This window comes from Medicago truncatula, chromosome 2, assembly GCF_003473485.1.
Source record: "Medicago truncatula cultivar Jemalong A17 chromosome 2, MtrunA17r5.0-ANR, whole genome shotgun sequence".
Taxonomy (NCBI): Eukaryota; Viridiplantae; Streptophyta; class Magnoliopsida; order Fabales; family Fabaceae; genus Medicago; species Medicago truncatula.
In genome coordinates, this window is record NC_053043.1 from 27,997,347 (window position 1) to 28,069,435 (window position 72,089).

At 37.1% G+C, this 72,089-nt stretch overlaps 1 protein-coding gene and 1 pseudogene across 1 annotated transcript in view; both read left to right on the forward strand.

The window, feature by feature from the left end:
- Positions 1 to 24,265: 24,265 nt before the first annotated feature.
- Positions 24,266 to 56,460, forward strand: LOC112420156 (uncharacterized; annotated as a pseudogene).
- Positions 56,461 to 71,300: 14,840 nt separating this feature from the next.
- Positions 71,301 to 72,089, forward strand: part of LOC25480902 (cucumber peeling cupredoxin) — a 2,718-nt gene continuing 1,929 nt past the window's right edge. Inside the window, exon 1 of the mRNA XM_013586614.3 lies at positions 71,301 to 71,587. Coding sequence (XP_013442068.1) covers positions 71,407 to 71,587 — 181 coding nt within the window. The 5' untranslated portion in view covers positions 71,301 to 71,406. The remainder of the gene's footprint in view (positions 71,588 to 72,089) is intronic.

Genomic DNA, 72,089 nt, shown 5'->3' on the forward strand with positions numbered 1-72,089 from the left:
TGAGCTATCAAGTTGTGATATAAGTATTTATGCATGACTATTATTATTCAAGTACATGATATTATATGATTTAATTGTTATCTAGATTATGATAATGTAATGCTTACCCCCAGTGGTTTTAACCGCCTACTTGCCTGTATGGGTGAGTAGACGTTGTGCAGGAGTAGTCTCGGTGAGTCTTTGCTTGGGATATCGGGAGCTTCCTCCGATATCGGTGTCGTGTCGGCTCTGATCTAGGCTTGTCGTGTCGGTCTAGATTAGGTTGTTTATATCTTCCTTTGGATTATTATTTTGTTGATGACTACCCGTATGTTTGGGTTTTGAGATTTATCTTTGGGATATGATTTATTTGCTCATGGCATGTATATATTCGATCACTCTGATTTATATTCCGCTGTAACTGTTGAGGTTTACATACATGTCTATCGTTTTTTGAAATTTTGAATTTGGCGTAGCCTCTATTTCTTGAATAAATGTATTATTCGCATGTTTAATTGCTTAAATAGAAATAGGAGTGTTACAAGTTGGTATCAGAGCGATGGTCAGTCGTGTTTGGATTAATCTTTGTTGTTTTTCCCTGTTGTGTGCGAATGGTAGCTTAGTACCTTCGACATTTGTTTTGTTGTGTTGTTTCTTATCGGTTAGATGGTTATGTAGTGCTGAGATGGCAGGAGGTCGTGATGATGCGGCGATTGCACAAGCTTTGGCTGCTATGGCTCAGGTGTTAGCTCAATCGAATGAGCAAGCGGCGATTGGTCGTCGGAATGAGGGAGAAGCTGAGGAGCGGAGGCTTGATCATTTCTTGCGAAACAATCCACCTATGTTCAAGGGAAGGTTCGACCCGGATGGAGCTCAGACATGGTTGCAAGGCATGGAGAGGATCTTTCGTGCTATGGTGATTAGTGATGATCAGAAGGTGAGGTTGGCGACTCACATGCTTGCTGAGGAGGCTGAGTATTGGTGGACCAATGCTAAGGGAAGACTTGAGATTGGTGGGGAGGTTGTGACTTGGACAAGGTTCAAGGCTGAGTTTTTGAGGAAGTACTTACAGAGGATTTGAGGACTAGGAAGGAAGTGGAGTTCCTGAATTTGAAGCAAGGGAGTATGTCCGTGGCCGAGTATGCGGCGAAGTTTGAGGAGCTCACAAGGTTTTGCCCATACATCAATGCGGAGGATGCTATGATTTCCAAGTGTGTGAAGTTTGAAAGTGGGCTTAGGTCGGACATCTATCAGTACATGTGTGTTCAGGAGATCTGAGACTTTGATACTTTGGTGCATAAGTGTAGTATGTTTGATGATGCTGGGAAGGCTAAGTCTAACTACTACAAGGCTCAGAATGAAAAGAAAGGAAAGGGCTATGGAGTTGGGAGACCTTACAGCAAGGATAAAGGAAAGAAGAGAGAATTTGGTGGGGGCTCTAAGCCAAGTTTGGCGGATGTCAAGTGCTTTAAGTGTGGATCCATGGGTCATTATGCTAGTGATTGCAATAATGATTTTACTTGTCACAAGTGTGGGAAAGTGGGTCACAAGGCGGCCGATTGCAGAGGTGTTGCAAGAGAGATTACTTGCTACAATTGTGGAGAGAAGGGTCATATTAGTACCAAGTGTACCAAGCCGAAGAAGGCGGCGGGAAAGGTGTTTGCTTTGAATGCGGAGGAGGTGGAGCAGTCGGATAATCTTATCTGAGGTATGTGTTTTATCAATAATACTCCTTTGATTGCAATTATTGATACTGCTGCTACTCATTCTTTTATCTCGGCTAGTTGTGTTGAACGTTTGGATTTGGTTGTAACTCCTTTGTTGCGTGGAATGGTTATTGACACCCCGGCTAGCGGTTCGGTGACTACTTCTTTTATGTTTGCTAAGTGTCCTGTTAATTTTGGTGATGTTGATTTTGAGTTGGATCTTGTTTGTCTTCCGTTGAAGCATATGGATGTTATTTTTGGTATGGATTGGTTGTTAGCTTTTGGGGTTAGCATTAATTGTTTGACTAGGAGTGTGACTTTTTCTAAGTCGGTAGAAGAGTTAGATGGGAAGTTTTTGACCACGGAGCAAGTGAAGAAGTCCTTAGATGGTGAGGCTTGTGTGTTTATGATGTTTGCATCCTTGAAGGTTAGTGGTAAGAAAGGAGTTAGTGATTTGCCGGTAGTACAAGAGTCTCCTGAGGTTTTCCCAGAGGATATTACCGAGTTACCGCCGGAGAGGGAAGTTGAGTTTGCAATTGATTTGGTACCATGCACGAGTCCTATTTCGATTGCGCCGTATCGGATGTCTGCATCAGAGTTGGGTGAATTGAAGAATCAGTTGGAAGAGTTGCTTGAGAAGTAGTTTATTAGACCAAGTGTTTCACCGTGGGGTGCTCCAGTGTTGTTGGTTAAGAAGAAAGATGGAAGCATGAGTTATCTGTGGATTATCGGCAGTTGAACAAGGTGACGATTAAGAATCGACATTGTCGCGTCATTTTTTGGAGATCAAGGCTATTTGATTAGCTTTTGACTCACTAATTATTTCACGACTGAACATTTAATTTTTATTAAGAAAAGGGAAAAAAAGTTCAAACTACCCCTATTTGAAAAGATTTAGGGTTCAGGGGTTAGTTACATAAAGGGAAGGTGTTAGCACCCTTTATGTCCGTAGTACTCTACGAGAACCTCTGGTTTTTATTTAATTAATGTGCTATAACTTGCTTGCTTATTTTGAAAAGAAGAATTAAAGTGAAAAATAAATACCTAAATATCTACATTTTTTATTGATTTGGAAGGACATGGTCCTCTGCCTACGTACCCGTGAGGGATCAAAACCTCGTAGTTTGGGGTAAAAATTGACGTTTGATTTGTTTTTGTGTTTTTTATTAGTTTTTGAAAAAGGTTTTAAAAGGAAAAGTCAAATGGCAAAATAAATTTGTATGTGTTTTTTAATTTAAATGAAAATAAACTCAAGGTAGAATTAAATTGATTGATGTTTGATTAAGAAAAGAAAATAAAAATGCGGTCACTTGATTTGGATCAAGGTTTATTATGAAAAATGTTTTTGTAGTTTTGTACTATTTGCATGTTTTTGTTGTTTTTAAATAATGACTTAAATTAAAACTAACGGAGTAAGGAAGTAAAATGTAGGTACCTTATGTTGGTGTTGGACCACCACAAGGACCTTTGACCTAAACTACAAAGCAGATAAGAGACTTACACACACGCACGCACACATGCACCTACGACTATTACATAAAAGCCTATGATACATTCTAAAATCTGCGAAAAATAAATGACAAGATTTACATTAAACCTAAATACACATTCTAGAATCTGTGCAATAAAGTAAACGACGGAAAATAAACATGCATGAAGAAGAAATTAAGAAAAAAGATATAAAGGGCCACCGGTTCTCTTTATGATGGAATCTTTAAACTTTGGAGAGCAGTCACGGCAACGGGGCAACGAAAAGTGGTTCAACGAATTCATCACCTAGAACAAACTAAATACATGGCAGAAACAATAATCATCATATATATATATATATAGAAGAAGAATAATGGAACAGCAACATGAAAGAATTGGAAATTGAATAAGACGTAGTAATATATTCACAGCACTTGAATGAATTGATGCGACGCAGTAAAACAATCAGCAAATTCAATGAAATAAAACTAACTAGCCACGCAACAACAATTCACGAGGACTCACGCACCAGTTGCCATAGTATTATTCAGAATTGGAATTTAAAGCAAGATGACGCAGCAATATATGAAATAAAGAAAAGGAAATAACATTGCAATGAAAACTAACGGGAATTGGAATTGATCAAAAAAAATTGTAAAAAAGTTCTCAAGGTTGTGTGCTAGCGTGAATTCCAAAGAAATACTAACGCAAATTGAAATCGAAAATTAATAGAAAAAAAATAAAATAAGGGTTCATGAATTTATGATATAATACGGGAGCAAACGGTTTGGAACAACAATGAATCGTGAAAGCAACGATATGTTAAAGTATTGCAGGCACAAAATATTGTACGGTGGCTAGGTTTTGGTTTTCAAATTTTTTTTGGAATATTTGTGTGTGTGAAAAATTGTGTTGTTTGGTAAGATTGTCTGTCTCCATTGTGTGTTCTGTAGGTTTCAATTTATAGTGAAGGGATTAGGGATTAGGGTTTGTTGAAATTGAGCAAAAATTGGCTTGGATTGGAGTGAATTGAAGTGTGGTTGTTTCTTCTTTCTTGAAAAATTGACGCGCCTATCTGTTAGCTCATAAACTGGATTTGGACTGGAATTGTTGCACAAGCGTGTGATAGCTGTAGTCTTGGATTGGGACACCTTTTTTTGGATTTTATAATAAAAGGAAATAATGAAACTAATAATAAATAAATAATAAAAAAAAGTTGACTATGCAGATTTGGACAATTGGGCTTATCTTAAAAAGAGGTAATTAAAATAAAAGGAAATAAAATTAAGATTAATTAAAAGATAGAAATAGAGATTAAAAAAAAATATAAATAAAGAGAGAAAAGGGCCCGACTCGGAACTAAAATGAGGCATTTTAAAATACCTTTTTGCCGAAATTTTCACTGAAAAATCAGAGAGTGATCAGGGTTAAACGACGCGTGTCAGTGGGACCTTAGGTAAAAAATTGGGGTATGACAGATGCCCCTATTTAAGTTTCTTCGTCCAGAGATTTGAAGATGAAATCTTTGATTCGATGGGCCGAAGAGACTTAAATACAAAAAGTGCACCAATTTTGACCTAAGATGTTATGAATGCTCATGATGTGATTATGAATGCAGGACGACAAAGATGACTTGACTGGAATGAGAACTGACAACGGGATATCCAAATTCGTTGAAGAAAAGGGATCCGACTCTGCTAGGGGAATGTAGTTTCACTGGGGAAAATGATTGTCCACCGTCGTCTTGGTTTGGAACGACAGTTTAATGGAGAAAAGATTTTTTTAGTGACACCTTTCGACTTGATAAAAAGGTCTGCGAGAGTCCACTCGGCTTGGTAAACATTTGCGAGAATCCACTCGGCTTGATAAAAGGTTTGCTGGAATCCACCGGGCTTTTGCGAGAATCCACTCGGCTTTTGATGAAAGGTTTGCCGGAATCCACCGGGCTTTTGCGAGACTTGAAACAAGATAAAAAGTAAACGCAAGTGTCCGTTGGTGGACTTGGTGACTTGAGACAAAATAAAAAGCTAAACTCAAGCGTCCGTTGGTGGACTCAGCACTTGAAACAGGATAAAAAGTAAACTCAAGCGTCCGTTGGTGGACTTGGTGACTTGAAACAAGATAAAAAGTAAACTCAAGCGTCCGTTGGTGGACTTGGTACTTGAAACACGATAAAAAGCTAAACTCAAGCGTCCATTGGTGGACTCAGCACTTGAAACAGGATAAAAAGATAAATGCAAGCGTCCGTTGGTGGACTCAGTACTTGAAACAGGATAAAAAGTAAACTCAAGCGTCCGTTGGTGGACTTGCCGCTTGAAATAAGGTAAAAAGGAGATGCAAGTTGTCCGTTGGTTGGGACTTGCCACTTGAAACAAGATAAAAAGCTAAACTCAAGCGTCCGTTGGTGGACTTAGCACTTGAAACAGGATAAAAAGTAAATTCAAGCGTCCGTTGGTGGACTTGCCGCTTGAAATGAGGTAAAAGGGAGATGCAAGTTGTCCGTTGGTTGGGATTTGCCACTTGAAATGTTTGATTGGTGACATCTCTGGAACAACTATGTTGGGGATGACACTTTTGATAAAGAAAACGAAACAAGATGCTCATTTGTTAGAACTTGCCACTTGACATAACGATGATACGAGGGCTGAACTGGAAAAACACTGCCAAATAAAACTTTGGATTACTGATGTAATTATGTGTGAATTGATGTTGGGCATATGTTGTGTACGCATGAACGTATGAATATGTGAAAATATTGATGCATGCATGATTGTATGAATGCATGGATGTGTGAATGTATGACTGTATGATTGTATGGACATGTGACTCGATGAACCGAGACAAGACTGGTAAGATGGGAGGCGGACTGACACCGCAGTACAAACACTCGGCAAACTTTCTTGGAAATGATACTATTGTGAACAAATCAATCCATTGATAGTGTAAGATCCGACACAGGGTAGCAACTGATGCCTATTGGGGGTAAAGCCCATTGTTGATAAAAGTTTGGAAGAAGTCGCCATTTGTAAACTGGCACAGAGTGTCATTCCATTGGTATGCTTCAGCAGTCATGTTCTTTTGTTTTATTTTTTTTGAAAATCCCTAACTTTTGTCTGGACCGCCCTTTCGGGTTTTCAGTCCACCGGGAATATATTCTTTTTTCTGCCCCTAATTTTTGCCTGGACCGCCCTTTCGGGTTTTCAGTCCACCGGGACGCTCTTTATTGCCTAAGTCGCCTTTTCAGGTTTTCAACTTAGCGAGCTTTGATTTTCTTTTGTATTTTTTTTTGTATTTTTCGACTGTGACAACATCTTGCTCGAAGTAGAGATCCTCTCCATACTGCTTAGCCATGTTTCTCTTTCAGAATGTAAGTGCTCTCGAGACGGAAGTAGATGTACACTTCACCTACTCACGAGTTCAAAGAGAGTGTGTTTGTTGTTCATACTTTTTTTTTAAAATATGTAAAACAAGTTTTGTATTTTATTTTTTTTTATTTTGAAAATTTTTGCTTTAAGTAATGCCATCAAAAATAGAAGAAACTATGCAAATAGAATAAATGAGAGTTCCAAATAAATGGGCACAGGCTCAAATTTGATGAATTGAGTGGTGACCTGCCAAGGGCATGGATCCACGGAATTTTGGAAAAATGGTAAATGTAATGGGAAGGGTACATTGAACACAAATAACCGTTATTCTCCCTAACAACTTTGAATGCCCCTGTTCCGAGTCTTTGATCTGCAAATGCTTCGGATCGGAGGTCTTTTGATAGCTGGATGCCCCAGGTGGATTGTGCCTGACCGGATGCAGTTACTTTGTCTTTTGATCCTTAACTTTTGCATAGATCGCCCTTTCGGGTTTTCAATCTATCAGGATAATCATTTTTGTTCATGTCTCTAATTTTTGCCTGGACCGCCCTTTCGGGTTTTCAGTCCAGCGAGACGCTCATTTTTGCCTAAGCCGCCCTTTCAGGTTTTCAACTTAGCGAGCTTTGATGTTTGACAGAGTATTTCTTGACTGCAGCGACATGAGTTTGTCACCATTTGTAGTCACGAGAGTCATCGCACATTGGGCCTTCATAGTTAGGCGTCCACTTGCCCCTAGAGTGATTGGAAAGATAATATCTTTTTAGCACAAAGTCTCTTCCTTGAATTTCACGGGGACGAACCTTCTTGTTGGAAGTTTGTTTCAACCTCTTTTGACAAGGTTGTACAAGGTCGTCATGCATTTTAAGTTTAATAAAGCTTGGACTTCGGCAGAACTCCTACTGTCGGGACTTCGACCTCCACGAGAAGCACGACCTCCATGTCATATACAGCGGGATGTTGGGGGGTTGCCCCTGTTGAAATGTGCTCTGAAGCATGATATCCGAGAAAAGCGAATGATAGCATCTCGAGCCAGTCTTTGTAAGCGATTGCCATCTTCTGGACTATCTTCATGATTTTTGTTTGTAGCTTTGACAGCTATGATGCCCCGGTATGTGAGAGATCTCATCGGGTGCCTCTTCACTTTCCTCTTCTGCTTCGGATACAAGAAACTCAAAGTTGGAAGAGAGTACATGGTTAATGTGTTCAACGGGTTTATTAATGCATGATTTGATTATTGATTTCCATTAGTAAGTACAAGTTATGATTATGCAGATATTTGAGAATGATTAAAGAAGATTTTTTTTGGTTTTTTTTGTATTACCATTTTCCAAGAAGAAGCACAAAATGAAAACAAAGTCGGGGTCAAAACGACCTTTTTATTAATGATGACAATTCTTAAAGCAAAAAGCCCTACACCAGTTCACTTTCATCTCGGGCGGGACGAAAGGATGTTTTTTTTTAAAAGCGAAAAGCAACAAACAAACATTATTTGAACAAAAAGTAGCGGAAGGAACGTCAACAACGACCCAATTACGGCTAACCATTCCATTTTGCGCGTCTGAATTCAATCTTTGAAAAGCAACCTGTTAGCTTCAATTAGCTTCTGGACTTCAATCTTCAAAGAGAAACAGTGCTCGATGTCATGGCCGGGAGCTCCTTGATGGAAGGCACAGGAGAGGTCAGCTTGATACCATACTGGCAACTCGTTAGGCACCGGAGGAGGCTTTCTAGTCTTGACAAGGTTCTTCTCGAGCAAGATGGGAAGTAGCTCCGCATATGTCATTGGGATTGGGTCAAACTGCATCCTTGGAGCCTGTTGTTAAGGCTGCTGTTGATGTTGGCGTTCGGGCCCTTGTTGGGACTGCAGCTGATTTTTGCGAAGCTACCAGTGAAGCTACCAAAGTACTCAGTCTCTTTAACTTGGCCGGAGTATTGTTACCTCTTCACGAATGCTCGTGGATATCTTGTTCAAACTGATATGTTATTTCTTTTTGTTTGCACGAGTGTTGTAGCTGCGAGTTGGCTTTGGACGATGATAGTCGGGACACTTTTGTGATGGATTGACCCTTTGGAAAGAAACAACGACTTGTGAGACTCAAGATTGAAACTATGAATGCAAAATGATGCATGATGTTTATGCAAAAATGGACAATTTTTATTTTATCGAAGGACTTGTCAAAGTAATTATAAACTTGATAAGGAACATTGTTTTATTTGAAAATTGTGAAGATGTTGTAATTGGTTCCCTTTTCAAAAGTAAGAATGGAAACAGGAGAAAGTTCTTAACGAAAGCTAAAGCTTTAGTTAAGATTTTTGAAGTTGTATATCTTGGTGTTCCTTCTTACAAGGTCCATATCTTTGATGTTTACAAGAACTCCTCTAAGTCCTTCGATATTAGTGAAAAAAGTTTTTATGAATGAATGCATGTATGCATGGTGAGGTTAATTCCACAATGTTGGAGCTTAAGGGTAGAAACGCCATTTGGTAAGGACTATGGTTTCATTTGTACCTGTATTTCGGGTTCTACCAAGTTCCCAAAGTCTTTAACCACTTTCAAATATTTATCAGGTGACGGGACTACTCCCATTCCAACAATATTAGTAGGAAAGTCTCGTTTGGGTGTAGTATCGCGTATCAACTAATTCAAGACTACTCTTGATTAGCCATCGCACTACGTCCTAAAAGGCCAAGATGGGTTAATGGTAACTAAAGGTCCTCAACTTCGACGGTCACTTGAAAATACAATGCCAACACGACTACTCATGCCAACATACATTACTTCCAAGATCCCTCCATTGAGTGGGGTTATACCACATGAACCAAAACACGAGACTTGACTCTCGGAAAGGCACTTTGGTTATACCACCATCCTATCTTATGTTTCCCTCAAGCCCGGATGTAGGACTTATATCACCACTCACGTTTAGAAAGAGAGGAAGAAGAAGGGAGCACATATATACACGTATTTCCATCCTTTATTTTTTGTTTTTTTTTTAAACAAGTTATAGCGCAAAGAATTAAATAAAGCCAAGTTAGGCTCAACCCTCTTAGGGGTTCCCCAGTGAAGTCGCCATTTCTGTCGCGTCATTTTTTGGAGATCAAGGCTATTTGATTAGCTTTTGACTCACTAATTATTTCACGACTGAACATTTAATTTTTATTAAGAAAAGGGAAAAAAAGTTCAAACTACCCCTATTTGAAAAGATTTAGGGTTCAGGGGTTAGTTACATAAAGGGAAGGTGTTAGCACCCTTTATGTCCGTAGTACTCTACGAGAACCTCTGGTTTTTATTTAATTAATGTGCTATAACTTGCTTGCTTATTTTGAAAAGAAGAATTAAAGTGAAAAATAAATACCTAAATATCTACATTTTTTATTGATTTGGAAGGACATGGTCCTCTGCCTACGTACCCGTGAGGGATCAAAACCTCGTAGTTTGGGGTAAAAATTGACGTTTGATTTGTTTTTGTGTTTTTTATTAGTTTTTGAAAAAGGTTTTAAAAGGAAAAGTCAAATGGCAAAATAAATTTGTATGTGTTTTTTAATTTAAATGAAAATAAACTCAAGGTAGAATTAAATTGATTGATGTTTGATTAAGAAAAGAAAATAAAAATGCGGTCACTTGATTTGGATCAAGGTTTATTATGAAAAATGTTTTTGTAGTTTTGTACTATTTGCATGTTTTTGTTGTTTTTAAATAATGACTTAAATTAAAACTAACGGAGTAAGGAAGTAAAATGTAGGTACCTTATGTTGGTGTTGGACCACCACAAGGACCTTTGACCTAAACTACAAAGCAGATAAGAGGCTTACACACACGCACGCACACATGCACCTACGACTATTACATAAAAGCCTACGATACATTCTAAAATCTGCGAAAAATAAATGACAAGATTTACATTAAACCTAAATACACATTCTAGAATCTGTGCAATAAAGTAAACGACGGAAAATAAACATGCATGAAGAAGAAATTAAGAAAAAAGATATAAAGGGCCACCGGTTCTCTTTATGATGGAATCTTTAAACTTTGGAGAGCAGTCACGGCAACGGGGCAACGAAAAGTGGTTCAACGAATTCATCACCTAGAACAAACTAAATACATGGCAGAAACAATAATCATCATATATATATATATAGAAGAAGAATAATGGAACAGCAACATGAAAGAATTGGAAATTGAATAAGACGTAGTAATATATTCACAGCACTTGAATGAATTGATGCGACGCAGTAAAACAATCAGCAAATTCAATGAAATAAAACTAACTAGCCACGCAACAACAATTCACGAGGACTCACGCACCAGTTGCCATAGTATTATTCAGAATTGGAATTTAAAGCAAGATGACGCAGCAATATATGAAATAAAGAAAAGGAAATAACATTGCAATGAAAACTAACGGGAATTGGAATTGATCAAAAAAAATTGTAAAAAAGTTCTCAAGGTTGTGTGCTAGCGTGAATTCCAAAGAAATACTAACGCAAATTGAAATCGAAAATTAATAGAAAAAAAATAAAATAAGGGTTCATGAATTTATGATATAATACGGGAGCAAACGGTTTGGAACAACAATGAATCGTGAAAGCAACGATATGTTAAAGTATTGCAGGCACAAAATATTGTACGGTGGCTAGGTTTTGGTTTTCAAATTTTTTTTGGAATATTTGTGTGTGTGAAAAATTGTGTTGTTTGGTAAGATTGTCTGTCTCCATTGTGTGTTCTGAAGGTTTCAATTTATAGTGAAGGGATTAGGGATTAGGGTTTGTTGAAATTGAGCAAAAATTGGCTTGGATTGGAGTGAATTGAAGTGTGGTTGTTTCTTCTTTCCTGAAAAATTGACGCGCCTATCTGTTAGCTCATAAACTGGATTTGGACTGGAATTGTTGCACAAGCGTGTGATAGCTGTAGTCTTGGATTGGGACACCTTTTTTTGGATTTTATAATAAAAGGAAATAATGAAACTAATAATAAATAAATAATAAAAAAAAGTTGACTATGTAGATTTGGACAATTGGGCTTATCTTAAAAAGAGGTAATTAAAATAAAAGGAAATAAAATTAAGATTAATTAAAAGATAGAAATAGAGATTAAAAAAAAATATAAATAAAGAGAGAAAAGGGCCCGACTCGGAACTAAAATGAGGCATTTTAAAATACCTTTTTGCCGAAATTTTCACTGAAAAATCAGAGAGTGATCAGGGTTAAACGACGCGTGTCAGTGGGACCTTAGGTAAAAAATTGGGGTATGACAGACATCCACTTCCAAGGATTGATGATTTGATGGATCAGCTAGTTGGTGCAGAGGTGTTTAGTAAGATTGATTTGAGATCAGGATATCATCAGATTAGAGTAAAGGCGGAAGATATATCTAAAACTGCGTTCCGAATGAGGTATGGACACTATGAGTATTCTGTGATGCCATTTGGAGTATCTAATGCGCCAGGTGTCTTTATGGAATACATGAATAGAATATTCCATCCTTATCTGGACCGTTTTATGGTGGTGTTCATAGATGATATTTTGGTGTATTCAAAGTCTGAGGAAGAGCATGCTGAGCATCTGAGGATTGTGTTGCAAGTCTTGAAGGAGAACCAGTTATGTGCCAAGCTGTCTAAGTGTGAATTTTGGTTGAAGGAAGTGAGTTTCTTTAGTCATGTGATTTCTAAGGGTGGTATTTCTGTGGATCCTTCCAAGGTTGATGCAGTGTTGCAGTGGGAGTCTCCTAAGTCTGTTTTTGAGATTAGAAGCTTTCTTGGTTTGGCCGGTTACTATCGGAGGTTCATTGAGGGATTCTCTAAGTTGGCGTTGCCATTGACGCAGTTGACTCGGAAAGGACAAGCTTTTGTTTGGGATGCCAAGTGTGAGAAGAGTTTCCAAGAGTTGAAGAAGAGGTTGACTTCAGCTCCAGTGTTGATTTTGCCGAATCCGAAGGAATCGTTTGTGGTGTATTGTGATGCTTCTAAGATGGGTCTTGGTGGTGTGCTTATGCAGAATCGTCAGGTTGTAGCTTATGCTTCGAGGCAGTTGAAAGTGCATGAGAAGAATTATCCGACTCATGATTTGGAATTGGCGGTCGTTGTGTATGCATTGAAGATTTGGAGGCACTATCTGTATGGTTCTAAGTTTGAGGTGTTCAGTGACCACAAGAGTTTGAAGTATCTGTTTGATCAGAGTAGACAGAAGAGTTATCATGATAAGAGGAGAAAGGATATTGAGTTTCAAGTTGGTGATCACGTGTTTTTAAGGGTGAATCCTGTGACCGGAGTTGGTCGTGCTTTGAAGTGTAGGAAGTTGACTCCTCGTTTCGTTGGGCCGTTTGATGTCATTGAGAAGGTTGGGGTTGTAGCGTATCGGATTGCGTTACCACCGTCTTTGTCGAATCTTCATAATGTGTTTCATGTGTCTCAGTTGAGGAAGTATGTGCATGATACGTCTCATGTGATTCAAGTGGATGAGTTGGAAGTAAGAGATAATTTGACGGTTGAGAATTTGCCGGTTAGGATTGAGGATCGTGAGTTGAAGCGTTTGCGTGGCGAAGAGATTGTTTTGGTCAAAGTGATTTGGGTTGGACCAACTGGTGAGAGTGCCACTTGGGAACCGGAGAGTAGGATGAGGGTTTCGTATCCGGAGTTGTTTCCTTCAGGTAAATTTTCGAGGGCGAAAATTATTTTAGGGGGGGAGAGTTGTAACAGCCCGATTTTTAGCTAGATTTATTTTAATTACTTTTATTATGTGTTTTATATGTTTATGTGTGATTAGTCATCATTGGGTGCATTTTCACGGGTTTCCGTGTTAGAAGGGTATTTTAGTCATTTTGGACTCAGGGGTATTTTGGTCATTTTGTGAGAACGGGTAAAATTATAATTTTAGTGGGAATTACTTTTAGTGATTAGTGAGAGTAGTTATTTCATTAAGTTACTAGAGTAAATTGAGATTTTACCGTTATTGGTCAAAATATCGTTTGGAGAGTAGAAATATTTTGGTTTGAATAGAAATGGATTAAGCCCACTAGAAACTAAGTTAAGCCCATTAAGGGAGATAATACTAGGGTTGTCTTAGAATGGTTATTCATTTTCACAAAACAATTTTCATAGAGAGAAGGAGAGGTAGAGAGAGAAGAGGTGAAGAGAAGAGCAAGAGGGTTGAAGGGAAGCTTTAGGAATCAAGTGGGTGTTCTAGGAGCTGAATTGAAGCAAGAGTTTGGGTTAATCTTCTTCTAAGGTAAGGGGGTTAGTTATTATCATAATCATGTACAATTTTTGAATTTCCTCATGTTGCATGAAAATGGGTTGATGAACAATTGTTGCTAAATTCGTGCTCTTGCTGTGATGCTATTTTCTTGTGCATGAATTGATGATTATGGTATGTTTGTGGGAGAAATTACATGTTTCAAAGTATGTATAAATGTTAAGTTATGAAATTATACTTAATTGATGAAATTTGATATGCCTTGGTTGAAATGAGATGTCATTCATATTCCATTGATGTTGTTATTGTTAACTGATGCTATTGTGAGTGAATCATGATTTGGGTATACTTAATTGTGGATTGATGATGACAAATGAGATGTTGTTGTTGTTTGGTGAAAATGGGTACTTATGAGTTTTGCTCAAATTGTTGGATTGAAATATTGTGTTGTTGAATTATGGTTGAATTCATGTCTAAATGAAGTGTTGTTGAAGTAGATATGTTGTTGTTGTTGAATGATATCATGGGCATCCCATTTTATGAAATAAGTTGTTTGTATTGGTGAAGTTGTGCTAGATGTCCATGTGAAGGACCCAAAGTGAAATTTGATATACAAAGTTGTTGATTGAGTTGTCTATGTGGGTGGATGAGTTAAACTTGATGAGATTTCTGTTTCTAGGTTGTAGTTGTGATAGTCGAGTCGTTTTGGGAGAAAACGGGAGTTTCGGGAGAAATTCAATTGTTAACCGTTTTGGAAAAATGAGTGTTGTGTAAGGCTTTGGAAAATGAATTTGGGAATGTTGAAACTTGAATTTTTCTATACATTAAGATAGGGCTAAGTGTTAGGAGCGTGTAGGCGAAAACGGCATCGAAAACGGGTTAACGGTTTGGTTTTTACGCACGAAAACGTGAAAATTGGAAAATCTGATGTTATCTGTCAGGTAGAAATCGGGCTACGATTTTGACCAGGTTTTGGGGTGTTTCAACTCGAAAACAATCGTACTACGATGGGGAAAAATCGGACTACGATTTTGCCTGACCAGAAACTTTTAAAATGCATTTTTCTTCAACCAAATTGTTTCCAAACTTATTTCTAAGTATAGGAACTTTATCCTAATCATCTAGGGGTATTTTTATGAAAGAATTAACCTTGTGAAAAATGGGTCTAGTGAATCTTTGTGTCGTATTGTCTTATGAATTATTGTGACCATTCTTCTATTACTAAGTGAAGTTGTATGAATGAGTGATTATATTTTGGATATGATGTTTATCATGAGATATGTATACTATTTTACTTGGAATATGAGAATGCTTGAAATGGTGAAACTATATGTGATAGTTGATGTTGAATGACATTGTTGATTATTGAGAATCATGTTGATGTTTGTTGATGAATACTATGATTTAATTGTGTGTGGACATGTTTTATTGATAATGCAATGTGCGGAGATAATCAATATAATTGGGTGTCGTCCTATACATTGAGGTTGAAATTGTGGATTGTTGTCGCATTATCGAGTCCTTATACATGTCCATGCATCATAGTCGTTGTTGCTGTAAAAGGGTTGAACTCTTTTACTTCGAGATTATTGTAAGGCAGGTGTGAGCCCTTACATTTGATGTGCAAGTGGCATCGAAAGGTGACGACCTTGTTGAGATTTGGTACCACATGCATTTATATGTCAATAAGTGCATATCATATCATGAGTCCTCGGTGAAATATGTGATTGGTGATGAAATGAGATGAATGAATGTTGATAATGATTGCTTAATGATTGATGTTTGTGAATGAATATTTATGATTGGATAATTACTCATGTGATTGATATATGTTGATATGAGCTATCAAGTTGTGATATAAGTATTTATGCATGACTATTATTATTCAAGTACATGATATTATTTGATTTAATTGTTATCTGGATTATGATAATGTAGTGCTTACCCCCAGTGGTTTTAACCGCCTACTTGCCTGTATGGGCGAGTAGACGTTGTGCAGGAGTAGTCTCGGTGAGTCTTTGCTTGGGATATCGGGAGCTTCCTCCGATATCGGTGTCGTGTCGGCTCTGATCTAGGCTTGTCGTGTCGGTCTAGATTAGGTTGTTTATATCTTCCTTTAGATTGTTATTTTGTTGATGACTACCCGTATGTTTGGGTTTTGAGATTTATCTTTGGGATATGATTTATTTGCTCATGGCATGTATATATTCGATCACTCTGATTTATATTCCGCTGTAACTGTTGAGGTTTACATACATGTCTATCGCTTTTTAAAATTTTGAATGTGGCGTAGCCTCTATTTCTTGAATAAATGTATTATTCGCATGTTTAATTGCTTAAATAGAAATAGGAGTGTTACATGTTTCATGTGTCGCAACTTCGGAAGTAAGTAGCGGATCCTTCGCATGTTATTCCGAGAGATGATGTGCAGGTTAGGAACAACCTTACAGTTGAGACCTTACCGTTGAGAATCGAAGACCGTGAGGTGCAGAAGTTGAGAGGCAAGGATATACCTCTAGTGAAGGTTGTTTTGGGTGGAGTAACCGGTGAAAGTTTGACTTAGGAGCTGGAGAGTAAGATGCGGGAGTCTTATCCAGAGTTGTTTGCTTGAGGTAATATTTCGAGGAAGAAATTCTCTAAGTTGGGGAGAGTTGAAACGCCCTAGTCGTTGTTTTATTTATTATTGATTTATTTAGAGTCTTATGTGATTTTATATAATATTTGTTGATTATGTGGTGTGTATTATTTTATTATATGGTTTATTTTCATATTAATTAGAATAATGTGAGAATTATTATTATTATGGAGGTTGGGGAGTTAATTAGGAATTAATAGAATTAAGGGGGAGTAAATGAAAAAAAAAAAGGAGTTATATTTTGGGGAGTTAGGAAAAGAGAAGTTAGAAAGCAGTTTACGCAAAAACAGAGTTTTGGGAGAAAAGGGAGAAGAGCAAAGTGAACCAGAATTGTTGTGCATTCGTTCGTCTGAATTAAGGTAAGGGTGAGGTTTGCTTCACTAGTATAGATATTGAATTATGATTTAAATTTTACAGGTCATTCGTAGAAATTGGGGATTTTGGGTTATGTTGGATTATTGGGTTTTTGAGTGAATTGAGTGTAGAGATTGCTGTTTTGATGTTAGAAATAGGTTCTGGTTGCATACAGCTTTTAGTTTCATATCTGTAAACTAATTTGGGGAGTGAATTTGAGGAAAATGGGATTTTTGGGAAAAACCTGCATTCTGCCCGTACTGATGTTCATCGCTCACCCCGGCGAGTAGCCAGTCTCGCCTCGCGAGTGAACAACTTCATGGCTCGCCTCGCGAGCAGAACCACTTGTAACACCCCGTTTTCCCAATATTTAAAATTTCTTTAAAAACATAACATTTATCAGAGTAAACATCAAACAACGGGATATCACATATAACGTAATCCAACAGTTAAATAATAATTTAACCAATATCTTAAACATTTGCAGCGGAAAATCTTAACCATAATTCATGAAACGTTTTGGCACGCAGGCCCAACAAGTATCTCAAAGAGTTAATCAAAACAGTAAATATTCATGGCAGTTCACATAAGAGAATGAAGCATGTTATAGCATAAAACCCCATCCCGTTACGTATCAGAGCGACCTAGACGACACAGTGAAGGCAAGGCCACTCACGACGGCAACTGCACACTAAGCACGATCACCTACAAGTTACCCATACGAAGGGCAACATTTTCAAGCAGAAGGGGTGAGATTTCATAATAAAATAACATTAATCAATGTAATTGCGAATCATAAATTAACATCATAATCATCCCATTATTAACTTTGCATAAATGCTAAACAGTTATCACGTAATCATATATCCAATTCATTATGAACAACGTAACATAATCAATAAACACTTATCACATAATCACATATTCATTCATTATCAACAAGGCATCTTAATCATGACAATGTGACAATGCTCCTAGACTCCTTATATGCATGTGGTACCAATCGTCATCATAAGTATTAATATAATTTAATCGTGCGGAGGACAAAGCTCCTATAAAACGTGCGGAGGACAAAGCTCCTAATATTCGTGGTGAGGACTAAGCTCAATGATATGCTATGCATGGACACATATGAACAAAACATCGTAATCAACTTATCAACATGCATCCAATAATTTGGAGCTAAACTTCATCATATAATTATGCACTTAGTTAAATAACGGAAGCAGCATAAACAGGTCACATATCAAGATGATATCATTATATCAAAGCACATAATTTGTATCATTATCACATCTTCTTATCTTGCATGAATATACAATACAATAGTTCATATTCAACTAATATTAATATAACTTAAACAACTCTACAGTCTGCATTAAACGACATCACTAGGTCTCATTACCAGTTAGGGGTTCACTCTTGATCAACAAGTGCGACACAGATCGCATAAACACATAAACAGGTTCATCCTGGTTGTACTCGCGAGGCGAGAGTACTTACTCGCCATGGCGAGTACCACTCAACTCCCAAACTAAGGTTGTTCTGGGTTCCCTCTGATCCTACATTCATTCCTAATCAATACTAGGTATGTTTAGGTACTCAAAGGCATACAAGATTCAACTAAAAAGGTCGAAACACAAAATATGACACACTCTGCCTAAGCTCGCGAGGCGAGGAAAGGTTGCTCGCCATGGCGAGTTGCACCAAACAACTCGCGAGGCGAAGGGAAGGGGCTCGCGTGGCGAGCGATGAAGTTCATCACTCGCGAGGCGAGGATCATCACTCGCCGTGGCGAGCGATGAACAGAAGCACGGGCAAACTAGGGTTTTTCTCAAAAATCCATCACACAACATGGTTCAAAGCGTGGTTTTGATTCCAGAATTCATCCTAAACATATTCTAAGGTTAAAGGACGGTTCTTTCATCAATCTAACAAGTTTTACCGTTTGATCATCAATTTTTAGGGTTTTGACCTAATTCCAAAACTTCTCTAAATCAATCCTAACTTTGTCAACTAATCATCAGAATTACAGTAAATAACATTATTGAATTATTAGTCTCACCCTTACCTTGTATGAAGAAATCGCAGCCCTCACTCTAGGTTCCTCTTTTCTTGGCTTTTTCTTCCTTTTCTCCAAAAACAGTCGTACGTACTTTATGTTTTTCTAAACCAGGTCTAACCTTTTATATCTCCTCTTAAAATACTTATCTTATCTCACTTTCTCCCCCAACACTGTCTAAAATATCAAAACAGCCTACAACTAAATATTTTATATTATTTTCAAATCTTTATTCTATTTAACAATAAAATAAATCTCATATCATAATCAAATCCTCCAAAACTCATAACTTATCACGTCATCAATGAAATCATCATAAATCATCAAAACATACCAAAATCATGCATATATTATATAATTATAATATAATCACCTAAACTCGATTAAATAAACGATTAAACGAAAGTGGGCGCTACACCACTCGCCATGGCGAGCAAGTGACTGAGAGATCATGATTTTTGCATTGTTGTTATAAGCTGTAATTTGGTTAGTTTTGAGTGCCTAAATGATTTTAGAGAGGACTGGGACAATTTTCAGATTGAAAAGATGAATAGGGAGTGTCATACCCCAATTTTTGACCTAAGACAGCACTGACACGTGTCATTTAACTCCGACCGGTCTCAGCCTTTCGAGCAAAAATTTCGGCAGGGAGATATTTTAAAATACCTCATAGTTGATTCCGAGTCGGGCCCTCTTCTCTCAATTTTCATTTAATTTTAATTTCCATCTTTTATTAACTTTAAATTCATTTTTTTTAACCTTTATTTTATCTTGTTTTTGTTTTATTTATTTTTAGTCCTTTTATTTTATTTTTAATGTCCAAAATAAATCAAAATTTTTGTCCGATAATATCCAAACACAGCTCAAAACAGGCTGTCATATTCCTCTCCAAGCAACAAATTTTTTGCTCATCTCAAGCTCTATAAAGGCAACACGCAAGCAGCCAAGAGAAGGGGGGCCCAACAGACAAAAACAGAGAATTTCAATTGCAAGACCTGCAATCACCATATCCAAAACCAATCACATAAACAAAAACGAACTCACTTCAAACCTTCAACGATCCATAAAACTGTTTCACTCTCACAAAACCTTTTTTCAACAAACAGAACACAACAAACAGTTCCATTAAACCAAATCATACCCAAATCACCACAAACCCATATCACAACCAAATCAAATCCGTACAAAACCGAACCTCATCAACAAACCAACACAGATCCAGATCAAGAAAGAAAACAATAAAAAGGTAGTAACCCTTTTTGTAGATCTAGGGTCCGTTAAAGCTCATTTCAAAAAAAACGTTTTCAAAAAAAAAAAGGAGAAAGGAAAGGTTAATCTTTTGGTAAAAAAAAAATCAAAAAAAGAGGAGTTTTTGACTCCGGCGCGGTGGCGCCGCCGCGACAACTCGCCGGCCGCCGCGCCGGAAACTGAGTTTCAAGGTGGTGTTCTTCAACACTCACCGGAAACTTCATCAAAAAAAAAAAGAAAGAAGATAAGAAGAGAGAGAAGAGAGAGTACGTGAGAGAAAAAGAGAGTGAAGAGAGAGAAGAAAAAAAAGAAATGGGAGAAAAAAGGAAAGAATGGGTATTTATACCCCTCTTCTTCAACAGATCCAATCAAGGCCGTTGATCAAATCAACGGCTGAGATTTGTTCCCCAAGGCCCAATCCTCCTCATTTTATTTCCTGCACCCTCCTTTACTGCTCACACACCCCAGCATCTCATTTTTCTAATTTCTTTTTCATGCATTTTAATTCTCGCTCTATCTGTTAATCCAAAGTGCTCTGGTCCCCAGTTAGCTGTTAATATTATAATTATTCTCCAGAACAATCTGGTCCTTAATAATTAAATTAATCCAGAGTGCTCTGGTCCAAAATTAACTTAATATGATATTCTTGCTTAATTTAGTTATTCTCCAGAACAATCTGGTCCTTGTTAATTAAATTAATCCAGAGTGCTCTGGTCCTATATTAACTATTAATATTATATTTTTGTTTAAATTAATTATTCTCCAGAGTGCTCTGGTCATTGTTAATTAAATTAATCCAGAGTGCTCTGGTCCTAAATTAACTGTTAATATTATATTTTTGTTAATCCAGAGTGCTCTGGTCCAAACTTAAATGTTAATATTTATTTATTTTTGTTTAACTTAATTATTCTCCAGAATATTCTGGTCCATGTTAAAATAATTTCACAATTCAGCTTAACTTCATTTTTCTCATTCTGCTTATATAATTTTCATATCTTTATTCCAAAACCACAAAAACATTCAAATAACAAATCACAAAAATATTTTTTTCATTACAAACCTTGATTCTCAAATCAAGTGATCGTTCTTTTATTTTTCTTAATCAAATTTCAAATCAATTCTAATTCAACTTCAAGTCTATTTCTTTCAATCTAAAAAACACAAATCAATTCTCATTTGCCATTTGGCTTTTTATTTCAAAACCTCTTTCAAAACATATAAAAAACATTAAACAAATCAAACGTCAATTTCTACCCCGAACTACGAGGTTTTGATCCCTCACGGGTACGTAGGCAGAGGACCTTGTCTTTCCAAATCAATTAAAAAAACAATTTTCTTTTTTTTCTTTTCAATTGTCAACTAAAAAACAATTTTCTGTTGTCTCTTCAATTAAAATCAATTTTCTTTTTCCTTTTCAATTCATCTTTCAATTCCATTTTCATCTCTTTAAAAGCAAGCAAGTTTAAGCACAAAAAGTTAAATAAAATCAAGAGGTTCTCGTAGAGTACTACGAATATTTAGGGTGCTAATACCTTCCCTAAATATAACCAACCCCCGAACCCTAAATCTTTTCAAAATGGGTGGTTTGGAACTTTTTCCCCTAAAAAAAAAATTTGTTCAGTCGTGAGATAAAAAGTGAGTCAAGAGTCAATCAAATGGCCTTGACGTCCGAAAAATGGCGCGACAGAAATGGCGACTTCACTGGGGAAACTTAAGAGGGTTGAGCCTAACTTGGCTTTATTTAATTCTTTGTGCTCTAACTTGCTTAAAACAAAAACAAAAATAAAGGATGGAAATACTGGTATATATGTTCTCTTTTCTTCTTTCTTTTTTCCTTAACGTGAGTGGTGAGATAAGTCCTACACCCGGGCTTGAGGGAAACATAAGATAAGATGGTGGTATAACCAAAGTGCCATTCCGAGAGTCAAGTCTCGTGTTTTGGTTCATGTGGTATAACCCCGCTCAATGGAGGAATCTTGGAAGTAATTTATGTTGGCATGAGTAGTCGTGTTGGCATTGTATTTTCAAGTGACCGTCGAAGTTGAGGACCTTTAGTTACCATTACCCATCTTGGCCTTTTAGGACGTAGTGCGGTGGATAATCAAGAGTAGTCTTGGTCTAGTTGATACGCGATACTACACTCAGACGAGACTTTCTTACGAACGTTGTTGGACCGGAAGTATTTCCGTAACCCGATGACATTCGGAAGCGGTTAAAGACTCTGGGAACCTGGTAGAACCCGTGATACAGGTACAAATGAGACCATAGTCCTTACCAAATGACGTGTTTACCCTTTGACTCCATCATTGTGGACCTAAAACCTCACCATGTTTTCACCATTTGTGCAGCATAATCATGCATACATGCATTCATCCATAAAAACTTCTTTCATCAAAATATCGAAGGGCTTATATAGTTTTTTTTGTAAATATCAAAGGGATGGAGAGAAGAAACACTAGGAAGTTTACTTTCAAGAAATTGGATTTGATGAACTTAAGGGATCTTGCGGTTAAGGTAGCCAGTCCGGAAGACTTTCATGATCGTCATGGGAGGCTGCTTGGTATCCTTTGGACAAATGTTGAGAAAGGATGTTTGGAGACCTTGGTCCAATTCTATGACCCTGCTTACCATTGTTTTACTTTCCCCGACTACCAACTTGCTCCCACCCTCGAGGAATACTCCTACTTAGTTGGCCTACCAGTGCTTGACGAAGTACCATTTACCGGCCTTGAACCCATTCCAAAAGCCGCCATTATAGCAGATGCTCTCCATCTTGAAACCTCTCTCATAAAAACAAAACTCACCATCAAAGGAAATCTTCCAAGCCTACCCGCCAAATTCCTTTACCAGCAAGCCTCTGATTTCGCCGAAGTAAACAATGTCAACGCCTTTTACTCCATCCTAGCCTTACTCATTTACGGCCTTGTACTGTTCCCAAATGTTGATAATTATGTTGACATCCATGCCATTCAAATCTTCCTCACAAAGAACCCTGTCCCCACATTGTTAGCCGATATGTACCATTCCATACACGATCGGAACCAGGTAGGTCGTGGGGCTATCCTCGGTTGTGCACCTTTACTATACAAATGGTTTACCTCTCATTTACCCCAAACCCATTCCTTTCAAGCCAATCCAAGAAATCTCTCTTGGTCTAAAAGAATCATGTCCCTCACTCCATCTGACATAGCCTGGTATCACGCCACCCATAACTTCAGAAACATCATTGTCAGTTGTGGAGAATACTCAAACGTACCCCTTCTCGGTATGCAAGGAGGAATCAGTTACAACCCTATCCTTGCCAAACGTCAGTTTGGATGCCCAATGGAAACTAAACCGGATAGCATCTACTTAGAGGGTGAATTCTACTTTAACCATGAAGATCCCACAAACAAGAGAGGAAAATTTGTTCAGGCTTGGCGTGCTATTCGCAGACTTAGCAGAAGCCAATTGGCGAAGAGATCAGACTTTTCACAAGGATCTCACACTCAATGGGTCATTAATAGAGCTTCAAGTCTGGTCCTACCCTATCACCTCCCAAGATACCTATCTTCAACTACCCCAGCACCATCCTTACCCTTGGCTCTTGAGACTGTGGGAGAGTGCCAAGAGGAATTGGCTGAGTCAAACTGTGTAGGTGCCATTTGGAAAAGAAAGTATGATGAAGCTATGCTCAAGATGGAAACTATGAGTGGTAAAATAGAACAACAGGATCATGAGATTCGCAAGCAAAAGCAACAAATAGTTAAAAAAGATGCTCAGATCCAAGCTCAGAGCACAAGGCTCGCACAATTTATCAGCGCAAAGGAGCGTTGGGACTTTTTCAAGGACGCGCATTCAGATTCCGAGGAGTAGTCTACTTCAGGGGCTCAAGAATTTCCCAAAATGTTCTTATCTTTTCTGTTTTCGCTTTCTTTTATGAACTTTGGAGTCTATCCCTTGGCTCAGTTTGTAAAAAGGGAATTATCTTGTTTTTATTTATAAGTCTATCCTCTATCTCTTTATAATGTTTACAAAATAGCTTTTATAAGTCCTTTGATAAAAAAAAAAAAATAAATAAAATAAAATAAAATAAAATATGTCTATTTTTGCATAAGCATATCATGCATCATCTTGCATTTCATAGTCTCAAATCCAAGTCTCACACAAATTTTCTTCTCCAATCAAAGGTCAGCTCGTTTCAAAGGTGGCACCACGCATCCACTACAAGTCTACTCGTACTCATTACACTCGTGCAACTGTTAAGAGAAAGATGGATTTTCTCGAGCAAGAGAATCGGGCGCTCCGCGAAGAAGTGGCAGCAATGCAGACTAAGATGGACGAAATGGTTGAAATGATGAAGACGATGGTAGATATGCGGACCCAAGAGCAAGCTCAGGCTCAGGCTCATGCTCTAGCACAAGCTCAAGCACAAATTCATGCACAAACACAAGCTCCTCCACCTCCCACCAATACTCAAGCTGAAGCATCTTCCTCTGCCATCCCTGAATGGACAATATGTGCCGACACTCCAGCACACTCTGCTCCACAGCTCTCCGTGCCTTGGTTCCCGCCTTTTACTGCTGGCGAAATACTTCGTCCCATTGCTTGTGAAGCTCAGATGCCTACTCAACAGGTGACTCACGTCCCTCCGCCTCCTGTAAGAGCTCCCCCAGTTGTCATGACTTACTCAGCACCTATGATTCACACTGCTCCACAAAATGAAGAACCCATCTTCCATTCAAGGAGTATGAAGGCCTATGGTCAAGTGGAGGATTTACAAGAGAAGTATGATGAGATGTACCGTGAGATGAAAGCTCTCCGCGGAAAAGAAAGATATGGAAAAACTGCTTATGACCTCTGTTTGATGCCAAACGTCCAGATACCCCATAAGTTCAAGGTCCCAGATTTTGAGAAGTATAAAGGGAACTCCTGCCCTGAGGAACATCTAACAATGTATGCAAGAAGGATGTCCACGTATGCTAAGGACGATCAGGTCCTTATTTATTACTTCCAGGAGAGCTTGGCTAGTCCCGCCTCAAAGTGGTACATGAATCTGGACAAAACAAAGATCCAAACTTTCCATGATCTGTGTGAAGCTTTTGTGGAACAATACAATTACAATGTAGATATGGCTCCAGACCGAAGTGATCTTCAGGCCATGACTCAGGGGGTCAAAGAAACATTCAAAGAGTATGCTCAGCGGTGGAGAGATGTTGCTGCCCAAGTCAGCCCACGTATAGAAGAGAAGGAAATGACCAAACTTTTCTTAAAAACTCTCAGTCAGTTCTACTACGAGAAGATGGTCGGAAGTACGCCCAAGAACTTTGCTGAAATGGTCGGCATGGGTGTGCAGTTGGAAGAAGGAGTCCGAGAAGGACGTTTAGTAAAAGATGGAGCTTCTACCAGTGGAACCAAGAAATATGGCAACCACATCCCGAGAAAGAAAGAACATGAGGTCAGTATGGTGGCCCAAGGAAGGCCTCAGCAAACTTATCCAACCTATCAACACATTGCTGCCATCACACCTGCTGCCAATATTATTCATCCCCCAAATAGCCAGTCTCAATTCCCACAATATCCTCAACACCCTCAACAATATCCCCAACAACCATACCAGCAACATCCCTATCAACAACAACAACCTCGACCACAAAGAATGCAATTTGACCCAATTCCCGTCACCTATGCGGAGTTACTTCCAGGATTACTCAGAAATAACTTGGTTCAAACCAGGCCTCCTCCTCCAGTACCAGAAAGACTGCCAGCATGGTACAGACCTGATCAGACTTGTGATTTCCATCAAGGGGCCCCAGGTCATAATATTGAAAGTTGTTATGCCTTTAAGTATGCAGTACAGAGGCTAATCAAAGAAAAGAAGATAACCTTCACAGACTCAGCGCCAAATATTCAAACCAATCCATTACCAAACCATGGTGCTGCAACTGTCAACATGGTCGAAGATTGCCAAGAGACTCACCATATTCTCGACGTTCAACAAATCCGAACACCTTTGGTCCCATTACATGCCAAGTTATGCAAAGTAAACCTCTTTAAACATGATCATGATGGCTGCAACGAGTGCCTTCTGAACCCCTGGGGTTGTCAGAAAGTGAAAGATGATATTCAAGGACTGCTGAACCAAGGAGAACTGGTTGTTGAAAGAAAATGTGACAATGTATGTGTTATAACTCCTGAAGAGCCTTTGGAGATATTTTACGACAGTCGGAAGTCAGTTGCTGCTCCTTTAGTGATTTGCTTGCCTGGTCCAATACCTTATACTTCTGAGAAGGCAATTCCTTACAAGTACAATGCCACTATGATAGAAGGTGGTCGTGAAGTTCCAATACCACCTTTGCCTTCTGTGGAAAATATTGCCGAAGATAGTAGAGTATTGAGGAATGGGCGTGTTATCCCTCTAGTGTTTCCAAAGAAAGTTGACGCTCCGGTAACGGAAGAAGCTCGGACTAAAGATTCCGGTGCAATCAAAGATGTGGGTCAGACTAGCGGGACCAAGTCATGTTCTGATTTTGATGAGATCCTCAAGCTGATAAAGAAAAGTGAGTACAAAGTGGTTGATCAACTGATGCAGACTCCGTCAAAAATATCCATAATGTCTTTACTACTGAATTCTGAGGCTCATAAGGGAGCTTTGATGAAAGTCTTGGAGCAAGCTTTTGTAGACCATGATGTGACTGTGGGACAATTTGATGGAATAGTGGGGAATATCACTGCATGCAACAATCTGAGTTTCAGTGACGAAGAGCTCCCAGAGGAAGGAAGGAACCATAATTTGGCATTGCATATATCTGTGAACTGCAAGACTGATGCTTTGTCAAATGTGTTGGTAGATACCGGGTCATCGTTAAATGTAATGGCCAAAACGACCTATGATCAGCTTTCTTACAAGGGTACACCTTTGAGACGAAGTAGAGTAATGGTGAAAGCTTTTGATGGTTCGAGGAAGAATGTTCTCGGAGAGGTGTTTCTGCCTATTACAATTGGGCCACAGGATTTCCAGATTACTTTTCAAGTGATGGACATCCAAGCATCCTACAGCTGTCTACTAGGCCGACCCTGGATTCATGAAGCGGGGGCAGTAACGTCTACCTTGCATCAGAAGTTAAAGTTTGTGAAGAATGGGAAGCTAGTAACTGTGAATGGTGAAGAGGCTTTGTTAGTAAGCCATTTGTCGTCTTTCTCTTTCATTGGGGCCGATAGCGTTGAAGGGACGCCTTTTCAGGGATTTATCATGGAAGAAGAGAGTACCAAGAAGAGTGAGGCATCTATTTCTTCTCTGAAGGATGCTCAGAAAGTGATACAAGCTGGAGGCTCTCCCAGCTGGGGAAAGTTGATAGAACTGCCAGAGAACAAGCGCCGAGAAGGACTGGGTTTCTGCCCATCAGCTGATTTGTCCAAACCTAAGATCGTTGTCGAACCAATCAGAGGAACTTTCCACAGCTCTGGGTTCATTCATGCAATCATTGAAGATAATCCCGAAAGAGTGCCACGAAGCTTTGTGACACAAGGAGGGTCTAGCCACAATTGGGTTGCTGTAGATGTTCCTTTTATTGCTCATTTATCCAAGTAATGCACTTTGTTTTGTCTTTTATGCTTTTTTAAAGAGAAAATCCTTTCGCCCCGCCCCAAGCGAAAGTGAATCTATCTAGGGCTTTTTGCTTCAAGAATTTATCATCAATCAAATAAAAATGTCGTTTTGTTCCCGACCTTTTGCCTTGCTTTCTTTTATGTTTTTAGAAAAATGGTAATACAAAAAACCGAAAATATAATCACCTTCTAAAAATCTGCACTTACTTGTTTTCTAAAAAAATCATCAATCATATATGCAGATTAAAACCCAATGAACCCGTTGAACAACATAGCCCTATGATCTCTCCCAACTTTGAGTTCCCTGTGTATGAGGCGGAAGAAGAAGAGAATGAAGAGATTTCCGACGAAATCTCCCGGCTATTTGAACAAGAAGGAAAGACCATTCAGCCTTATGGGGAAGAATTAGAAGCAATCAACTTGGGTACCGAAGAAGACAAGAAGGAGGTCAAGATTGGGGCATCACTTGAGGCAAGTGTCAAGAAGCGAGTGATAGAACTTCTCAAAGAATATGTTGATGTGTTCGCTTGGTCGTACCGAGATATGCCGGGTCTGGATACTGATATCGTGGTACACCATTTACCTTTGAAACCCGAGTGTCCGCCGGTCAAGCAGAAATTAAGAAGAACCCGCCCTGATATGGCCCTCAAGATTAAAGAGGAAGTGCAGAAACAGATCGATGCAGGTTTCCTCGTTACATCAAAATACCCTCAATGGCTAGCCAACATAGTGCCTGTTCCGAAGAAGGATGGCAAAGTCAGAATGTGTGTTGATTACCGTGACCTTAACAAAGCTAGTCCCAAAGATGATTTTCCATTACCTCATATTGATGTACTGGTTGACAGCACTGCAAAATCCAAAGTGTTCTCCTTCATGAGTGGTTTCTCCGGTTACAATCAGATCAAGATGGCGCCCGAAGACAGAGAGAAGACGTCTTTCATCACACCTTGGGGCACTTTCTGTTACAGAGTAATGCCGTTCGGTTTGATCAATGCAGGAGCTACTTATCAAAGGGGTATGACTACTATCTTTCACGACATGATACACAAAGAGATTGAGGTTTATGTGGATGACATGATCGTCAAGTCAATCACTGAAGAACAACATGTTGGGTATTTGCTAAAGATGTTCCAACGGCTAAGAAAGTACAGACTTCGCCTGAATCCCAACAAATGTACTTTTGGTGTTAGATCCGGAAAGCTTCTGGGCTTCATTGTTAGTCAGAAAGGTATTGAAGTAGATCCAGACAAGGTCAAAGCCATCAGAGAAATGCCAGCTCCACAAACAGAAAAACAAGTAAGGGGGTTTCTCGGACGACTAAATTACATCTCCCGTTTCATTTCTCATATGACTGCAACATGTGGGCCGATATTCAGACTCCTCCGCAAAGATCAAGGGATTGTTTGGACAGAAGATTGCCAGAAAGCCTTTGATAGCGTCAAAATGTACTTACTAGAACCTCCGATTCTCATCCCTCCAGTTGAAGGAAGACCACTAATCATGTACCTAACTGTACTGGAAGATTCCATGGGTTGTGTGCTCGGACAACAAGATGAAACCGGAAGAAAGGAGCATGCCATTTATTATTTGAGCAAGAAGTTTACTGATTATGAATCTCGCTATTCCATGCTCGAGAAGACCTGTTGCGCACTAGCCTGGGCTGCCAAACGTCTCCGTCACTATATGATTAGTCATACTACTTGGTTGATATCTAAGATGGATCCGATCAAGTACATCTTTGAGAAACCTGCTTTGACAGGAAGAATTGCCCGGTGGCAGATGTTACTATCCGAATATGATATTGAGTATCGTACCCTGAAAGCAATCAAAGGCAGTATCCTTGCTGACCACTTGGCTCACCAACCAATTGAAGACTATCAGCCCATCAAGTTCGACTTTCCTGATGAAGAGATTATGTATTTGAAGATGAAAGATTGTGACGAACCGCTACTCGGGGAAGGTCCAGATCCTGAATCAAAATGGGGTCTAATATTCGACGGAGCTGTTAATGCTTATGGTAGCGGAATTGGGGCAATCATTGTCACTCCTAAAGGTGCACACATCCCCTTCACGGCCAGGCTAACGTTCGACTGTACAAACAACATGGCAGAGTACGAAGCGTGTATCATGGGTATCGAAGAAGCCATCGATCTGAGAATCAAGAACCTCGACATTTATGGTGACTCAGCCCTTGTAATCAATCAAATCACAGGAGAATGGGAGACTCGTCACCCCGGCCTGGTTCCCTACAAAGACTATGCAAGACGATTACTGACCTTCTTCAACAAAGTCGAGCTACACCATATTCCTCGTGATGAAAACCAGATGGCGGATGCTCTGGCTACTTTGTCTTCAATGTACCAAGTAAATCGTCGGAATGAAGTGCCGCTGATCCATATCAGACGTCTTGAGAGACCCGCTCATGTATTCGCCACTGAAGAAGTTGTTGATGACAAGCCATGGTTCCACGATATCAAATGTTTCCTTCAAAGGCAAGAGTATCCACTCGGAGCATCCAATAAAGACAAGAAGACTCTAAGAAGGTTGTCTGGCAATTTCTTCCTAAACGGGGACATTTTGTATAAAAGAAACTTTGATATGGTGTTGCTCAGATGTGTTGACAAACATGAGGCAGACTTATTGATGCATGAAATACACGAATGATCCTTTGGGACTCATTCTAGCGGACATACAATGGCCAAGAAGATATTGAGAGCAGGTTATTACTGGATGACAATGGAAGCCGATTGTTACAAACATGCCAGGAAGTGTTATAAGTGTCAAATCTATGCCGATAAGATTCATGTGCCGCCGACTGCACTCAATGTTCTTTCCTCCCCGTGGCCATTCTCTATGTGGGGCATTGACATGATTGGAAGAATTGAACCCAAAGCTTCAAATGGACACCGCTTCATTCTAGTGGCTATTGACTATTTCACCAAGTGGGTTGAAGCTGCATCTTATGCTAATGTGACCAAGCAGGTGGTAGTCAAGTTTATCAAAAATCATATTATTTGCCGCTACGGTGTCCCTAGCCGGATCATTACAGATAATGGGACGAATCTGAACAACAAGATGATGAAAGAATTGTGTGATGATTTCAAGATCGAACACCATAACTCTTCGCCTTACAGACCTCAGATGAATGGTGCTGTCGAAGCTGCAAACAAAAATATAAAGAAGATCATCCAGAAGATGGTGGTGACTTATAAAGATTGGCATGAGATGCTTCCCTTTGCATTACATGGATATCGTACTTCTGTACGCACATCAACAGGGGCAACCCCTTTCTCTTTGGTATATGGCATGGAGGCAGTACTTCCCATAGAAGTTGAGATTCCTTCAATACGAGTTTTAATGGAGGCTGAATTATCAGAGGCTGAGTGGGTTCAAAGTAGGTATGACCAATTGAATCTGATCGAAGAAAAGCGCATGTCTGCTCTTTGTCATGGTCAGCTGTATCAAAAGAGGATGAAGCAGGCTTTTGACAAGAAAGTTCATCCCCGTGAATTCAAAGAAGGTGATCTTGTGCTCAAAAGGATCTTGACTTTCCAACCCGACTCTAGGGGCAAGTGGACGCCTAACTATGAAGGCCCGTATGTTGTCAAGAAAGCTTACTCAGGCGGTGCCATGACTCTTCAAACCATGGATGGTGAAGAACTTCCACGTCCTGTGAACACAGATGCAGTCAAGAAATACTTTGTCTAAAAGTTATAAGAACAGCTCGGTAAGTCGAAAACCCGAAAAGGGCGGCTTAGGCAAAAATGAGCGTCTCGGTGGGCTGAAAACCCGAAAGGGTGGCTCAGGCAAAAATTAGAGACATTAAACAGAAATCATTATCCTGGTAGGCTAAAAACCCGAAAGGGCGGTCTATGCAAAAGTTAAGGATAAAAAGAAAAAGACAAAGTAACTGCATCCAGTCAGGCACAATCCACTTGGGGCATGACTACTATCAAAGAATCTCCAAATCTGAAGCATCAAAAGCAGCAAAATTCAAGAGTTGTAAGGGGGAATGGGGTTATGAAGTTCAATGTACCTTCCCATTTTAAAATTACCATTTTTTTCAAATTTTGTAAAAAATCCATGAAGTCATGCCATCTGCAGGCTGTCATTCAATCAATAATAGTTGAACCTATGGCCCTTCTGTTTAAAATTCCCCTTTTATTCTATTTTTAAAGTTCTTTCCATTGTTTGATGATAATATTTCGAAGTAGAATTCTTAAAAAAACTTTTTTCCATGTCTTTTAAAAAGGCATAAATGCACAAGTACATATTAGGACTTGAGAGTGAGGGAAGCATGCGTCAGCACGTTCCTCAAAGAATGGTTAGACCCCACCAGAGAACCATGATTGGACACTGAGAAAATTCAAAAAAAATGGGCACAACGACGGAAGTGTGTCAATGGAAGAACATTATGTATCAGCTTACAAATGGCGACTTTTTCCAGACTTTTAATGGGTTTTGTCCCCATAAGGCATATGTTTGATATTTTGTCCCCAATAAGGTCATCTCCAAGGAAGTTTGCCTATTGTATAGTACTGTGATGTCAGTCCACTTTCCACCTTACCAAGTCTTGTCTTGTCTCATCGAGTCCATCTATCATATACAATAAATACATTCATGCTTTCGGACGTAATACATTCATACACCCATACATCCATGCATCAACACTTTCATACATTCTTATACAACATATGCATCGCACCATTTCGTACATGGTTGCATCAATCCCACAAAATTTTGTTTAAAAATATCCCCTCAGTTCGGTCCTCGTTTCATCATTATGTCAAGTGGCAAGTTCTAGTAAATGAACAGCTTGTAATCATCATTTACATCAAAGGTGTCATCCCCAGTGTGTCTGGTCAAGAGATGTCACGAATCAATCAATTTCAAGCGGCAAGTTTCCGACAAAAGGACAGCTTGAATCTATTTTCAGTCAATTTCAAGCGGCAAGTTTCCGACAAAAGGACAGCTTGAACCTATTTTCATTCAATTTCAAGCGGCAAGTTTCCGACAAAAGGACAGCTTGAATCTATTTTTCAGTCAATTTCAAGCGGCAAGTTTCCGACAAAAGGACAGCTTGAATCTGTTCAGTCAATTTCAAGCGGCAAGTTTCCGACAAAAGGACAGCTTGAATCTATTTTTCAGTCAATTTCAAGCGGCGAGTTTCCGACAAAAGGACAGCTTGAATCTATTTTTCAGTCAATTTCAAGCGGCAAGTTTCCGACAAAAGGACAGCTTGAATCTGTTCAGTCAATTTCAAGCGGCAAGTTTCCGACAAAAGGACAGCTTGAATCTATTTTTCAGTCAATTTCAAGCGGCGAGTTTCTGACAAAAGGACAGCTTGAATCTATTCAGTCAATTTCAAGCAGCAAGTTTCCGACAAAAGGACAACTTGAATCTATTTTCATTCAATTTCAAGCGGCAAGTTTCCGACAAAAGGACAGCTTGAACCTATTTTCATTCAATTTCAAGCGGCAAGTTTCCGACAAAAGGACAGCTTGAACCTATTTCCAGTCAATTTCAATTTTCAACTACAAAAGTGTCATTCCCGGCGTAAAGCCGTTCTAGTCATGACACTAGTCAATTTCCATTTCAATTTTCAACTTCAAAAGCGTCATCCCCGGCGTAAAGCCGTGCTAGTGATGTCACTAATCAATTTCAAAGTGTCCTCCCTGGCGTGAAGCTGTGCCAATGATGTCACTAGTTAATTTCAATCACCTATCATATAGGTAGTAGACAATCATTTTCCCCAGTGAAATTACATTCCCCTAGCGGAGTCAGGATCCCTTTCTCTAGCGAGTTTTGGGTATCCCATTGTTGTTTCTCATTCCAGTCGAGTCACCTATGTCATCATGCACTCATTCTTGCATCAAATGCATTCATAGCATCTTAGGTCAAAAATGGTGTACTCTGTATTTAAGTCTCTTCGACCTGTCAATTCAAAGATTCCATCTTCGAATCTTCGGACGAAGAAACTTAAATAGGGGCATCTGTCATACCCCAATTTTTGACCTAAGACAGCACTGACACGTGTCATTTAACTCCGACCGGTCTCAGCCTTTCGAGCAAAAAGTTCGGCAGGGAGGTATTTTAAAATACCTCATAGTTGATTCCGAGTCGGGCCCTCTTCTCTCAATTTTCATTTAATTTTAATTTCCATCTTTTATTAACTTTAAATTCATTTTTTTTAACCTTTATTTTATCTTGTTTTTGTTTTATTTATTTTTAGTCCTTTTATTTTATTTTTAATGTCCAAAATAAATCAAAATTTTTGTCCGATAATATCCAAACACAGCTCAAAACAGGCTGTCATATTCCTCTCCAAGCAACAAATTTTTTGCTCATCTCAAGCTCTATAAAGGCAACACGCAAGCAGCCAAGAGAAGGGGGGCCCAACAGACAAAAACAGAGAATTTCAATTGCAAGACCTGCAATCACCATATCCAAAACCAATCACATAAACAAAAACGAACTCACTTCAAACCTTCAACGATCCATAAAACTGTTTCACTCTCACAAAACCTTTTTTCAACAAACAGAACACAACAAACAGTTCCATTAAACCAAATCATACCCAAATCACCACAAACCCATATCACAACCAAATCAAATCCGTACAAAACCGAACCTCATCAACAAACCAACACAGATCCAGATCAAGAAAGAAAACAATAAAAAGGTAGTAACCCTTTTTGTAGATCTAGGGTCCGTTAAAGCTCATTTCAAAAAAAACGTTTTCAAAAAAAAAAAGGAGAAAGGAAAGGTTAATCTTTTGGTAAAAAAAAAATCAAAAAAAGAGGAGTTTTTGACTCCGGCGCGGTGGCGCCGCCGCGACAACTCGCCGGCCGCCGTGCCGGAAACTGAGTTTCACGGTGGTGTTCTTCAACACTCACCGGAAACTTCATCAAAAAAAAAAAGAAAGAAGATAAGAAGAGAGAGAAGAGAGAGTACGTGAGAGAAAAAGAGAGTGAAGAGAGAGAAGAAAAAAAAGAAATGGGAGAAAAAAGGAAAGAATGGGTATTTATACCCCTCTTCTTCAACAGATCCAATCAAGGCCGTTGATCAAATCAACGGCCGAGATTTGTTCCCCAAGGCCCAATCCTCCTCATTTTATTTCCTGCACCCTCCTTTACTGCTCACACACCCCAGCATCTCATTTTTCTAATTTCTTTTTCATGCATTTTAATTCTCGCTCTATCTGTTAATCCAAAGTGCTCTGGTCCCCAGTTAGCTGTTAATATTATAATTATTCTCCAGAACAATCTGGTCCTTAATAATTAAATTAATCCAGAGTGCTCTGGTCCAAAATTAACTTAATATGATATTCTTGCTTAATTTAGTTATTCTCCAGAACAATCTGGTCCTTGTTAATTAAATTAATCCAGAGTGCTCTGGTCCTATATTAACTATTAATATTATATTTTTGTTTAAATTAATTATTCTCTAGAGTGCTCTGGTCATTGTTAATTAAATTAATCCAGAGTGCTCTGGTCCTAAATTAACTGTTAATATTATATTTTTGTTAATCCAGAGTGCTCTGGTCCAAACTTAAATGTTAATATTTATTTATTTTTGTTTAACTTAATTATTCTCCAGAATATTCTGGTCCATGTTAAAATAATTTCACAATTCAGCTTAACTTCATTTTTCTCATTCTGCTTATATAATTTTCATATCTTTATTCCAAAACCACAAAAATATTCAAATAACAAATCACAAAAATATTTTTTTCATTACAAACCTTGATTCTCAAATCAAGTGATCGTTCTTTTATTTTTCTTAATCAAATTTCAAATCAATTCTAATTCAACTTCAAGTCTATTTCTTTCAATCTAAAAAACACAAATCAATTCTCATTTGCCATTTGGCTTTTTATTTCAAAACCTCTTTCAAAACATATAAAAAACATTAAACAAATCAAACGTCAATTTCTACCCCGAACTACGAGGTTTTGATCCCTCACGGGTACGTAGGCAGAGGACCTTGTCTTTCCAAATCAATTAAAAAAACAATTTTCTTTTTTTTCTTTTCAATTGTCAACTAAAAAACAATTTTCTGTTGTCTCTTCAATTAAAATCAATTTTCTTTTTCCTTTTCAATTCATCTTTCAATTCCATTTTCATCTCTTTAAAAGCAAGCAAGTTTAAGCACAAAAAGTTAAATAAAATCAAGAGGTTCTCGTAGAGTACTACGAATATTTAGGGTGCTAATACCTTCCCTAAATATAACCAACCCCCGAACCCTAAATCTTTTCAAAATGGGTGGTTTGGAACTTTTTCCCCTAAAAAAAAAACTTGTTCAGTCGTGAGATAAAAAGTGAGTCAAGAGTCAATCAAATGGCCTTGACGTCCGAAAAATGGCGCGACAGGGAGCTTAAAAATGAAGATTTAGTGAGAAAAATGTCAAAACTCCCGAGAGCACCCTTTTTCTCATTCGCCTTGAGTTCGCCACGGCGAGTAACCCATTTTCTTGTGTTCGCCATAGCGAGTAGAAGTACTCGCGAGGCGAGTTGCCCAGTATTTGAGTTGTTTGTTCTGTTTTGATGAATGTTGAATGATCTTGATGTCTGAGCATAATTATGATTAATTGTGTATTTTTCTGGAATTGTTGGATTAATTATAATGATCTGTTGATGACTGTGATGTATGTTTACATTAATTAAATCATACATGTTGTTGAATTGTGGAGTTTTAATTCATATATATATATGCATTGTTAATTTGTATGTAGATATACACAAGTGGAGTCCATTGCATAAGCATATAAAGCGGGATGGCTCTTTCCCTGGAACGCCTTGTCGTTCAAAGCGGGAGGACTCATGTCTTGGAACACTTTAATTGTTCAAAGCGGTGAGGGCTTATGCCCTGATGAATGCTTTAACCATTCAATATCCGGTGAGGGCTTCTGCCCTGTAAATTGGTACCACATGCATTGTCGTATTGTCGCATTGTCGAGGAGTCTTAGCGGTGTTGTCGAGTAGTTGCATGAGTCGTTGTTGTTGGTTGTAATTACCATTTTTGTTGATGTTGTTGATTATGAAATATATATTTATAATGAATAACTATTATTATGTTAGGGTGTTAGATTCAATTGATGAATTTTATATCTATATTTATTGTTGTGAATCTCACCCCTTCTGCTTGAAAATGTTACCCTTCCTATGGGTAACTTGCAGGTGATCCTAAGTAGTAGGTGGTTGCTCAAGTGTCTAGGAATCTGATACGTACGGGATGGGATTTACTTTATTTATTTTTCATTCCTTATGTATCACATTTTTGGAACATGCTGATGTAGCCCTTATTGTTTTTTGAATTACTTTGATGAGGCTTTCATGCTAGGATTCTATGGAGAATTAAACAGTTGATGTTTGTTGTTTTTAATGAAAATATTCCGCTGTAAGGTTTTGGTGAAACTATTAAAGTTTGTTGTTCATTAAATAGTTTTATATTCTATTTAAGAAATTTTGAAAAGTAGTGTGACATGGTCGTTTGTGATATACTCTGATGTATTATTTAATTGCCTTGTGATAACGGGGTGTTACACACTTTATGAACCTCATTGCATTGCATGACCCTGAAGATCCTCTCAACCTCTTTGAGCCACTTCTGAGCTCCGTCAGGATCGTATCTTCCTTTGAAAGTTGGTGGATGATTTCTCAGAAATGTTTCCAACAACCTCACTCCATCATTTGCACCAGCACCAGCATTCGACTGTTGTCCTACAGCTTGAGCTACAGTGTAACACTCCGTTTTCCCAACATAAAAATTTCATTAAATAATCAGAGTTTTCCACATAAACGGAATGCTACATTCTTTTCTTAAAAATCATAAACGGAATAATTAACTAATTATCCATCAAAATTCAATAACCAAATATTCAATGCTTTGCAGCGGAATTTTTTTCAACATCTAAATAGTCTTTGGAACAAAGGTCTCATCATAACGTCTCATAAAATCCAATCTAAAACATAGTCATCTAAAATCATAAGCAATACGTAAGGAATAGAAAAGCATGCAACAAAGTCCCATCCAGTTTTGTATCAGAGCACCTAAAGACACATGTGAGGAGGAAACCACTCACGACATCAACTACAACAACTTAATCTCGATCACTTGCAAGTTACTCATACAAAGAGCAACATTTCCAAGCAGAAGGGGTGAGATTTCACATTCAATAATAATAAGCATATAATTCATCAAAAGAATTTAACAATTTATACTTCATCAATTAATAATATTACTCTTCTTATAATACTTAATTAATAACTTAATCAACTTCTAATCATCATTAACTTCATATGCATTACATTATACACAACGTTATACAACAACATAAACATCACATCATAAACATCATTTTATAACATCATATACTTCACATCATAAACATCATTTTATAACATCATATACTTCACATAATAAACATCATCATATAACAACATAATCACATCATAAACAACATAACAACATCATAAGCACTTCATTAACGACACATGGGTAAATAACAACTTAACAACAACGACACGACTTCAACTCGACAATGCAACTTAGACATCTTACACATCTTGAACCATCTAGACAAAATGCAACTACGACCTCTTAATCATGCATGTGGAACCAACCAGGGCATCAAGCCCCCAACATATTGAGCGTAAATAGGCTCACAGGGCATCAAGCCCTCAACTTACAGGGCATCAAGCCCTCAACATAATATGTATAAATATACATTACAGGGCAGGAAGCCCTCAACTTAAATTAGTATGCATGGACTCAACGTCTTACAACTTAAAAATCTCATATGACTCCAATAATTTGGATCAACATCTTACAACTTAAACAACTTAGACCAACATTAGCATCCTGATCACGACAGCAAGGCAACACCATTAAATAATATGCAGCAAGTCAACATCAACAATAATCATCCAATATAACCATTACAACTTCATATCAACATTTTTCACGATATATAAATCTTTCACATTTAATCATCAACTTAAATCCACAACATTAATCATCTTATTCATACTCTCTGAACCTCATTATAATCATTAACAACTTCCATTCCAACCCCAAGGACCAACTCATGAACTCATTAGACCCTTTATACAAGGTTTTTTCATTCCTAAAAACATCTCTAGATGGTTAGGATAAAGTCCCTACACTTAGGAAGAAGTTTGAAAGCATTTGGAGTGAAGAAAATTGCATTTTTAAGGTTTCTGGTATGACATCATCGTGGCACGTTGGTCTTCCATCGTGGCACGATTTTTCCAGATTTGACAGACGACTTCAGGTTTTTAACCTTCATGTTTTCGCGTATAAAAACCAAATCGTTAACCCGTTTTCGATGCCGTTTTCGCCTACACGCTCCTGACACTTAGCTCTATCATAATCAAAAGAAATATTCAAGTTTCAACTACCCAAAAAAAATCGATTTCCCAAACCTCACATGATCTCTTATTTGCAAAACGTTTAGACACCGACTTTTCAAACGAAAATCCCAATTTCCATCGGCTCAAACCCCAATATTGATTGGAAACTTAGTCTGTGATTATTTTACAATCTAAACATCCTTTATCACCCTAATCCATCAGATCATCTACTTCTTTCTACAATTCAATTCTACATTCTAACCCTAATTCCCAAATTCATAAACAACTACATGTTAAATCCTTTTTCAGGATTACATACTTATGTTTAAAGAAGGTTGGTCACACCCTTACCTTAGGTTAATCGATCGAACTCTATAAGATTGCTCATCTTCTCACAAGATTCTTCTCTTCTCTGACTTCTCTCTTCTCTTGGTTTTCTCCCTTTTTCTCCAAAAATAGGTTTCACGTAATCCTTATTTTCTAATTCTAACTCTCCCCTTTTATATAAATCCTTAACCTACTTATTTTCTCTTATTTCCAAATCTGCCCTCCAAGTCTCAATATTCTATTCTAATATATATATATATATATATATATATATATATATATATAATATAAAATATTTCTATAACAAATAACAAATATATCTCTATAACAAATATATTTCTATAACATATATATTTCTACACCAGCTAACATATATATTTCTATACCAGATAACATATATATTTATACACCAAATAACATATATATTTCTACTTATTCCACTAAACTCTTCTAATTTCCAAAACAGCCCCTACAACTTAATCTTATTTTATTTTCAAATCTTATTCTGTTGAATAATAAAATAAGTCACTTAATAAATCAACAACACATCACAAAAATCATATAAATCACATAAGTTATAAAAGTAGACTCTAAACTCAATAAAATAAATAAATATTAAAATAGGGTGTTACATACAGCTTCAAGTGCAGCAGCAATAGCAGCATCGTTTCTTCCAGCCATCTCAAAGTTCTACACAATAAACAACAATCAGGACAACAACAAGGCAGTATAGACTGACAAACGACTCAACACGACTCACTACTTGGCCGGACGGACCGACCTGCTCTGATACCAATTGTAACACCCCGTTAACCCAACAACGTAATTATTAAATAAAATCAGAGTAAATCAACAAAACGGAATGTCACACTGCTTTTCAAAAAATTCATAAATAGAATAAAATACTATTTATTAAATAATAGTCTTCGGTAAAACATAATAATTCATCTCAGCGGAATATTTTCAACATTAAACAACTTCCAATAAATTCTGGCACATGGCCTCACCATAAATATCTTTAAATATTTAATCAAACACCAACAGGTTCATAATGATACATAAGGAATGATGAATACAACGACAAATTAGCTCCATACTGTTACGTATTAGAGCTCCTAAGACTCATGTGAGGAAAATCCACTCACAACAACAGCTAACAGCTACTACTCTGGATCACCTGCAAGTTACCCATACGAAGGGCAACATTTTCAAGCAGACGGGGTGAGATTCACAAACAACAATAATAAATATATAATTCATCAACTAAATTTAACAATCTAATAAACAACGGATATTTCAATAGTCATGTTTCACATTTCATCAACATTAACAACATCTACAAATTCAACCAACAACATCGATTATGCAACATCTCAACGACAAACAACGACAATGCGATAATGCACATGCATGTGGTACCATTTTAACGCTTTTTGAATGAATGAGCATTCACATGGCATGAGCCCTCAACAATTGAATGATCTAGCATTCACAGGGCATGAGCCCTCAACAGTTGAATAATTAAGTATTCACAAGGCATGAGCCCTAAACAGTTTGAATGATTAAGCATTCACAGGGCATAAGCCCTCGATAGTTCATGAGTATGCAATGGACACAACTTTGTGTATATCAACATACAACATCATCTACAACAATGACAACATGGACAACAACAACTACTACACAACAGTGCATATTTAAATATGACGTACATCTCAACATGGTCAACTTGTGACTCTACAACTTTTGTCAATGGCATTCAACAACTTGTATAATTTATTTAAATACAATTATACATAGAACAATCAATCAATAATCAATCATATTCAAATCAACAGCTTTGGTAGAAACAACATAATTAACCATAATTATTTATTCTACCCAAAAGTCCAACGAAAAACAATGTATGCAAACAAATACGCGAAAACGCACAATGTAACGCCCTAGTCGTTATTTAATTATTTCTGATTTATTTAGAGTCTTTTATATGATTTTAAATAATTATTGTTGGTGTTGTGGTGTGTTATATTTTATTAAATGATTTAGTTTTTAGTATTTAATAGAATAATGTGAGAAATAAAATTATTTGGAGTTTTGGGGGTTATATTTTAATTAATAGAATTAAGTGGGAGTTAAGAGAAATAATTGGGGAGTTAAGAAAAGGGGAGAAGTCAGAAAACTGTTTTTACGTACAAACAGAAGTTTTGGGAGAAAGGAAGAGAAACCAAGAGGAGAACCAAGTAAAGAGAACCAGAATTTTGTAGAGCTTTGTTCTTCAATTAAGGTAAGGGTGAGGTTTACTCTCAATAGTATAGATTAAAGTTCTGATTTTGATTTTAACATGAGGGTTTTGGTTAATTTGGGAATTGGGTTTAGATTTTGATTCTTTGATTTTGGATGGAAAGAGTGTAGAAACCATTGTAATAGTGTTAGAATGCACTCAGGTTGTAGACAGCAATTTGTTATACTTCTGTAAATTGTTTTGGGAATTGAAATTGAGAAAATTGAGATTTTTGGGAAAAACTTGCATTCTGCCCGTACAGGATCTTCATCGCTCGCCCCCGCAAGTAACTTGTCTCACCTCGCGAGTGAGCAATCTTCATAGCTCGCCTCGCGAGCAAAACCACTCGCCATGGCGAGTAAGTGAGTGAGAGATCGTGATTTTCAGATTGTTGTTATAATGTGTAAGTTGGATAGTTTTGAGTGCCTGAATGTTTTTAGAGAGGACTGAGACAATTTTTAGATTAAAAAGATGAATAGGGAGCTTAAAAATGAAGATTTAGTGAGAAAAATGTCAAAACTCCTGAGAGCACCATTTTTCTCGTTCGTCTCGTACTCGCCATCGCGAGTAACTCATTTCTTGAGTTCGCCATAGCGAGCAGATCTGCTCGCGAGGCGAATTGCCCTTTACCTGAAGCTGTTTGCTATGTTTTTGAATACGGTTGATTGAACTTTGGTGTAAGACCATGATTATAATTAATTGTAATATTTTACTGGAGCTGTTGAATTAAGTATGATGAATCGTTGATGGTTGTTATGTATATTTATACTTAAATAAATTATACATGTTGTTGAATTTCATTTCAAAGGTTGAAGTATCATTAGTTGAATTGTTGAGGTGTAAGTCATATTCATATATATGCATTGTTGAGTAGCAGTTGTCGTCGTTCATGTTGTCGTTGTATTGTAGTTGAGTTGTATGTTGGTATACACAGGTGGAGTTCATTACATATTCATAAACCGGAGAGGGCTCATGCCCTCGAACGCCTTGTCGTTCAATTGGAGAGGACTTATGCCCTGTGAATGCTAGTTCATTCAATTGGTGAGGGCTCATGCCCTGTGAATGCTTTAACCATTCAAATTGGAGAGGGCTCATGCCCTGGAATGCCTTGTCATTCAAACGCGTTAAATGGTACCACATGCATGTGCATTGTTGCATTTTGTTGTCGAGTCATTGCAGTGTTGTCATGTCATTGCATGGGTCGTTGTTGTTGGTTGAATATGTTGTTAATGTTGTTGACCATGAAATATATATGTATATTGAAGTATTGTTGATATTTAGGGTGTTAGATTCAATTGATGAATTATATATCTATATTGGTTGTTTGTGAATCTCACCCCTTCTGCTTGGAAATGTTGCCCTTCGTATGGGTAACTTGCAGGTGATCCAGAATAGTAGAAGTGGTGGCTCAAAGTGTCTTAGGGCTCTGATACGTAACGGGATGGGATATTGTTGTTATAATTTCATTCCTTACGTATCAATTTTTGAAACATGTTGTTGGAGCCTTTATTGTTATTGAATAAATTTTGATGACTAATTATGTTGAGGCCTTTGTGCCAGGATTTATTATTGGAGAATTTATTGTTGGATGTTGATGTTAACTGATTGAAAAATATTTCGCTGCAAAGTATTGGTTTAACTATTAAAGTTGATTTTAATAAATTGTATTTTATTCTATTTAAGAAATTTTGAAAAGCAGTGTGACATTCCCGTTTGTTTGTTGAACTCTGATTATTTTATTTAATATTTAATTGTTGGGATAACGGGGTGTTACACACAATGTGGCTTCAGCCACTGGGCATTCTCTCCAGGCGAGTGCACTGCTCGCGATGGCGAGCTCAAGGAAAAGGGCTACTCGCTATGGCGAGTAAGTCATTCGCCGTGGCGAGCAGAAAATAATTGCTCTCGGGAGTTTTGACATTTTTCACACTAAATCCTCATTTTTAAGCTCCCTAATCTTTTTCTTGATCCAAAAAATTGCCCAGTCCTCTCTATAAACATCCAGGCACTCAAAAACATCCAACCCACGTCCTATAACAACATTTTGAAAAATCATGATTTCTCCCTCAGGTACTCGTTATGGCGAGTGATCTTGCTCGCGAGGCGAGCGATGAATTGGCTTACTCATCAGGCGAGTCAGCTGACTCGCCCTGGCGAGTTGCGTCAGGTCAGACTACGTGAATTCTACAGTTTTTCATCAAAAGTCCCAATTTTCCCCAATTCAATCCCCAAAACTGATTATAGAAGTGTTATAAGTTTTTGCCTATGACCTGAACACAATCTAACACTAATGCCATGACTTCCTCCACCCTTCCATTCAAAATCTATGATCAAAACCTAATCCCAATTCCCAAATTTAACCAAAACCCCTTGTTAAATCAAAATCAGAATTATACATCTATAATCATTGAGAGTTAGCCTCACCCTTACCTTAGATTTAAAAACAAAACTCTACAGATCATATTCTCCCCTCTTGGCTCTTCTCTTTTTTTTCCTCCCAAAACTCTGTTGTACGTGAAACTGCTTCTGACTTCTCCATTTTTCTAACTCCTAAACTTAACTCCCCTTTATTTTATTTAACTCCCACTTAATTCACTTAATTCTCATTTAACCCCAAAACTCCAATAAATTATAATTCTCACTTATTCTATTAAATAATAAAAATAGTCATTTAATAAAATACACCACACCATAAACATCAACATAAATCATTTAAAATTATATAAAAGACTTTAAATCAACCAAAAATAATTAAGTAACAATTAGGCGTTACACCCTCCACTTTCGTTTCCACAGTTTGATAATGGTTAACTCATGTTAAAACGGTCAATTTAGAGCTTGGTTTGATTAGGATTATGTCATTTAGACTTATCCAACAATCCCAAGACAAGAGAATTCTACTTACTAACGTTCATTGTAGACATAGAAGAGAAGAAGAAGAAGAAGAAGAAGAAGAACATAAAATAAAGGTGAACTTTTATTCAAAGAAACAATTGTCACTTATTATTTCAGAGAACAAAAGATGAATATTTGTGATGGCTAGCTACTCTATTTATAGTTTACATTCGACTTAGAATCTAAGCAATTACATCACTAGAATGTTCCACAAGAAAACTAAAACAGAGTAGCTAAAAATCTAAGCAAAAGCAGCAAAAGATTATAATGGGGCGCGCCACTTTTATATTATTGTACAAGATCTTCAAATTCTTTTCACATGATATTTTTGTATGAGATATTCATATTTTTGTCCTCAATCCTTGCACCAGATATTTTTGTATAAGATCTTTCATATTTTTGGCACGAATCAACTCCAATTCTCCTTTCTTTTTCTGCAAGACTCAATCTTTAGAATATTTATTCCTGAAATATAATAACTTGCAATTGTAGTAAAAGAATTCTAAAAAGAAAATAAACTTAAATATAAATAAAACAAAGTTAAATATTATATTAAAATAGATAATTATTGACTCATCAAAGTATAACATCATCATTTCACTTGAAAAAACTTTATTTCATTCTAGGTCATTTTCATGTTCAACTTCCGTTCATTTTTTCTCAAAACTAACATAATCAATTCATTCCTAAGTAAGCCTTGGTTACCTAACATTCATTCAATAAAACAAAAACAGTTTTCATCATCAAAGGAACATATAAGGATTGACCAAGCCATTCCCAAGCACCTAAAACACAAAGCAAGGAAATCCTTGCTCTGAGCAGTGCACCTGGCGCCATATGTAACGCCCTATTTTAATATTTATTTATTTTATCAAGTTTAGAGTCTATTTTTATGACTTATGTGATTTATATGATTTTTGTGATATGTTGTTGATTTATTAAGTGGAATATTTTATTATTTAATAGTATAAGATTTGAAAATAAAATAAGATTAAGTGGTGGGGGCTGTTTTGGAAATTAGAAGAGTTTGGTGGAATAAGTGGAAATATTATGTTATTTTGTGTAGAAATATATATGTTATCTGGTGTAGAAATATATTTGTTATTTGGTGTAGAAATATATATGTTATAGAAATATATTTGTTATAGAGTTATATTTGATATATATATATACACATATATATATATATATTAGAATAGAATATTGTGACTTGGAGAGCAGATTTGGAAATAAGAGAAATTAAGTAGGTTAAGGATTTATATAAAAGAGGAGAGTTAGAATTAGAAAATAAGGATTAAGTGAAACCTATTTTTGGAGAAAAAGGGAGAAAACCAAGATTAGAGAGAAGTCAGAGAAGAGAATAATCTTGTGAGAAGAGGAGCAATCTTGTAGAGTTCGATCGATTAACCTAAGGTAAGGGTGGGACTAACCTTCTTTAATCATAAGTATGTAATCCTGAAAAAGGGTTTAACATTGTAGTTGTTAATAGGTTTTGATGTTGTAGAATTAGGGTTTGAAACTAAAATTGATTGTAGAAAGAGTAGATAATTCGATGAATTAGGTTGATAATTGGTGATTTTCTAAAATAATGTTTTGGGTCAAGTTGTATATGGTTTTGAGTGTCTTATCATGTATAGAAATGGTTAGACAAGTTTTGGAATCAAATTTGGGCATTGGGAAGTCAAAATAGGGATTTTGGGGTGAAAAATAGGTTTTTCCCGAGCGCTGCACAGTGACAGCATCTCCTGTTTTATGTTCTTGCGTCTTTTTTACATGTTTCTGTTTTGAATTGCCCTTTGGTGTAAACATGAAAGTTGTAGATAATTGTGTTAACTTTCCAGTGGCTTTGGTTTGACTTGAAAATGAATTTTGGTTTTTGAGATATGATGAAAATACTCCAAGGAGATCTTAGTGAAATTTTATGAAAATTCAGAATAACTGTTTCTAAGTTAATCCAAAACTTATGGAATAATTCGAAACCTCAAAACTAGAAGTACTAGGGGTTCAATTAAGGTGTTTAAGAGTATTTAACCTATGATTGATGAATTATTATATAAATGTAGATGTTGATGAATATGATGTTATATGACGTTGGTCATGATTGATGAATTATTATATTATGATGCAAAGTCGTTGTTGTTGTCGTTGCCGCTGTTTTTGTCAATTTCGTTAAAGTTGTAAGTTGTTATCTAAGTTGTTTAAGTTGTTGGTTGCTGAGTCCATGCATACTCATATTAAGTTGAGGGCTTGATGCTCTGGACTGTATAATCATTCATTTAAAGTTGGGGGCTTGATGCCATGTGAGCCTTTTTTGCTCTATAAGTTGGGGGCTTGATGCCCTGTGAGCCTTATTCGCTCTTAAAGTTGGGGGCTTGATGCCCTGGTTGGTACCACATGCATGATTAAGAAGTTGAAGTTGCATTTGTCGAGTTTAAGTTGTTGAAGTCGCATTGTCGTTGTCGTTGAGTTGTCATTTATCAATGAGTTGTTAATAAAGAACTAAGTGAAGTATTAATATTTATTAATCGTTGTTGTTTATGTTATTATGAGATGATGATTATGTTGTGTTGTTTATGTTATTATGAGATGATGTTTATGTTGTGTTGTTTATGTTATTATGAGATGATGTTTATGTTGTGTTGTTTATGTTGTTATAAGATGATGTTTATGATGTGATGATTTATGATGTTATATGATGATGATTATGATTTGATTATTATGTGCTATATGATGATGTATATATTGCGATGAATATGAAGTTAATAATGATTAGAAGTTGGTTGAGTTATTAATGAAGTATTATAAGAAGAGTTAATGTTATTAATTAATGAAGTTTAAGTTGTTAAATGCTTTTGATGAATTATATGCTTATTATTATTTGAATGTGAAATCTCACCCCTTCTGCTTGGAAATGTTGCCCTCACAATTGGGTAACTTGCAGGTAACCAAGAATAGTCGCGGTCGTGAGTGGATTCTCTCACGTGTGTCTTAGGTGCTCTAATACGTAACGGGATGAGAATTTAGTTTTTGCTTTCTGTTCCTTACGTATTATTTTATGAAGTTTTATGAACATGTTGGAATAATTATATGAGATTTTACCTTGAGGCCTTTGTGTCAAGGTTGTTTTAAACGTTGAAATAATTTCTGCTGCAATAAGATTTAATTTGATGATTGAGATAATTAGTAATTTTACTATATTCAGATTTGAAAGAAGTGTAGCATCATGTTTATTTGTTTTACTCTGATTTATGCAAAAAATTTCAAGTTGGAAAAACGGGATGTTACACCATAGCATGCCAGTCCAAGCGCTGACTCTATGTAACTGGGCGCCCCAGTGCCAAAAATTGCAAAAATGTGTGTTTTTGGCCTCACATTCTCATCAAAATCAACCAAAAAGTACTTATTTAGATCTGCCATACACCCAAAGTGTTTAAAATTATTTTCCAAGGCACAAGCACATCATTTAAGCTCTTTTCATAACTATACAAAACATCTTAAACCTCAATTCACATAGTTTTTACTTAATTCATAAAAAAGTCTCAACAACAAAAACTTAACACAAGCAAATATGACTTAGACATAATCAATCAACATAAGTCCACTACTTTCACTTACTCAATAACATAACAAGAAGATTGAACATAGTTTCAACATAATTCATCAACAACTTCATGCATTCTACGAAATTAAGCGAAAAACTCAAATACACCAACTTATTATCATCAAACATAGATTCTCATGCAACAACAACACATTTTTACCACTTTTCACATATCCAAAATAAGCATCATAATTAACACATAAATTAACTTAATTCAACAACAATTTCATGAAAAAGCAAGAACAAACATGACCCAAAACCACACAAATACTCAAAAGTTTTAAATGTGAACATAACCTTTTCCCCTTACCTCTAGATCCAAAACGTAGGCCTCCTAAGCTCCAATCTTCCCCTCATTAAGTTATCGTTCCAAATCAGTATGATAGTAGACGACCTTTTCCCTAGTGAAACATACATTATCCCCTAGCAAAGTCGGATCCCTTTCTTTAACGAACTCGGGTATCCTTTTGTTGAGTCTTTCCCCAATCAGATCGTCCTTGCCGTCCTGCATTCATACTTGCATCACGAGCATTCATGGCATTTTAGGGTCAAAATTGGTGTACTTTATATTTAAGTCTCTTTGGTCTATCGAATCAAAGATTTCATCTTCAAGTCTCCGCACGAAGAAATTTAAATAAGGCCATCTATCGTACCCCAATTTTGCCCTAGCCATAATTTTCATTCTTTATTTCTAAAATTTACAAAAAAAAAAAAAAAAAAAAAGTCAACCTTTGACCAAGGTCAACAATTGACTAAAAGTCAACTCTTCTAAAAAAGGTCAACATTGTTTTTACACAAATGCATTTCCATGAGTATTTTTCGCTTTAGTTACTTGTTTTACAAATTAACTTCAAATTTTTTCATTTTTATGCACTTTTTTATTTATTTTTTCACATCTTTTTTTGTTACTTTGTTCTCAAGAAAACTCAAATTCATCACACCAAAAACTCCAACTTCAATTCTTTTCATTTCTATTGCATTTTCAATCACAAAAATCACAACTTTACATCAATTATATTTTCAATATCACAAAATTCAAATCAAAATTCAAAAACCACTAACTTTGACAAATTCATCCAAAATGCACATTTCACACTCATTTGAAGTCTCTTGCTAGTTTTAGCAGTGGGCAGTTGTAATCAGATATTACATTGTAGTGTACTCTCCTTGGAAGTGCAAGGTGTAACACCCCGTTTTCCCAACTTGAAATTTTTTACATAATAATCAGAGTAATCAACTCAACAGGATGTCACACTACTTTAAAAGATAAATAAAGTAGAATTGCTACTAATTCAAAACATCTCATGTCAACAATTCAAATACATTGCAGCGGAACACATTCATTATTCAACGTAATGGCACAACGACCTCAACATAACAACTTATTAAAATTCTATTCTAGGTGGTTCATCAACATAAAATCATAAAAATACGTAACACATGGAAAACAAGCAAGATCCTCATCCCGTTACGTATCAGAGCGACCCTAAGATGACGCGTGAGAGAGTCAACTCACTTCAACAGCTATTCCTGGTTATCTGCACGTTACCCATGTAGAGGCAACATTCAAATAGAAGGGGTACAATTTCACATTCAATAATAATAAGCATATAATTCATCAATAGAATTTAACAACATAAACAACAACAATTACTAATATTAATTCTTCACATAGTTCGTCATTAACAACTCATTGATAATTGACAACTTAACAACAACGACAATGCGACAACAACGACATAAACTCGACAATGCAACAACAACGACATCATCTTGACAATGCAACAACAACAACTTAATCATGCATGTGGTACCAATCAGGGCATCAAGCCCCCAACTTATAGAGCACAAAAGGGCTCACTGTAACACCCCGTTTTTCCAATATGAAAATTTCTTAAACAATTATCAGAGTAAACAGCATAAAACAAACGGGATATCACATTAACATAATCAAAACCAGTTAAATAACAATTTAACCAAATAACTTAAACTTTGCAGCGGAATTTATTTCATAATCCATAAAACGTTTTGGCACGCAGGCCCCATCAAAATATTTCAAATCATAATCCATAATATTATAAAAATAACATAGTAGTCACGTAAGAGTATGAAGCATGCATAACATATAACCCCATCCCGTTACATATCAGAGCGACCTAGACGACACAGTGAGGCAAGGCCACTCACAACAGCAAACTGCACACTTAAGCACGATCACCTGCAAGTTACTCATACGAAGAGCAACATTTTCAAGCAGAAGGGGTGAGATTTCATAATACAATAACATTAATCATTATAATTCAAAAATCATAACTAACATCATAATCAGTCTTAATCAACTTTGCATCTTTGATAAACAAGTATCACATAATCACAACTTCAATCTTCATCAATAACATAAACACCTTTAAACTTGACAATGCGACAATGCAACTTAGACACTTATATGCATGTGGTACCAATCGTCATCATAAGTATTAACATACTTTAATCGTGCGGAGGACAAAGCTCCTAAAACGTGCGGAGGACAAAGCTCCTAATCATGGTGAGGACAAAGCTCAATGAATGCTAATGCATGGACTCTAACAACAAAACACCTTAATCAACTTATCACTTAAACTTCCAATAATTTGGAGTTCATCATCAACTTATTCATAATTATGCAACTTAGTTAAATAACAATTGCAGCATAATCAAATCACATCAAGTTAAATAACAAATCATTCTCATTAGTTTCTTGATCATCCAACAACAATTCAAGTAAGTATAATTCAATCCATAATTCACTTCATAATCATTTAGCAACTCAGAAAGCTTCACAATTCATGATCAGTATCTTTAATAGGTCACACTAAGTACCTAAAGATCCTTTCTAACCATTCCAAACAACTCAGGTCTCACAATGCACTAAAACTCTCAATTCTGGAAGTGCTCGCGAGGCGAGAGCATCTGCTCGCCATTGCGAGTACAAGCCAACTTTCCAACTAAGGTTGTTTCAGGTTCAATCTCATTCTCATTCTCATTCGTTCCCTAATCATTAGTAGGCACCTAAAGGTACTCAAAGGCATCTAAGGTTCAACTCAAAAGTCAAAAACTCGAAAATCAACATGCTCTCTGGTCACACTCGCTATGGCGAGTAAGGTTGTTCGCCGTGGCGAGCTGTACCAAGAGACTCGCGAGGCGAAGGGGAAAGGGCTCGCGTGGCAAGCGATGAACATCATCACTAGCGAGGCGAGGATCATAGCTCGCTATGGCGAGCGATGAATTTCGGCTCGGGCAGAATGTACTTTCTACATGAAAATCATCATCTACCAAGGTTCTAAGCCTAATTTCAATCTCAGAATTCATCCTAAACATATTCTAAGGTTATAGGACGATCTCTACATCAATCAAACACAGTTTCACCGTTTGATCATCAATTTTTAGGGTTTTGACCTAATTACAAAACTTTTCTAAATCAATCCTTACTTTGTCAATTAATCATCAGAATTGTAACAACTAACATTACTGAATTATTAGTCTCACCCTTACCTTGTATGAAGGAAATCGCAGCCTTCTCTTGGTTCTCTCTTCTCTTAGCTTTTTCTCCCTTTTCTCCAAAAACGTACGTACAGCAATAATTTTCTAAACTAGGTCTATCTCTTTTATATCTCCTCTTAATTACTTATCTTATCTCACTTTCTCCCCCAAAACTATCTAAAATATCAAAACATCCCTCAACTAAATAAGTCTCATAATCTTATCAAATTATCCAAATCAACTTAAATCATCTTAATTCAACAAAACTCACACATATATCATAAAAATATGATATAATCGCTTAAACTCGATTAAATAAATAGTTAAACGAAAGTGGGCGTTACACTGACAGGGCATCAAGCCCTCAACTTATAGAGCATAAAAGGCTCACAGGGCATCAAGCTCTCAACTTAATATGAATGGTTATACATTCAACAGGGCATCAAGCCCTCAACTTATATGAGTATGCATGGACTCAGCAACCAACAACTTAGACAACTTCAACAACTTATACCACTTCAACAACTTGGAACAACAACTTACAACTTAGCGAATTTGACCATAACTTGCAACTTAATGATATTAACAATCAACAACAGCGATGACAACAACAATAACAATTTGCAACATAACAACATTAATAACAACAACTTAAATGATATGAACAAGAATATTTCTATATCAAACAATTTTCACATAATATATGTATCTCAAATTATCCAACAACAATAATCATATTAATTCCGACTCACTGAAAATATGTAACGCCTTATTTAATTATTTGATTATTTTATTGAGTTTAAAGTATATTTATATGATTTATGTGAGTTAAATGATTATGTGGTGTCTTGTAATTTTATTAAGTGGTTTTATTTTATTATTTAATATAATAAGATTTGAAAATAAAATAATATTAACAACTTCAACGACATCGACAACGTACAACTTTAATGACATTGACAACAACTTACAAACGGTTTGAAATAATATTTTATTAATTTTAGTACTTCTAGTTTTGAGATTTAAAATTATTCCTTAAGTTTTGGATTAACTTAGAAACGGTTATGCTGAATTTTCATAAGATTTCACTAAGACCTCCTTGGAGTATTTTCATTATATCTCAAGAATCAAAAATCATTTTCACGTCAAACCAAAGCCACTGGAAAGCTAACTCAATTATCTACAACTTTCATGTTTACACCAAAGTCCAATTCAAAACAGAAACGTGTGAAAAAGATGCAAGAACATGAAACAGGACGTGCTGTCAGAGAGCAAAACTCGGGAAAAACCCACTTTTCACCCCAAAATCCCAATTTTAACTTCCCTATGCCCAAATTTGATCCAAAAACTTGTCTAACCATTTCTATACATGTTAAGGCACTCAAAACCATATAAAACATTGCACTGGAAAAGTTTACAGGACGCCTTGGGTTCGAAAATGAAGTTGAGTTCGGCTTATCATCCTCAAACAGATGGTCAGTCGGAGAGGACAATTCAATCATTGGAAGATTTGTTGAGAGTGTGTGTGCTTGAGCAAGGTGGAGCTTGGGACAGTCACTTGCCTTTGATTGAGTTTACTTATAACAACAGCTATCACTCGAGTATTGGTATGGCACCGTTCGAAGCCTTGTATGGTCGGAGGTGTAGGACTCCTTTATGCTGGTTTGAGTCGGGTGAAAGTGTTGTGTTGGGACCGGATTTAGTTCATGAGACTACGGAGAAAGTCAGGTTGATAAGAGAAAAGATGAAAGCTTCGCAGAGTCGACAGAAGAGTTACCATGACAAGCGAAGAAAGGATCTTGAGTTTCAGGAGGGTGATCATGTTTTTCTGAGGGTCACTCCTTTGACGGGTGTTGGTCGGGCTTTGAAGTCGAGAAAGATGACTCCTAAGTTCATTGGTCCGTATCAGATTTCAGAGAGAGTTGGTACAGTGGCATATAGAGTTGGTTTGCCACCACATCTTTCGAACTTGCACGATGTGTTTCATGTTTCTCAGCTTCGGAAGTATGTTGCGGATCCTTCTCATGTGATTCCGAGGGATGATGATGTGCAGGTTAGGGACAACCTGACAGTTGAGGCTATGCCATTGAGGATTGATGACAGGAAGGTGAAGTCCTTGAGAGGTAAAGAGATACCTCTTGTGAGAGTCGTTTGGGGTGGAGCGACTGGTGAAAGTTTGACTTGGGAGCTGGAGAGTAAGATGCGGGAGTCGTATCCGGAGTTGTTTGCTTGAGGTAAGATTTCGAGGACGAAATTCTGTAATTTGGGGAGAGTTGTAACGCCCTAGTTATTTATTTAATTATCTTATTATGTGGAGTAAATATATATATTATTATATATGATGTTGGTGATTTATGTGGAGTTTATGCATGTATTTATATATATGTGATTTTTGGATGTTCTATGTGATGTATTATTTTAATATAGGGTTTATTTAATAATAATTAAAATAAGTATGAAATATTAGTTATTTTGGAGTTAGGGGAGTTATTTAATATTTATTATAATTAAAGGGAGTTAAATGAAAATAGAAGGGAGTTACAAGTAATGGGAAGTTAGGAAAAGAGAGGTTAGAAAGCTTTGTACGTAAAACTGACAAGTTGGGAGAAAAAGAGGAGAAGACCAAGTTAGAGCCAAGAGTGGATTTTTGCTGCACATTTCTTCTGCAAAATTAAGGTAAGGGTGAGGTTTACTTCAATAGTATAGAATTTAAAGTCTGATTTTGAGTTTAACAGGTTTTGGTAAAAATTGGGGATTTTGGGTTTTATGATGAAATTGTAATTTTTGAAGTTGTAAGCATGAATTTGATGTTAGAAATAGGTTCTAGTTGCACACAGAAAGTTAATTTGCATCTGTAAACTGATTTGGGGAGTGATTGGAAGAAAAATGGGATTTTTGGGTAAAACCAGTTTTCTGCCCGTACAGAAGTTCATCGCTCGCCTCGCGAGTAGCTGTGCTCGCCATGGCGAGTGAGCAACTTCATCGCTCGCCTCGCGAGCAATCCAACTCGCCATGGCGAGTAGCCCAGATTAAAACTTGATTTTTTGAAAAGTTGTTATAAGATGTTTTGGGAATGGTTTAGGGTACCTAGATGATAATAAAGATGAATGGTGGAAGTTTTAGGTTAAAAAGATGAATAGGGAGCTTAGAATTGGAGTTTGAGTGAGAAAATAGCATTTTTCCCGAGAGCACCTAATTTTCACTCGCCTCGAGTTCGCCTTGAACTCGCCATGGCGAGCTAGTGTTTTTGTGAACTCGCCATGGCGAGCAGATGTGCTCGCGAGGCGAGCTACTCAGTTCCTGAATGTTGAATTTCGTGCTTGAATGGTAGTACCTTAATGTTGTTATGTTGAGCATAGTTTCATGTAATTATGCATTATTGTGGTTGTTTTGATTGCTGGATTGATGATTGCTGATGATGAATGAAATGTATGCAAAGTATCGAATCATACATGTTGTTTAAGTTGAGTCACATGGAGTTGCATTGCATGGTCAGTTGTATGTAGATATACACAAGTAGGTCCATTGCATATGCATAAAACAGCGGTGAGGGCTTCGGTCCTGGAGTACTAGTTGCTCAACAGCGGTGAGGGCTTCGGTCCTGATGAATGCTTTAACCATTCAAAAGCGGTGAGGGCCTCGGTCCTGATTGGTACCACATGCATTATTGCATTTCATTTAAGAAGTCTAAGATGGTGTCTTAGCAGTGGTCATGTCATTTGCATGAGTCTTAGTGGTTATTCAGTTGTTATCTGATAAAATGGTTCTGGTGTTGAATATGTGATATATATATATATATTATACTCATTGTGATTATGGTGTGTTGTTGATGTTGTTGTTGCTTGTGGCTTATACCTATATATGTCTACAAGATAATGTGTTGTTGCTTAGAGTGTTAGATTCAATTGATGATTTTTAATATCTATATTTATTGTTGTGAATCTCACCCCTTCTGCTTGAAAACGTTGCCCTTCCTATGGGTAACTTGCAGGTGATCCTGAGTAGTTGGTGGTGGATCAAAGTCGTGTCTAGGGCTCTGATACGTGGGATGGGATTTATCTTTATTGTTATTGTTGCTTTTCCTTTCCATGTATCAAATTTTGGAACTTGTGGTGTGGAGCCTTTTGTTGTTTTTGAATTATGATGTTGAATTATGTAAGGCCTTTAATGCCTTAGACTATTGTTGGTTGTTCAGGAGATTATGGATTTTGAAAACTATTCCGCTGCTATGTTTTCATATATATAAGTTGATTTGATTAAATAGTTTTATTTTCTATTTAAGAAATTTTGAATTTGCAATGTAGCATGCCCGTTTGGTGAAATACTCTGATGTTTATATGCTATTTTATTGCTTTTGGGTAACGGGGTGTTACAATTTGGTATCAGAGCAGGTTGGTCCGTCCGGCCAAGTAGTAGAGTCTTGTTGAGCCACCTAGGATAGAGTGTCAACTTTAATGTTGCTTTTTGTTGTTGTTCTGAGTTGTTGTTTGTCGTGTAGAATCTCGAGATGACTGGAAGTAGTGATGCTGCTCTTGTTGCTGCGCTTGAGGCTGTAGCTCAAGCTGTTCAACAGCAACCTAAGGTCGAGACTGGTGGTGATGGAACCAGGATGCTAGAGACTTTCCTGAGGAATCATCCACCGACTTTCAAGGGTAGGTATGATCCTGATGGTGCTCAGAAATGGTTGAAGGAAGTTGAAAGGATTTTCAGGGTCATGCAGTGTTCTGAGACACAGAAGGTGCGATTTGGGACGCACATGTTAGCGGAAGAGGCTGACGACTGGTGGGTGAGTTTGTTGCCTGTGCTGGAACAGGGTGATACTGTGGTGACTTGGGCTATGTTCAGGAAGGAGTTTCTGAGTAGGTATTTTCCAGAGGATGTCAGAGGTAAGAAGGAGATTGAATTTCTGGAGTTGAAACAGGGTGACATGTCTGTCACAGAGTATGCTGCAAAGTTTGTGGAGCTTGCCACATTCTATCCTCATTATAGTGCGGAGACGGCTGAGTTCTCCAAGTGTATCAAGTTTGAGAATGGGCTGAGGGCTGACATCAAGAGAGCCATTGGGTATCAACAGATCAGAGTCTTCTCTCAGTTGGTTAATAGATGCAGAATCTATGAAGAAGACACCAAAGCTCATTATAAGATTATGAGTGAGAGGAGGGGTAAGGGACAACAGAATCGTCCTAAGCCTTACAGTGCTCCTGCTGACAAAGGAAAGCAGAGGATGGGTGATGATAGGAGGCCCAAGAGGAGAGATGCTCCTGTTGAGATTGTTTGCTACAAGTGTGGTGAGAAAGGCCACAAGAGTAATGTTTGTGGAAGAGATGATAGGAAGTGCTTCAGGTGTGGTCAGAAGGGTCACAGTTTAGCTGAATGCAAGCGTGGGGACATTGTCTGTTACAATTGCAATGGGGAAGGTCATATCAGTTCACAGTGCCCTGAGCCGAAGAAGACTAGAATTGGTGGAAAGGTGTTTGCTTTGACTGGTACGCAAACTCCTAATGAGGACCGACTTATCAGAGGTACTTGTTTCTTTAATAGTACTCCTTTAATTGCTATTATTGATACTGGTGCTACTCATTGTTTTATTGCTATTGAATGTGCTTATAAGTTGGGTTTGGATATATCTGATATGAAAGGGGAAATGGTTGTTGAAACTCCAGCTAAGGGTTCAGTAACCACTTCTCTTGTTTGTCTGCGGTGTCCTATATCTATGTTTGGTAGAGATTTTGTAATTGATTTAGTTTGTCTACCGTTGACGGGTATGGATGTGATTTTTGGTATGAATTGGTTAGAGTATAATCGGGTTCATATCAACTGCTTTAGTAAGACGGTACATTTCTCTTCTGCTGAAGAAGAAGGTGAGGTTGAGCTTCTGTCTACAAAACAGATGAAACAGTTTGAACGTGATGGTATTCTGATGTATTCTCTAATGGCACAATTGTCGTTAGAAAATCAAGCTGTGATTGATGGTTTACCTGTAGTGAATGAATTTCCAGAAGTATTTCCTGATGAGATTCCTGATGTGCCACCAGAGAGGGAGGTTGAATTTTCAATTGATCTTGTTCCAGGAACTAAGCCGGTGTCGATGGCACCGTACCGTATGTCAGCTTCTGAGTTAGCTGAGTTGAAGAAGCAGTTGGAGGACCTGTTAGATAAGAAGTTTGTAAGACCCAGTGTTTCACCTTGGGGAGCACCGGTGTTGTTGGTAAAGAAGAAGGATGGTAGTATGAGACTGTGTATAGATTACCGTCAGTTGAACAAAGTTACGATCAAGAACAGATATCCGCTTCCTAGGATTGACGACTTGATGGATCAATTGGTTGGTGCTAAGATATTTAGTAAGATAGATTTGAGGTCTGGTTATCATCAGATAAAAGTGAAGGATGAGGATATGCAGAAGACGGCCTTTAGGACACGTTATGGTCATTACGAGTACAAAGTGATGCCTTTCGGTGTTACTAATGCGCCTGGTGTTTTTATGGAGTACATGAACCGAATTTTTCATGCTTTTCTGGATAAGTTTGTTGTGGTATTTATTGATGATATTTTAATCTATTCCAAGGATGAAGAGGAGCATGCAGAGCACCTGAGAATTGTATTGCAAGTGTTGAAGGAAAAGAGGTTGTATGCTAAGTTATCAAAATGTGAGTTCTGGTTAAATGAAGTAAGTTTTCTGGGTCACATTATTTCTGGTAGTGGTATTGCAGTGGATCCTTCAAAGGTTGATGCGGTATCACAATGGGAGACTCCGAAGTCGGTAACTGAGATCAGAAGTTTTCTGGGTTTGGCTGGTTATTACCGCAGGTTCATAGAAGGGTTTTCAAAGTTGGCTCTTCCGTTGACACAGTTGACCTGTAAGGGTAAATCTTTTGTGTGGGATGCTCAGTGTGAGAGTAGTTTCAATGAATTGAAGCGAAGATTGACAACTGCTCCTGTTTTGATTTTGCCTAAACCAGAAGAACCGTTTGTTGTGTACTGTGATGCATCTAAGCTGGGCTTAGGTGGTGTTTTGATGCAAGATGGTAAGGTGGTAGCGTATGCTTCTAGGCAGTTACGTATTCATGAGAAGAATTATCCTACACATGACCTGGAGTTAGCTGCGGTGGTTTTTGTTTTGAAAATTTGGAGGCATTATTTGTACGGTTCCAGATTTGAGGTGTTCAGTGATCATAAAAGTTTGAAGTATTTATTTGACCAGAAAGAACTGAACATGAGGCAGAGGAGGTGGTTAGAGTTACTGAAGGACTTTGATTTTGGCTTGAATTACCATCCTGGTAAGGCCAATGTGGTTGCTGATGCTTTGAGTAGGAAAACGTTGCACGTGTCAGCTTTGATGGTGAAAGAGTTTGAGTTGTTAGAACAGTTCAGAGATATGAGTCTTGTCTGTGAATTGTCACCTCAGAGTATACAGTTGGGAATGTTGAAAATTGATAGTGACTTCTTGAACAGTATCCGAGAAGCTCAGAAAGAAGATTTGAAGTTTGTTGATTTGATGACTTCTGGTAATGACACTGGGGATAGTGATTTCAAAGTTGATGATCAGGGTGTGCTGAGGTTCAGAGGTAGAGTTTGTATTCCTGACAATGAAGAGTTGAAGAAGTTGATTCTTGAGGAGAGTCACAAGAGTAGGTTGAGTATTCACCCGGGGGCTACAAAAATGTATCATGATTTGAAGAAACTGTTTTGGTGGTCCGGTTTGAAAAGGGATGTTGCTCAGTTTGTTTATGCCTGTTTGATTGTCAGAAGTCCAAGGTTGAGCATCAGAAGCCTGCAGGGTTGTTGACACCGTTGGATGTACCGGAGTGGAAGTGGGACAGTATCTCTATGGACTTTGTGACGAGTTTGCCGAACACTCCGAGGGGGCATGACGCTATTTGGGTTGTTGTCGACCGGTTGACGAAGTCGGCACATTTCATTCCTATTAATATCAGTTATCCGGTAGCGCAGTTGGCAGAGATTTATATTCACAGTGTGGTGAAACTTCATGGTGTTCCGTCTAGCATTGTGTCGGATAGAGATCCGAGGTTCACTTCTAGGTTCTGGAAAAGTTTACAGGACGCCTTGGGTTCGAAAATGAAGTTGAGTTCGGCTTATCATCCTCAAACAGATGGTCAGTCGGAGAGGACAATTCAATCATTGGAAGATTTGTTGAGAGTGTGTGTGCTTGAGCAAGGTGGAGCTTGGGACAGTCACTTGCCTTTGATTGAGTTTACTTATAACAACAGCTATCACTCGAGTATTGGTATGGCACCGTTCGAAGCCTTGTATGGTCGGAGGTGTAGGACTCCTTTATGCTGGTTTGAGTCGGGTGAAAGTGTTGTGTTGGGACCGGATTTAGTTCATGAGACTACGGAGAAAGTCAGGTTGATAAGAGAAAAGATGAAAGCTTCGCAGAGTCGACAGAAGAGTTACCATGACAAGCGAAGAAAGGATCTTGAGTTTCAGGAGGGTGATCATGTTTTTCTGAGGGTCACTCCTTTGACGGGTGTTGGTCGGGCTTTGAAGTCGAGAAAGTTGACTCCTAAGTTCATTGGTCCGTATCAGATTTCAGAGAGAGTTGGTACAGTGGCATATAGAGTTGGTTTGCCACCACATCTTTCGAACTTGCACGATGTGTTTCATGTTTCTCAGCTTCGGAAGTATGTTGCGGATCCTTCTCATGTGATTCCGAGGGATGATGATGTGCAGGTTAGGGACAACCTGACAGTTGAGGCTATGCCATTGAGGATTGATGACAGGAAGGTGAAGTCCTTGAGAGGTAAAGAGATACCTCTTGTGAGAGTCGTTTGGGGTGGAGCGACTGGTGAAAGTTTGACTTGGGAGCTGGAGAGTAAGATGCGGGAGTCGTATCCGGAGTTGTTTGCTTGAGGTAAGATTTCGAGGACGAAATTCTGTAATTTGGGGAGAGTTGTAACGCCCTAGTTATTTATTTAATTATCTTATTATGTGGAGTAAATATATATATTATTATATATGATGTTGGTGATTTATGTGGAGTTTATGCATGTATTTATATATATGTGATTTTTGGATGTTCTATGTGATGTATTATTTTAATATAGGGTTTATTTAATAATAATTAAAATAAGTATGAAATATTAGTTATTTTGGAGTTAGGGGAGTTATTTAATATTTATTATAATTAAAGGGAGTTAAATGAAAATAGAAGGGAGTTACAAGTAATGGGAAGTTAGGAAAAGAGAGGTTAGAAAGCTTTGTACGTAAAACTGACAAGTTGGGAGAAAAAGAGGAGAAGACCAAGTTAGAGCCAAGAGTGGATTTTTGCTGCACATTTCTTCTGCAAAATTAAGGTAAGGGTGAGGTTTACTTCAATAGTATAGAATTTAAAGTCTGATTTTGAGTTTAACAGGTTTTGGTAAAAATTGGGGATTTTGGGTTTTATGATGAAATTGTAATTTTTGAAGTTGTAAGCATGAATTTGATGTTAGAAATAGGTTCTAGTTGCACACAGAAAGTTAATTTGCATCTGTAAACTGATTTGGGGAGTGATTGGAAGAAAAATGGGATTTTTGGGTAAAACCAGTTTTCTGCCCGTACAGAAGTTCATCGCTCGCCTCGCGAGTAGCTGTGCTCGCCATGGCGAGTGAGCAACTTCATCGCTCGCCTCGCGAGCAATCCAACTCGCCATGGCGAGTAGCCCAGATTAAAACTTGATTTTTTGAAAAGTTGTTATAAGATGTTTTGGGAATGGTTTAGGGTACCTAGATGATAATAAAGATGAATGGTGGAAGTTTTAGGTTAAAAAGATGAATAGGGAGCTTAGAATTGGAGTTTGAGTGAGAAAATAGCATTTTTCCCGAGAGCACCTAATTTTCACTCGCCTCGAGTTCGCCTTGAACTCGCCATGGCGAGCTAGTGTTTTTGTGAACTCGCCATGGCGAGCAGATGTGCTCGCGAGGCGAGCTACTCAGTTCCTGAATGTTGAATTTCGTGCTTGAATGGTAGTACCTTAATGTTGTTATGTTGAGCATAGTTTCATGTAATTATGCATTATTGTGGTTGTTTTGATTGCTGGATTGATGATTGCTGATGATGAATGAAATGTATGCAAAGTATCGAATCATACATGTTGTTTAAGTTGAGTCACATGGAGTTGCATTGCATGGTCAGTTGTATGTAGATATACACAAGTAGGTCCATTGCATATGCATAAAACAGCGGTGAGGGCTTCGGTCCTGGAGTACTAGTTGCTCAACAGCGGTGAGGGCTTCGGTCCTGATGAATGCTTTAACCATTCAAAAGCGGTGAGGGCCTCGGTCCTGATTGGTACCACATGCATTATTGCATTTCATTTAAGAAGTCTAAGATGGTGTCTTAGCAGTGGTCATGTCATTTGCATGAGTCTTAGTGGTTATTCAGTTGTTATCTGATAAAATGGTTCTGGTGTTGAATATGTGATATATATATATATATTATACTCATTGTGATTATGGTGTGTTGTTGATGTTGTTGTTGCTTGTGGCTTATACCTATATATGTCTACAAGATAATGTGTTGTTGCTTAGAGTGTTAGATTCAATTGATGATTTTTAATATCTATATTTATTGTTGTGAATCTCACCCCTTCTGCTTGAAAACGTTGCCCTTCCTATGGGTAACTTGCAGGTGATCCTGAGTAGTTGGTGGTGGCTCAAAGTCGTGTCTAGGGCTCTGATACGTGGGATGGGATTTATCTTTATTGTTATTGTTGCTTTTCCTTTCCATGTATCAAATTTTGGAACTTGTGGTGTGGAGCCTTTTGTTGTTTTTGAATTATGATGTTGAATTATGTAAGGCCTTTAATGCCTTAGACTATTGTTGGTTGTTCAGGAGATTATGGATTTTGAAAACTATTCCGCTGCTATGTTTTCATATATATAAGTTGATTTGATTAAATAGTTTTATTTTCTATTTAAGAAATTTTGAATTTGCAATGTAGCATGCCCGTTTGGTGAAATACTCTGATGTTTATATGCTATTTTATTGCTTTTGGGTAACGGGGTGTTACAATTTGGTATCAGAGCAGGTTGGTCCGTCCGGCCAAGTAGTAGAGTCTTGTTGAGCCACCTAGGATAGAGTGTCAACTTTAATGTTGCTTTTTGTTGTTGTTCTGAGTTGTTGTTTGTCGTGTAGAATCTCGAGATGACTGGAAGTAGTGATGCTGCTCTTGTTGCTGCGCTTGAGGCTGTAGCTCAAGCTGTTCAACAGCAACCTAAGGTCGAGACTGGTGGTGATGGAACCAGGATGCTAGAGACTTTCCTGAGGAATCATCCACCGACTTTCAAGGGTAGGTATGATCCTGATGGTGCTCAGAAATGGTTGAAGGAAGTTGAAAGGATTTTCAGGGTCATGCAGTGTTCTGAGACACAGAAGGTGCGATTTGGGACGCACATGTTAGCGGAAGAGGCTGACGACTGGTGGGTGAGTTTGTTGCCTGTGCTGGAACAGGGTGATACTGTGGTGACTTGGGCTATGTTCAGGAAGGAGTTTCTGAGTAGGTATTTTCCAGAGGATGTCAGAGGTAAGAAGGAGATTGAATTTCTGGAGTTGAAACAGGGTGACATGTCTGTCACAGAGTATGCTGCAAAGTTTGTGGAGCTTGCCACATTCTATCCTCATTATAGTGCGGAGACGGCTGAGTTCTCCAAGTGTATCAAGTTTGAGAATGGGCTGAGGGCTGACATCAAGAGAGCCATTGGGTATCAACAGATCAGAGTCTTCTCTCAGTTGGTTAATAGATGCAGAATCTATGAAGAAGACACCAAAGCTCATTATAAGATTATGAGTGAGAGGAGGGGTAAGGGACAACAGAATCGTCCTAAGCCTTACAGTGCTCCTGCTGACAAAGGAAAGCAGAGGATGGGTGATGATAGGAGGCCCAAGAGGAGAGATGCTCCTGTTGAGATTGTTTGCTACAAGTGTGGTGAGAAAGGCCACAAGAGTAATGTTTGTGGAAGAGATGATAGGAAGTGCTTCAGGTGTGGTCAGAAGGGTCACAGTTTAGCTGAATGCAAGTGTGGGGACATTGTCTGTTACAATTGCAATGGGGAAGGTCATATCAGTTCACAGTGCCCTGAGCCGAAGAAGACTAGAATTGGTGGAAAGGTGTTTGCTTTGACTGGTACGCAAACTCCTAATGAGGACCGACTTATCAGAGGTACTTGTTTCTTTAATAGTACTCCTTTAATTGCTATTATTGATACTGGTGCTACTCATTGTTTTATTGCTATTGAATGTGCTTATAAGTTGGGTTTGGATATATCTGATATGAAAGGGGAAATGGTTGTTGAAACTCCAGCTAAGGGTTCAGTAACCACTTCTCTTGTTTGTCTGCGGTGTCCTATATCTATGTTTGGTAGAGATTTTGTAATTGATTTAGTTTGTCTACCGTTGACGGGTATGGATGTGATTTTTGGTATGAATTGGTTAGAGTATAATCGGGTTCATATCAACTGCTTTAGTAAGACGGTACATTTCTCTTCTGCTGAAGAAGAAGGTGAGGTTGAGCTTCTGTCTACAAAACAGATGAAACAGTTTGAACGTGATGGTATTCTGATGTATTCTCTAATGGCACAATTGTCGTTAGAAAATCAAGCTGTGATTGATGGTTTACCTGTAGTGAATGAATTTCCAGAAGTATTTCCTGATGAGATTCCTGATGTGCCACCAGAGAGGGAGGTTGAATTTTCAATTGATCTTGTTCCAGGAACTAAGCCGGTGTCGATGGCACCGTACCGTATGTCAGCTTCTGAGTTAGCTGAGTTGAAGAAGCAGTTGGAGGACCTGTTAGATAAGAAGTTTGTAAGACCCAGTGTTTCACCTTGGGGAGCACCGGTGTTGTTGGTAAAGAAGAAGGATGGTAGTATGAGACTGTGTATAGATTACCGTCAGTTGAACAAAGTTACGATCAAGAACAGATATCCGCTTCCTAGGATTGACGACTTGATGGATCAATTGGTTGGTGCTAAGATATTTAGTAAGATAGATTTGAGGTCTGGTTATCATCAGATAAAAGTGAAGGATGAGGATATGCAGAAGACGGCCTTTAGGACACGTTATGGTCATTACGAGTACAAAGTGATGCCTTTCGGTGTTACTAATGCGCCTGGTGTTTTTATGGAGTACATGAACCGAATTTTTCATGCTTTTCTGGATAAGTTTGTTGTGGTATTTATTGATGATATTTTAATCTATTCCAAGGATGAAGAGGAGCATGCAGAGCACCTGAGAATTGTATTGCAAGTGTTGAAGGAAAAGAGGTTGTATGCTAAGTTATCATACATGTTGTTTAAGTTGAGTCACATGGAGTTGCATTGCATGGTCAGTTGTATGTAGATATACACAAGTAGGTCCATTGCATATGCATAAAACAGCGGTGAGGGCTTCGGTCCTGGAGTACTAGTTGCTCAACAGCGGTGAGGGCTTCGGTCCTGATGAATGCTTTAACCATTCAAAAGCGGTGAGGGCCTCGGTCCTGATTGGTACCACATGCATTATTGCATTTCATTTAAGAAGTCTAAGATGGTGTCTTAGCAGTGGTCATGTCATTTGCATGAGTCTTAGTGGTTATTCAGTTGTTATCTGATAAAATGGTTCTGGTGTTGAATATGTGATATATATATATATATTATACTCATTGTGATTATGGTGTGTTGTTGATGTTGTTGTTGCTTGTGGCTTATACCTATATATGTCTACAAGATAATGTGTTGTTGCTTAGAGTGTTAGATTCAATTGATGATTTTTAATATCTATATTTATTGTTGTGAATCTCACCCCTTCTGCTTGAAAACGTTGCCCTTCCTATGGGTAACTTGCAGGTGATCCTGAGTAGTTGGTGGTGGCTCAAAGTCGTGTCTAGGGCTCTGATACGTGGGATGGGATTTATCTTTATTGTTATTGTTGCTTTTCCTTTCCATGTATCAAATTTTGGAACTTGTGGTGTGGAGCCTTTTGTTGTTTTTGAATTATGATGTTGAATTATGTAAGGCCTTTAATGCCTTAGACTATTGTTGGTTGTTCAGGAGATTCTCAACAATTTGAATGAACTAGCATTCACTAGGCATGAGCTCTCAACAATTTGAATGATTAAGCATTCACAGGGCATGAGCCCCCAACAATTTGAATGAGTATGCAATGGACTCAACATTTGTGTATATCAACATACAACTCAGCAACATCAACGACAACGACATTTGTGCGTAAATAATTATGACTTACTCCACAACTTGGTCAACTATGACACAACGACTCTTAACAACGAGATTCATCAACATAGCATATATTCACATGGCTATATAAATAATACATCAATCAGTAAGCAATCCTGTTCTTGGTAAACAATGCAGTCACATATAATCAATATTATAGTCTAAAGAATCCATCCCAACAATACACGCTACATGATACACGAAACACCAGATATTCACGTCAAACCAAATTAGATTCATCACAACATAGGTTAAATACTTTTAAACACCTTAATTGAACTCATAGTACTTCTAGTTTTGAGCTTTGGAATTAGCCCATAAGTTTTGGATTAACTTAGAATTGGTTATGCCGAATTTTCATAAGATTTCACTAAGACCTCCTTGGAGTATTTTCATCACATCTCAAAAACTAAAAATCACTTTCAAGTTAAACCAAAGCCATTGGAAAGCTAACAAAATTATCTAAAACTTTCTTGTTTACACCAAAGGCCAATTCAAAACAGAAACGTGTGAAAAAGACGCAAGAACATGAAACAGGACGTGCTGTCAGAGAGCAAAACTCGGGAAAAACCCACTTTTCACCGCAAAATCCCAATATTAACTTCCCTATGCCCAAATTTGATCCAAAAACTTGTCTAACCATTTTTATACATGTTAAGGCACTCAAAACCATATAAAACATTGCACTAAAAATAATCCTTGATCTGAACATCAATTCTACACAAATTCAACGGATTTTCTACTCTATTAACAACCAATTACAACTTCAAAACCTAATTTCCAAACTCTCTTAACTACAACCTACAACATGCTAAACTCAATTTCAGAATTATACAACTTAGAATTAGAGAAAGTTAGTCCCACCCTTACCTTAGATTGATCGGCGAATAACTCTACCGCTTTATCTCCTATGACTCTTCTCTTCTCTTAGTTTTCTCCCTTTTTCTCCAAAAACAGATTTTACATTATTTTCTAATTCTAACTCTCCCCTTTTATAAAAATCCTTAACCAACTTAATTTTCTCTTATTTCCAAATCTGTCATCCAAGTCTCAATATTCTATTCTAATATATATATATACCAAATAACAAATATATCTCTACCTCAAATAACAAATATATTTCTACACCAGATAACATATATATTTCTACACCAAATAACAAATATATTTCTACACAAAATACAAAATATATTTCTACACCAGATAACATATATATTTCTTGACCAAATAACAAATATATTTCTACACCAAATAACAAATATATTTCTACACCAAATAACATATATATTATACTAATAAATACCAACATATAACATAACAAAATATCACTCATAAAAAAAAATCGACTAAATTATAAAAAAGACATCTAAATTCAATAAAATAAATAAATAATAAAATAGGGTGTTACAATAAGCTCTCAACAATTTGAATGAACTAGCATTCACTAGGCATGAGCTCTCAACAATTTGAATGATTAAGCATTCACAGGGCATGAGCCCCCAACAATTTGAATGAGTATGCAATGGACTCAACATTTGTGTATATCAACATACAACTCAGCAACATCAACGACAACGACATTTGTGCGTAAATAATTATGACTTACTCCACAACTTGGTCAACTATGACACAACGACTCTTAACAACGAGATTCATCAACATAGCTTATATTCACATGGCTATATATATAATACATCAATCAGTAAGCAATCCTGTTCTTGGTAAACAATGCAGTCTTATATAATCAATATTATAGTCTAAAGAATCCAACCCAACAATACACGCTACATGGTACACGAAACACCATATATTCACGTCAAACAAAATTAGATTCATCACAACATAGGTTAAATACTCTTAAAAACCTTAATTGAACTCATAGTACTTCTAGTTTTGAGCTTTGGAATTATCCCATAAGTTTTGGATTAACATAGAATTGGTTATGCCGAATTTTCATAAGATTTCACTAAGACCTCCTTGGAGTATTTTCATCACATCTCAAAAACTAAAAATCATTTTCCAGTTAAACCAAAGCCATTGGAAAGATAACAAAATTATCTAAAACTTTCATGTTTACACCAAAGGCCAATTCAAAACAGAAACGTTTGAAAAAGACTCCAGAACATGAAACAGGATGTGCTGTCAGAGAGCAAAACTCGGGAAAAACCCACTTTTCACCCCAAAATCCAAATTTCAACTTCCCTATGCCCAAATTTGATCCAAAAACTTGTCTAACCATTTTTATACATGTTAAGGCACTCAAAACCATATAAAACATTCCACTAAAAATAATCCATGATCTGAACATCAATTCTACACAAATTCAACGGATTTTCTACTCTATTAACAACCAATTACAACTTCAAAACCTAATTTCCAAATTCTCATAACTACAACCTACAACATGCTAAACTCAATTTCAGAATGATACAACTTAGAATTAGAGAAAGTTAGTCTCACCCTTACCTTAGATTGATCGACGAATAACTCTACCGCTTTATCTCCTATGACTCTTCTCTTCTCTTGGTTTTCTCCCTTTTTCTCCAAAAACAGATTTTACATTATTTTCTAATTCTAACTCTCCCCTTTTATAAAAATCCTTAACCAACTTAATTTTCTCTTATTTCCAAATCTGTCATCCAAGTCTCAATATTCTATTCTAATATATATATATACCAAATAACAAATATATCTCTACCTCAAATAACAAATATATTTCTACACCAGATAACATATATATTTCTACACCAAATAACAAATATATTTCTACACAAAATACAAAATATATTTCTACACCAGATAACATATATATTTCTTGACCAAATAACAAATATATTTCTACACCAAATAACATATATATTATACTAATAAATACCAACATAACATAACAAAATATCACTCATAAAAAAAATCGACTAAATTATAAAAAAGACATCTAAATTCAATAAAATAAATAAATAATAAAATAGAGTGTTACAATAAGCTCTCAACAATTTGAATGAACTAGCATTCACTGGGCATGAGCTCTCAACAATTTCAATGATTAAGAATTCACAGGGCATGAGCCCCCAACAATTTGAATGAGTATGCAATGGACTCAACATTTGTGTTTATCAACATACAACTCAGCAACATCAACGACAATGATATTTGTGCATAAATAATTATGACTTACTCCACAACTTGGTCAACTATGACACAACGACTCTTAACAACGAAATTCATCAACATAGCATATATTCACATGGCTATATATATAATACATCAATCATTAAGCAATCATGTTCTTGGTAAACAATGCAGTCACATATAATCAATATTATAGTCTAAAGAATCCAACCCAACAATACACGCTACATGGTACACGAAACACCAGATATTCACGTCAAACCAAATTAGATTCATCACAACATAGGTTAAATACTCTTAAACACCTTAATTGAACTCATAGTACTTCTTGTTTTGAGCTTTGGAATTATCCCATAAGTTTTGGATTAACTTAGAATTGGTTATGCCGAATTTTCATAAGATTTCACTAAGACCTCCTTGGAGTATTTTCATCACATCTCAAAAACTAAAAATCATTTTCAAGTTAAACCAAAGCCATTGTAAAGCTAACAAAATTATCTAAAACTTTCATGTTTACACCAAAGGTCAATTCAAAACAGAAACGTGTGAAAAAGATGCAAGAACATAAAACAGGGTATGCTGTCACTGAGCAATTTCGCTAATAGCGAAAAGTTAGCGAATAGCGAAATTGTTACAGAGGGATTCGCCAATAGCGAACTTCTAGCGAGTTTTTCCCCTACTGTTACGATTTCTGCACATTTTTCATCCAAAAAACCCAAATTTCATATACCCAAATCCCAAATTTGATAGGAAACTTAACCTACGATTATTCTACAACCTAAACATCAATTCTTAACACAATTAGCATAGTTTCTACACTTTTCAATTCAAAAATCAATAATCAAAACCTAATCCCAATTCCCTACCAGACCCCCTTGTTAAATCAAAATCAGAATTATACAAACTATATTCATTGAGAGCTAGCCTCACCCTTACCTTAGATTGATGAACAAAGCTCTACAGAATCTGATTCTTCCCACTTGGCTCTTCTCTTAGCTTTCTCTTGGTTTTTCTCCCAAAACTCTGTTTGTACGTGAAACTGCTTCCCACTTAATTCTTATTTAACCCCAAAACTTCAAATAAATTCTAATTCTCACTTATTCTATTAAATAATAAAAATAGTCATTTAATAAAATACACCACACCATAAACATCAACATAAATCATTTAAAATCATATAAAAGACTTTAAATCAACCAAAAATAATTAAGTAACAATTAGGGCATTATATTGAACCGATGGCTGCTAGTGACTATAATGATGTCTGGCATAAGCTAGTTCCTGCTAAAGTTTCCAGATTTGCTTGGTGTCTTCTCCTCGACATAATTCCGACAAGAGTTAATTTGGTGAGACGTCATGTTCTTCAACCGACTGATAATTTATGTGTTGGAGGGTGTGGTAGCATTGAGACAACGAATCATCTTTTCCTTGGATGCAATTTATTTCGGACTGTTTGGTATTTAATATGTCAGTGGCTTGGAATCTCTTTTGTCTTTCCAGCGCATATTAAAAATCATTACTTTCGGACCGTGAAATTCTTATTCCTTCTTAAAGGTAATAATGGTTTGCTTCTATCTGGGAAATTTAGAAGGATAGAAACAACTGTGTCTTCAAAAATACGGTAACCGATCCTCACAACATTTTTTAAAAGGTGAAGCGGATCTCCTTTTTATGGATATCTTCGAATTTTGTTCCAATAGCTTTTGGATTCCATGACTGGTGGCGACATCCACTACTTTGTATGAGTGTCATGTAACTATTTATTTTTTTTAGTCTGGTGGTGGCACTTTCTTTTAAGTGCCTGGTATTTGTAACAGACATTAGGTGACTCGCCATTTTTAGCACACCTTGTGCGGAGTGAATGCATTCTTCTTTGAGCAATATATTTTATTTTAATTTGTTAAAAAATAAAATAAATAATAATAATAATAATAAACTAGTAATAAAAATCCAGATGTTACAACTTTCTTAAAAAATAAAATAAAGCTTAACCACTTCAATTACGTGTTTAATGCATTTTAGCAAACCAAAGCATGTTGTCTTCTTTTTCAACACGTTACAAGTCACTATCAAAGCTACATTTTTTATGAAAATATGTACGCGGGAACTGGTCAGAAAGGCAAGACTATAAGAAATAAGAAATAAGAAATTAAGAATACAGACAACTTCCATTTTCATATTGAAAGTCTACTTCTGGACCATTTCCATGTATTTACTGGATCATAAACTTTGACCCAACCACTCTTTTAACAATTTAATTAAACAAAAAAAATAATACTCAGTCATGCTATGACTAAGTTACAATTTTAATCAAGTTGAATTAATTAGCCTCTGAATCCTCTATATATAATCAACTAAAACAGACGTTACCTTCAAATTCAATTCAAGCGATTCTAATTCTTTTCATAAACTCAAGTACTCAAACAGGGGCGACCTGAAACACAAACCACACAACAAACATAAAAACATGTCTCAGTTAAAGAATATGTCAATTCTCTTCGTAGTTGCGTTTGCTGCAGCAATATTAGAAAGCACTGAGGCAGCAGATCATACTGTTGGAGGCACCACCGGTTGGAGTGTTCCAAGTGGTGCTTCGTTTTACTCGGATTGGGCCGCCAGTAATACATTCAAACAAAACGATGTCCTAGGTCAGTTTGTGTATATGCTTTTAAAATGTTAATTGACTCTCAAATTTGATTCAAATATTTTTGAGCATTACTATTACATTCTCCTAAACAAACTTGAAACTAAATCTTATCTTTTGTATTTGGGAATTTTCAACACTTCTCATACACATATTTTCAGTTTGCTGTTCCACGATGGCCCAATAATAATAAATTAAGGGTTAATGGTGATTTACCCCTGTAATATAAGTCATTTTTGGTTTTCCTCCTGTAAAATAATTTTTTTGAGATTTACCCCTGTATTTTATTTTTTGGAATACCCCTTAATAGGTCATTAAAAAAACGACTTTATTTTTTTTTTGCAGAATTTTTTCGTTTTTTTATGACCTATTAAAGGGGTATTCCAAAAACAAATTTTTTTACAGGGGGTGAATCAAAAAAAATATTTTAAAGGGGGGAAAACAAAAAATGACCTATATTACAGGGGTAAAGCACCATTAACCCATAAATTAATGATAGCCTTTTA